Genomic DNA, 65,081 nt, shown 5'->3' with positions numbered 1-65,081 from the left:
TGATTAAATAACTGGTATAATATAAATGTAAGCGAACATCATTCAAACTGTAAATATCAAACCTTTCCTTTGGACCGGGTGATGAAACTTTATTGCAGTAAGCACTTTGATTATGAGCAGAAAAAGGCCTAATATTCTATCAATACTCAAGTCCAAGTGAATTCAGGAATTTATTACTCAATTCAATTCAATTTCAAATTTATTTGTGAGGGACCATGTGCAATGAAAACATAAATGTCATCATTTGATGCATCAGCCTGAGGCTAAATTACATCTGCACTCCCTCAGCAGGTGGCAAAACAACATATATAAAAACGTTCACACTCATCAAGTTATAAATATCATTATGTTCATGAAATGTCCCTTGCAGACACACACACACACACACACACACACACACACACACACACACACAAACCTTGTCAAACCCATGAGGAGATTAAAGAAAAATGAGTGAGAAGAAAAAGGATAAAGAGTAAATGACTGACTTAATTAGTGAGTGCATTCTTGAGAATTTTTTTCACATGATTTTTTAGATTAGCCCAAAGGCTGAATAGTGAAAGGGTACAGTACAGTTATGTATGTAAGCTATTCTGGTGGACCTTATAGAGCTGGCGGCATTGTAATAGACAAATCTGTGCAAACAGGTTGGAGCCAAGCCTAAACAGGTTGGAGCCAAGCCTTACTATACATAGGCCTGTATGAGTGTATGAACCTACAATACAGGTAGTTCTATATATTGTAATCCATTAAAAAGTGAAAATAATAAACATACTTTCATCAATTTGTTTTTTGCGTAAAACACATTGTTTCAACATTCCTCTTTACTAGAATCCCTGTCTACAAATATCAAAATATTCAATACTGAAGTGATGTGCAGCAAAAAGATCAGTGTGTCTGTCATATATATTTGACAGTATAAAAAAAAACCCATACACTTTTACCCATTTGTTTGAGCTTTATTAACATGTTTCAGAGGCTTTTTAACAACAAAACAAGAAACAAGAAAATGTCAAGAAGATATACTGGGCAGAATAAGAACAAACTTCACAGTTGTTATCCTTATATTACTGCTATGATACACAGATTTGTATACATATAAATACATATTGAATTATTTCATACTTTATATAATTTTTTGCTGTGCTTGACTCTGCTATGTACGCCTCACATTTGCTTATCCTGTGTACAGATGCCACTGATACAGGCCTCACAATGATTAGGCTCATGGGGACTTTTGACATCCAGCTTTTGGAACGATCGGTGCCCTGTCTCCAGCTTTTCATGATAGCATTTTATTCTGATCTTCTCCACCAGCTTCTCCATGAGGATGGTAATGTTTTCAGGGGTAATGCTGGGCTTCTCCATTGGAGCTTGGTTGCATCTCTTGCAGTTTTGACGGAAACGCCTCATCTTGACAACTCCCTGCCCATTTTGTAGCTTCATGTGGAAGACCACCATCACTCTGTTGGAAGGCCAGCTTCTTCCACACATGGTGCATCTGAACCTTGTAAATGGTAATGTTAAAGAAGTTAAAGAAAGCCTGAACTGACCTTGTTTTGCAAAATGACAACCATCCCGAGTCAAAACTGACACCCAATATTTTTATGAAGCAAAAAAAAAGAAAAGAAAAAAATAATCTTTAATAAAGATTATCTTGCTTAAATAGATGCCTAATGTTTTTTCAACTGCTGTATTTCATTGCTTACTGGAGATTTGTGCACAAAGACATGTGAGCCCTCTGGCTTTATATTTTGAAGACTAGTTCACACTGGTTGTGTGCTACATTTATGGCAGCCCTTAAAGACTAGCCAAAGTTTAACACCACGTCACTTTTTGTTTGTTTTACCTGTGTCATGAAGCAGCACTTGTCTTCCTGTCGTCCACCCAGCTTATTTGAATTATATTGGTCTATAATATATACATATAATATATAATATATGTGTGCAGTTAAAGTCCAGGTTTGTTATAACTACAACAGATTGGTCTAGATTAATGCAATTAGATTGTAAATGTTGCAGACATAATAATAAAGTTATTGTCTATGGAGCCAGTATCATCCGGATCCACCCAGCCAGAATGTGTTGTGGTGGCCCATCCCTGCTTTCTCACTCACTTAACATGTTTTGTAGTAAACTAATGGACGTTTCACTTAAACCAAAATGAACCTTTTATTATGACCGTAGTCATATCATTTACATTTTTATCGGTTTGGTTTGTTCTTTATAGAAACCACACAATTTTAAATAGTCGAGGTACATATCAATATGAGCAACCTTTATCAAAATAGTTATTCACTATAATTACACAACTTTATCCCTGTTTACTATACTACCATCATATAATCACAAACAGTAGATCATCATTCTTACCGTGCACCTGTGTTCCTGATATACTCATGCCAGCCTAAATTTGGGCATTTAGGAACAATACCATCGTCAAATTGAAGACACCAGGAATCTCCTTGTTTCATGGTAGTTGCATTACTCTGGAAGCTGCTTGTCCACTCCGGTTCAGCCATCCTGTCAGGGTCAGTGTCAGCAGTGCTGGAGCCAGAGGCGAAAACTAACTCTCACAGCTGATCTGGGCTGTTTATAAACAACTGGTCAGAATGACTCAACTTCCTGAGAAACAAAACTTAACCTTTACCTTTACACAATCAGGTTGTTGAGCATATTAAAAATAAAAACACTTCAGCATGTTTGACCCAAAAGGAAAATGATATGTAATGAAAATGTAACAAAAAAAAGTTTATTTAAAGGATGACTATTATTGCTTAAAAGTTAACCTGAAAGAGCATAAATGTTTATGTTAACAGTGTATAAAATCTACAACAAATATAATTGGTGTGTTATTTTTCAGGAAAATGTCATTTCTTTATTTCATAAAAAAACATGACTTATTTATGAAGGATTGCAAGAGAAAAGAAACTTAAATGTTTTTGTTTTATTCTCGCAACACTGCCACCTGCTGCTTTCACTGCTTTACACTCTTCCAATCTGGAAAAAAAAAAAACGAATGCTAAAATGTCAGTTGACTTAGACTATTCTTTTTTTTCTTTTTTTATGAAAATAGTATTTCTGAAGGTGTTGTATTTTAACTCTTATGTAATAGATCCACAATTAGAAGTAGATAAACAGTTCTAGGACCTTGTGTTGTGCTTGGTTTCACTTTACCTTCAAGTTAGATTTTTACTATACTGACTAACTCTTTATAAAAATGTCTCTCCCAAACAAGAGATTGAAGAACAATACTACTGGCTATTTATCCAGCTTGTCAGGCCAAACAGGATTCTTTTATGACGCCAGTGTTGTATCCCTCCCAGTTCGCACATAAACTTGAGCCACAATTGGCCAAGTGTAAAAACACTCAATGATTATGCTGCTCAATAGATAATAAAGTTATTAACCTTTAATCTTTTAAACTAATATTTTGCATGTAGACATGTGTTTTTAGCAAATTATTCAGAGAGCTAATTAAAAAACAATAAAGTATAATGGCTCATTTTACCACCCTGCAGGTTAGAGAGACAGGTTTATCTGTCATTTGTACCTCATTAAGGGACCCGAGCTAAGAATAGTCAATACTTTATGGAATAAATCACTCTATGTTCAACCACAGCCTGCAGTCCAAATGACGAGCAATTAAACTACACACACAATAATGACGCCCCCTGGCATCACAACACAAGCACATTTGATTTGGCTTTTAAAATGACTTGGCTTTTGTAAAGGATTTTTTTTGCAGACAGCTCAAGCTGGCCTTTTCATGGCACAATAATTATGGGTTCAGCTGTATAAATTCAGTCATTACCGCATGCTCACCTTTTCCTTTTGAATATGTTTAAATCTAACCGTACTTTCTTGGACAAAGATGGGACATTTATGTGTTAAGAATTGTCCTGAACACTTTAATGAAAAAAAAAAATCTCCATTATTCTCCTAAAGTCTATGCTTTTTAAGTGAACCAATCTCAGATGGATTTCAATTTGACCACAATTTGAGAGGTCTAAAAAAATCAGACTTCATGAAAAAAAATTATTTTGATCCTCTTCCATGGACGGTAAAGGAAGCAAAGGGAATATTTAAATGAAAGGAAAAGTTGAGTTAATATTTGCACGTTATATGACTATGTCAAAGGCTTTGCTTGTCTGCGAACGGATAGATGAGAAAAAGGCATTTTGATACCCCTCACACCAGTGATGAGGAGACAAATACATGACAGTCAGTTAGTCGTGCGGAACAGGAGCCAATCTCTTGCGGTAGAAAGTATTTTGTGTCTGATTTTTAGAGTTTCTATTTAAGAAACAATTAGGAGAAAGCAAGACAGCCTTTCACAAGGCTGCCAATCCATGGTGGCTCCAATGTAACCACACAGTATGCAAAAATCAGGCTTTGTGTAAAAGAGGCTTTATTATCTTACTTGGACTTGAACAATAAGAACATATCAAAATATGACAATGTTGATACCCATTAAATGGAGTTATCATGCTTTAAGTAAATACTAAGATTAAAAAGAATGATAAATACAGTATATTTTGTTAATTAAAGTCTTTAAGCGAATTGTTGACATGTAAAAAAGAGAAAAAAAGGTGTTTTCCGTACTTTTATTTTGAAACAGGAACTGGGAAGCGACGTCGCTATGGTTACCCTAAAAGCCGCAGCACTGTGTGCCTTCTCGATGTCACATTTGAAGTCAAGTTCTCATTTGATTTAGCATGGAGGGGTCGGACACATACCTCATACGACCCAATCATCAGCACAAGTGAGTTGCTCACAGTGGTCTCACAGAACTGCATCCTGGAGAATGTAGTTTTCTGACGATATTTTTTAAAGCTAACTGTTAGCATCTTAAGTTCCTTCAGCTCGTACGATAACTTGACTTTTTGCGTTTGTTTCATTCAAATATGACTTGTGTTTGTTTTGATAACTTGGTTGAGGTTTCAGATAATTGATGTTTGTCAAGATAACATGTTTTGTAGTAAACTAATGGACGTTTCTACTGTTGCTAACATAAGCTGTTAAGATAATGTGATGAAAAGAGAGAACAAAAACGTCTTCATTCATTGGGCCGAAAAGAAGCGTGAAGAAAGCCTACATACAGGTAATTTGAAGGAAACTTGTTTCCTTCTGTTGAATCTTACAGGTTTAAACCAGCCATTGTGAAGGAGTGTATTCGTGAAGTTGTAAGGGAGAGACTGTCTGGGCTGCAGTATGACCCAGATGAAGTACCAGAGTTGTCCAGTTCACTTGCAGACTGTATTAAAGACAAAGTGAAGAGTAAGTGATGCTTAATCCTCCTCAGAATAAGTAGCCATCAAATAACTGTTGTAATTTTTACTGTTCTTTAACATTAATTATTTAAATAACAGGAAAAGTTAGCTGTGACATATATGGGACTGAGAGCCCATGAAGGGTACTCACACTTTGTGTCATTAATCTTGTTATCATAAAGGCAACAAATCAGAATAATTACAGTGTAAACTGAACAGAAAATGTAGCCAGAGGAATGAAGCAGAACATGTTTTTTTTTATTCAGGAGTAGTTAAAAGTGAAATATTCCTATACCTAAATACATTAAACACATTTTGTTTAGCACCGTATCCGTAATTGTCTCTGCATATGTTCAAAGACTTAATGACGGTTCACTTTCCTTCTTTATCAGATGCAGGGTTTGACAGATATAAGCTTGTTGTGCAGGTGGTCATTGGAGAACAACGAGGGCAAGGAGTCAAGTGAGTTGCTGAATGCAGATGACGCATTAGATGACATGAACTTGATGCAAATAACTGGATGTATGTACATTGCAGTTATAGGTTGTTCCAGCTGCAATGCAAGCCAAAAGACTAGTCACACAGTTTTGCTAACATCCCTGTTGTGCTGCAGTTGCATATACCTAAATTTAATTCGACAAAATGCTTTTCACAAAAGAGATCAAGTTGACAGAGTTACACTGAAACTTTTAAATGCACAAAACATTAAGATGATATTTTATATATATACATTTGTAATCCAAATTCAATGAATAAAACTCAGCTTTATTTGCCAGGTATGCTTACACATCGCACATCACGCTAAATGTAAATGGACTTGAACTTGTATAGCGCTTTTCTAGTCTTCTGACTACTCAAAGCGCTTTTACACCGCAGAACACACTTACCCATTCACCATCCAGTAATTAATTCCATTCACGCACATTCATACGCCTCAGATGCAGCAGGGGTAGCAATTCGGGGTTAAGTGTCTTGCCCAAGGACATATCAGACATGTTGCTCACAGGAGCTGGGGATCGAACCCTCGACCTTCCGATTGAGAGAGGACAACTCTACCAACTGAACTACAGCCGCCCGTACAAATTTTGTACTTTTGTACAACATTTAATATTAAACTATGAACAAACAAAAACTACTAAGACTCAATAAGATGCAGTGGATAGGAGTGAAAATATGCTGGTAACATTCATTTATTAAAGTCATTTGATTAATAGCTGACCTTCCTGCATGTAGAATATTCACTCTGATCTAATGCACAGTTCAGTGCACAGTCAGTAAATACTACCTTTGTTGGTGTACAATTTAAATGTAATTTAACAAGAAATGAATCCACAACCTGCAGTATAAGTCACTATCTACCTCCTCTTCTGTCAAGGATGTCTTCAAGGTGTTTGTGGGATGCTGACACAGACAACTATGCAGAGGAAGTTTTCATGAACGTAGGTTTATTTATTTTTTTATTTTTTATTTTTTTATGTTTCTTTTAAAATACAACCTTGCTAACTGGAACTGTTATCCCCCCTCTCTGTAGGACAGCTTGTTCTGTGCAGTGGTCGTTTTTGGAAGCTATTACTACTGAGGTCAAGAGGACGACTGAACGTTCTCTCAGCTAAAGATGAGAGGGGATCTCTCCAATAAGACTGCTCACTGTCAGCCATTTGGATCAATGTTGCGGTGACTGTGGAAGGACTGCAACTTTCCCTCAGCACAGATGACTTCCAGTGGAAGGGGGATGTCGCTTGTGCTGATCAGGATGGCCTGATTTGTGAAGATGATTAAAGATTGACTCCATTTATTGGCTGATCATTGATGACACTTTGACTATAAATGTGACCATTAAAATGTCTTGGAGAATGTGGGAATCATTATATTATATAGTATATTGTATAAAATGTATTTTTTTAATCCCATAATGCAGCTGACTTTTGAATCCATTAGTAAAATAGTTAAGCGGAGCCACATTTGATTTTATTTTACAAGCTGAATTCCTAAAAAGGCAGGGTAACCAGTGATCAAAATATTCAACGTGTTCCATTACTAAAGAGTATCCTTGAAGTCTTTGTGATTCTTTGATATGACAAGCTTTACCTGCACAATACAAAACTACAGCAGCAGTGTAAAGTACCCTGGAGTACTTATAAAGGCAAAAACTAAGTAATGGGAATTGAATGCAAAAGTACTTTGTATTAGCACCACAGTAACAGTTCTGGGCCTGGACTCTGCTGAGCTGGAAGGAGGTGACTGGGGTGGAGGAGGGTTGCGGCGTATGCCTGCAGCTACAGGATGACTGTGGAAGAGAGAGTTTTTAAACTATTGACAGTAAGCCATTGATTGGTAGAGAAAGTTCGTGGAAGAGTCTGGTTGGTTAATTCCAGGATGATACACGCCCATGATCAGCTGCTTGCCAGAGAGAGAGATACAGGTAGTAGTAGGGGTGTGGTTTAAGAATGAACGAAGAGGTGAATGAATGAAAGAATAACACCAGTCTTCCTGTCTGAACTTACGCTGAGCTCCATTAGAGGTCAGTGTTTGTCTGTGATTGTCATGTCTGGGATTAAAGCTATCTGATGTTATAGAACAAATAATTGGCATCTCTATCATGAACAAATCAAACCACTGATGAAACATTTATCTGTATTTGAAATTATTGGGGACAAAACAAATTAAGACAGGGAACATTTGTAAAGAAATATAACAGAAACGGAACAGAAATAGATTAGAGTGAAGAACAGGGATTCCACTTTTACCCAGGCAAATCCTCCAGGATTTATAGCCGTTTTTCCCGCATTATTCTCAGCTGCAGTGACTGACTATTCTTCTGCTAAGAGAGCCACTTTCTGATTGCTGTAAACCTGTTTTCTTTTTCTTTTTCGGACTCTTAGGGCTAGAAAAAATATTTCCTCTCTAACAACAGAGACCAGTCAAAGTTACATCTTACCGTGCTTATCTCTGCTGTGTCAGGTCACAGGGCAGGGCAAGCCACCCACTCCCGTCACAGCTTTTAGCATCCTTGCTATGGTTGGGCAGGTTGGGTTTCGTCAGCTTTGGAGATGTATTTGAAAAATATGGTTTTCCGTTTGAGGTCAACAAATCTTTGTTTTTAGGGATTTTTTTCTCTGCCTCTTACTGTCCATCCACTTGTCTACACTTCACTCTGTGTGTGAGACAGGGCTTGATAAGAATGAGCAGAGGCATTGCTCAGGGCAGCAAAAGGCATAAATCATGCTCACGTTCTGCTGATGTACAACTAGTGTAGATAAATTATGTATATTCCATAAATCAAGTATTTTGTAGGTGTTATGGGTTTTTGAGTAATGGGAAAAACACGTTTGCCTTGTTGCTGACAAAATACCTCCTATTTGAAGTCCGTTCTTTCATATACCCAATTAGTCCTTTCAAGCGTTCCTTTCTAGACTAAAATATATTTAATTTTTAAGAGAAGTCTAGTCTAGTGTGCTCCAACTAGTATCCATCCTTTTTGCTTCAAGGTCACACAAAGAACATAAATCTCAGGTGTAATCCCTGACTTGTACCAGTTGAGTGTGAAGCGTAAAGTCTTCAGCCCGGATGATCAAGATATGTAGTCAAACAGCTTGTATCAACAGTTTATGCATGACGAAACTACAAGCTATTCACAGAAAATGTCTTCACATCAAAGTCCTCCAGCATGAAATTCACCGTGATTGAATGTTTGAACAGTATGCCGTGTGTGTGCTAAACCTCAATACAAGGACAGATAAGGCCCTTAGAAAACGAGGCAGATAGATCCTTTACAATAGGACGTACTCGCTTAAGGAAATCTGTACAGTGGCTAAGACTTGTTGAATTTATGGACATGACGTATAGTTAGGTAAGAAAGAAAGGATGTCGAAGAAAGGCTCAACCTTGGATGAGTCAATATCCCACCTTCTAATGTTCATCATAATGGGAGCTTACCTGCAGAAGCTGAACACAGAGGCTGCAGAAGGTACATCAGAAATGGATAAACATCTGCTGCATGCATCAAGAATGATGTTTATTAGTTATTTAAATATGGCTTCCTGTAGTTTAAATCAACCACATCACCAAAGGATCGTGGTGACCAATTTTTTTGTTCACTGGGAAAAACTTACATATGACGTTTGTCAAACTCACAACACATATTTTTTGATATTTCACACATTTTTATATCCATGAAATACATTTAAAGAGGCAATTAAAACATCCATGCCTTATTCCCAATGGACTGTGAAATTAAAGTGGGGATATTTGTATGTGCTTTGTCCCACTGTTGCAAGACTTGCAAAATGAAATATTTAATTGATAAAAAAAAAAAAAAAGTAAAATGAAAAAGCGATTGGCTTCGTTGGGTCATGCCTTCACAGATGAGGAGGTTGTTAGTTTAAAGACTGCCACACAATTCTTAAACGATGAAACAAGTAGAAGATATGATACAAATATGGCACTCATTTTGTGAAACAACAGGCTTCTCATCAGCCTCCAATGAGCTGACGTTGTTGAAAAGATTTCCTTCCTCTGTTAAGTGAGCACATTGTCTTATTGACTTTATATTCTGAATATCTGCAAATAAAATACATTATTCTTGTTCACTTTGCTGTGTTGTTAGCTTTACTGTCACAACTTCGGTGTCTGTCAGGTCAGGCTTTGTGAGAGCAAATCAATTCTCATTTACCTCTTTTTGAGCGAGGCTTCAGCATTTGCCACCATGATACATAGCCAAATAATCAAATCAAATCAAAACTAAACAGTGATGCATGGAAAGGAGGTTTGATTTTATTTATTTATTTTATTTTATTTTTTATTTATTTTATTTACAGACTTAAATGAAAGCTGTAAAAGTGCTGCTAGACAGGGGTGATTGTGGTTCTGTGTAAATGTGTAAATGTATTTAGCTACTTTCTTTTTAGGAATAAATAGTGAATTGACCTTTTGGCTCCCAAAGTCTCTCAGCAAACTAATGTACAAGTGGTCGTTTATATTATGTCCCGTAATAATAAAAATAATAATAACGTTTTTAGTTGAGAGGCAATACACATGAGGAGCCTTTTGACATCACCAATCAGCTGCAAACATCTCATCAAACTGTTGGTGAAGTTTGATCACAGTCATTTTTTCACATGAAGTCAAGTAACCAGGAATACTGTTAGTGTCTGTATATTTTTCACTTCGACTTTGAGTGTTTTGATGGTCATGTTCAGAAAGTAACTTTCAGGATTAGGCGAGAGGATCCTTAACAAGTGTATTATGACATGTTTGTCTCTTTAAAATGGGTCTTAGTGTCTTGCATCCAGTCTGCTGTGTCTTATTTCTGATCGATTACTGTGGTTAACCACCGACATATAGAGAATAGCATTCTGTGCACTTATCCATGCACTGATTCTGTCTTTGCATAATGTTTGCATGAACATTCTAGCAGTTATTATTACATGGTGGCTTCATATGGGATTCATGTCCTGCATCATTAATTACTTGTGTCATTTGTGCTTGAGTTTTACCTTTTACTGTTCTGCTGTCAGTTTGGGGGACTGCTTTTTGTTTAGACCTGACAGCAGTAGCATGGGCCTCAGGGTGAGATTCAATCACTGTTATAATCTGTCACCCTTTTTCTGGGTTAAGATGGCCGGCATAGGGATTCTGAGAGTGTGTTCTCTGATCACTGTTCATTTAAAGTGATACTATATAGATCTTTGTGGTTTCCATTATGTTTCCTTCTCATTGCAGTAAATTGCTCAAGTGCTGCTCAGTACACTTCCACTTCTCTTCTGGTAGATGAGGGGGAGAATACTTTAGATAATGAAGCAAGTGATCTGAAATGACTTACCTGCAGACATGAAATGTGTCTATCACTATCCTCAGGGTGAAACTCATCAGACACTCTGATAACAACAAGGTTCAATATGATTGTCATATCTCTGCATATATGGCAGATTAGCATCAGAAAATTCAACCCTTAACCCCTTCAGCAAAATCAAAACATGGTCAATTTATCTTAAAATATAATTATATTGCCTTAATATAGCATGTGTTTATTTAAGACTCAAGATAGATTCATGTACGTCATTTGCTGCCTTCATAAGTTAGTGAATTTCATCAACTGTAGTGTTGCACTGATTCCACATTATCAGTGGACTCCATAGAGACTTCTAATTGTTTCATGTGCATCAACGCATACATGCATACATCAACGCTCACTGGACATTTTTTAAATTCTATCTTATTGGTAATTGCTTCTCATATTTGATTTGACTTAAGTACTTGTTATTTTAGTCTTGTGTTTTCTTTTGCACCAATACACCTAACACATTTCTTGTATATGTAAATGTATTTGGCAATAAAAACTGATTCAGAAAAAGCAATTCTGATACTATAATTCTCAAACTTGATAAACTTGAGTTGGTATGGGTTTCTTTTTTAATAAATTTGCAAAAAATTCTACATTTCTGTTTTTTTCTGTCAAGTTTGGGGTGTTGAGTGTACATTAATGAAAAACGAAATGAACTTTTTGATTTTAGCAAATGGCTAATAGTGAGAAGTTTAAAGGGGTCTGAATACTTTTCGTATACCCACTGTACATTCCTGGGGCAAAATGGCAATGCATAAACTTTTAATAACTGAAATCGTTGTACATCATGTCCATCATTCTGACAGGAATCAACACAGACTGCCTGTAAAACTAAGCAGACATCTTATAAATTACAAGAATTACCTTAGATGAGTTTGGATTAATGGATGAAGTATTGAAGCTTTGACCGTGAGACATGCTCTTTCAATCAATCTTTATTTGTATAGCGTCAACTCGTCAATTCAATTCCAAAAGGAGCTATTTCAATAATTAACAAAAAAAAATCAACAAAGACATTGGTCACTGAACACATCAGAAACCCAATGGCAAATATATTTACTGCCTCACTAGGTTTGTTGTCTGTTGTCTCAGTGTGCCCATTATGGCTTGTGAAGGGTGTGTGGGCACCTCCTGAATGCTGAAATGGTAACTTGAATTAATCACTTAATTCAATTCAAGCTACTTTATTAATGCCTCCCGGGGCAATTTGTGAAATGAGCTTCTCCCAGGTCGCACAGGAAGTGTGAGCACCTTCTGGGTACCCACTCCCACCTTGTTTAAATCAAATTGGCCTTTATCTACTTGATTATTCCTTCAGAGACATTACACTGTCTGGTTGACAATAACAAAGCTTTGGAGGCCCTGTTTTACTTGCACTGTTTATAATTTGCCATGCTCATTGTTTGACACATTGTTCTCAGTGTCAGCTGAGTACAAATACATTTTTAAAATGAGGATTTGACGGATCAAATTCTCGATTTCCTCTGGTTTTTCTTTCAGTAAAATTTTAATTTTGATAGACTCAGAAATGTTTTGTATTTGAATAAACAGATTCTTTTTTAATCTCTGTGTGCAGTTTGTTTCACAGCAGCTCTTTACATTTTAATTCTGTTTTCCTGTTTGTGCACATAATCACTGCACGTGCTGACTGTCATGTGTTTGACCCTCGGAAAGCAGCGATTGTGATGACTTCTGCAAACTATTATGCTCTGCTCTCTCCTCCACATCGTCTACCTTAAAGAGATTTAAAAATGTCAGCACCATTTATGTCCTCCTCAAGGTTATTGAACCATCTGCTATTCTTATCAGAGGCATTAAGAATGATTTTTAAATTCATGTATGGATCTACACAGTTTCCATGTTCTGAGCCTTTTACACACACTCCTGAAATCAAATGTGCATATTACGAAGTTTATTAATCGAAGGGGCTGTATAAAAATGTCGTGCTTCAGCAGCTTTGGTCTCATGAGTACTCAAAATGTAAACCAGATGAAGCCTTCACTTGTTTTTGCACAATCTCTCCATGTGTCACTGCACATCAACCTCATATGATTTGACTTTGAGAGTTATGCATCTCTTAACTTTGGATATGTTTGCAAATGTGATGCATTTGGGGAAGTAATGTTTACTTTGTATGCAATAAAAAAACGCATTACGGCTAACGCTGTGAATGTTGGACTCCAAAGTGGGTTACTGCAAATCTGCATCTGCGTTTCAGTTTTTTCAAAGATTATTGTTGCAGCAAAATAAAGAAAATAGTCCTCGAAATTCACACCCCGTCAGTCCCACTAACAGATCAATATTTCAACAACCGAATCCTTTTCAAAACTCTGAAAATGAAGCTAATGAAAAAAGGATTTGAAAAGTGAGTGCCACTTTTCATCCATCCTCGGCTTAAATTTGAAACAGATTATTTGTATGATTGAAACTTGACAGTATGATTTTATACCATTTCATATGGAAAAATATATAGTTCAATAAGCAATGTAATCAAACTCCCTCTCTGTATTCAGCTCTGATAAAGTCACAACAGGATATAGACCAATGCAGCACATGCAGTGCTTATTTCCTGACTGGCTTATGATTATTGTAATTAGGGATACTCTCTTGATATTTATGATGAGAAATGTGTCTCCTACCTCACTCACTTATTAATGCTATTTAAAATAATGAATGGTCCACCTAGAAGTTATGGTGAATGACTGCTATGGCAGGGGTCTTCGTTACAGGAATGAATTGAGAGGCCAGAGTCAGATGTCACAAATGTATAGCACCATTGCAACAACATATGAATCTCACTCCTTAATAACAACAACAACAATGTTGTAAAGTAAATGTGTTTACATCCTGTCATTTCTTCATTCATATGGAACTCGGAGGGCAAGGCTTGACTCCTGGTGAATGGGAGCATGTGGGAGCATCTCTGCAATTATTCATTCTAACTTCATGATGTGATTAGTTTACATCCATTTATGGAGTCTGAAAGCAGAAATAGGGGTCAGCAAGTTAGCAGAGGAAACAACTGTGTTAGATGTGTGTTACAGAAAAAATCCTTTGGGATGAAAGATAAATTAAAACCCTTTTGAGGGTTATAAGATGTAATGATCATCCAGTTCACACACACAGGCATACAAATGAACTACAGCCAGAATCAAAGATGGAGTGTGACTAATTCCAAATTGAAAGGTGATAGAAATTCTTGATGAATAATTAACATTGTATCACACTAGAACAATAAAAGCAAGTAATCCTCAGTCCCTCCTTAAGAAAAAAACAGGGATCATTAACAGAAGTCATGCTTGTTTACTCTTTTTAAATGTACATGTACTGTACATTCTTCAGTCTGTGACCATAACCTATTCTGTATCTGTAGTAGACCTAAAAGGCACTGTACTTCTGTATTATTAATTTCACATTAAAGTTCACATTTCAAATTTTAGAAATACATGTTTGATGTCCTTGTGGATATGAAACAGAACAAATGTAAAAAAGTATGATTTTAAATTACCCCCCCCCCTCAAAAAAACAAACAAACGACAGGACAGGGCGTATGCAAACGGACGAGAAACAGCACAGTGTGACAAGACAAGCCCAAACAACTTTTAACTTTGAATTCATTTAGACAGTACCGGTATTTGGTTTCTAAAGCATCATTTGATGACTGTCAGTATTAGAGACATTTGGAGTCAACTTGTGATTTTCCAGTATCTCTAAGAGTGCCTTTATGTGATAAGGAAATAAACACCCTCAAAGAGTTTAACTGATCATGTTATACTTGGCATTCTTTGTTTGATTTTTCTGTTGGGTGACATTTTCTAAAGAATAAGAGTTTGAAAGATCTTATTACAAAGCTCTCTATATATATTTTTTCACATTATGAGAAAGAGTTATCCAAAGAAATCACGTCTCTTTTTTGGTCAGACACTAACAAAAGCACAAAAATAAATTACACTTGACATTACCTAGTCATAGATGGAAGCCAGGTGAATTTGTGTCATTTCAGAATGCATGAATTCTCTCTTACGGGACAGTAGCTGAATGTAATTCCAATCAGTAACATGGGCACCCATTTACCACTGAAACGATTCAACAGGAGAGGACACCAGACACCAAAACAACATCAAAACATCCAGTTTACTCTTTAGAATAAATCACTCAGTTTTGACGATTGGCAAAATGACCTTATTGTGTTTATTAAGGGGTTTTATACCAAGTCCATGGCATTATCTCATGCTGTGTGCGTGATTCTGTATATACGGTGGTAACTCCTTGGTCTTGCAACTCAAGCTGTTTTGTGATGCTGTTCCTTTGAATATGCAGTCTGTTGGTACAGGAGTGGATCTGACATGCAACGCACACGTCTGGTGGATGTTCTTGGTTGGAGTTTTGACTAAATTAAACCTGCACTACATTAAGTTTAACCTATTTCCTAAAGCTATAATTGCAGATGGCAGTCTCCATTAACAGATAGTGTGAGTGTATTTTCATTATGTTTGCCCCCACTCTTGATATTAATGCTGGGCACATTTTAGTGGCAGGCCAGTGTTTCTACAGAAAGCTACTACTGGCACACACGGCAGGTCGGTCTCTTGTATGAAATTTCTTGCTGATACTGTACAAACAGAGAAAGAACAAATTAAGTGTGCATCATCACTGCTCTGTTTATCAGAAATTATAAACTGGTCATGTGTGAACTTTGGGGGTAATGTTTGTTTCTTAAATCAGTATGAGGTGTCATATGAATAATTAATAAACCTAAACATTTAATGCCATGTAAATGTCCGAAGAACTTGACTGTCTAACTCTGTTTGTGTTATACTCAGTGTTTTCTGTATGTATGTTCTTTGGTAGGAATTGTGTGTTTGGACAGAAATGGTGTTGTGAAAAAGAATAATATTAATTAATTTAATAATATTAAATATTAAAATTAAGGTCTAAAGTCTACCCTGAACCGAAACTGACTTTAGACATTGTATAAGTTTAAGGAGTATAGCACATTTAGTACATGGGGGAAAGAAAAACAGTTGTATTTGACATGATAATTCAACCTCAAAAAGGTCCAGTAGTAACAAGCTAATGGGGGAAACTGCTGATTTTCTCATGGTGCTTTTACAATGGACAAGGACAGGTGTCCAATTAAATGGCCTAATTGAGCTGGCACTGTAGCTTACTGTGCATATAAATGCAAACATATGATTGTGGCACCTTACATTCAGTGTGCCCTATTTTCCTGTGGGGTATTGTCCCCATGTCTCCTGGCTAAATGCTATTTTTCTGCACATTTCGGTTTTGTTTTCTTCTTCTATTGCTGTTTGTGAAAACCGTTTTACAGCAGGGTTGTGCTCCTCCAGATGGGTTCAACTAAGAGAAGGGTGTTTGCATTCACAATCTACTGATGGACTCTGCTGGGAGTTGTGCTCATGCATTCATGAGGCCTTATTTCCAATCTTCACCGTGCCCCTGGCGTGAGCTAGTGTGAGATGATCACTACAGTTGCTGTTATTTTGATAACAAATATTGAAGTGGTCTCCAATGTTGCTCCTAAGATTATCACAATCCCTATCATTCCAGCTGGTTCAAGAGTTACAAGCCTCTGGTGCCATTCAACTCATTTATGTCTTGCTGTTTCATTCCAAACACGTTATACCAATTTCACCAACTTCCTACATAAAGTCAGCTGGATTTATAGGATTAAACAGGAAAAAGAATAGGATAGAATTAGGCTTTAGTATACAAGTTCACCGTGTGATGTGAGATTTTCTTAGCAGGAAGAAAACAAACTATGTCTTTTCATAATTTTTTTACTGATACATAAACCCTTTTGGTTCTTGCAAGGTCTTCACATAAATAACATTTGTCTTTTGTTTTTATGTATGTGGAAAGCATTACTTTGACTATTTTCAAAGAAGAGTGAGATATGTTTCTTGAGAAGTAAATTGAGATCATTTGAGATTGAGATCAAGTGCTGTCATTTTGTAGCTTGTAATTATTTTGTACACTACTGTGTGCTATTATATGAAGATGAACGCCATTTATGTATGAGAGGTATTGAGGTGTAGACACCAAAAATATTTTGGTGAACAAAACCCAGAGATTTTCTGTGTCTTTTTAGAGCAGACTAACACGAAGAGAGGAGATACTGACTATTCCTGGATGATGGGATGAAGTTAAGCCGACACATGGAAGATGAATTATTTTTAATGACTGGTTGCCTGAAAGACAATGTGGTGATAGGAAGGTGATTATCTGTTCAATCAAATGAATAAAAGACAGAATGACAGGAATGGAAGATGGACTGCAACTATAAAGCACTTTGAGTAGTCTGCACCTGCCCCCTCCTCCCAAGAGTTGATATTCAGGCAGGTTGCCATGTCATCAACACTCAAGCTTCAGTGTTAATATTGTTAATGGCTACTTCACTTCAACTACATGACCGCTTGGTTATTTCATTTTTAACAGAATTTTGATTAAAAGGAGTCTTCAAACCTCAGTGAGCAGAATGTGCAATTCAAAGCTCTGACAAGGCAATCACACTGAGCTGCAGCCTTGACTGAAGTGTCCCCATTATTCATCCACCAACAGTGATTGTATGCCATTTTGAATTGAATTGACATATGTATATATGTAATATGTATAAAATACAACCATATTTGCTGCACACAAACATTTACAGTTAAAAAAAATTAAGAAGACATTCATACAGCGATACAAATCAATGAATTAACTAGATGACAAGCTTGCACATCTTATTATAATAATGTAATGATCATATGGCTCTGGGCTTTAACAATATTCTTAAATAGGTACATTATAAACATTAAGACTCAGAAAGATAAAGACAGCCTAAGCTTGGAGTGATGAATTATTATAAATGAATATAACTGATGTGCTTAAGTGAAGCCTATTGTGACAGTCCTATACGTGTTAAATGCACGAGAGTGAGTCAGGTCGTTAGTTTCTCCAGAAGTAAACTACAACACAAAAGAAAATGTGAAAATGGACAGATTACTGTCATACCAAAGGTTTATATTAAGAAGTACAAGCGATTCACTAAATAATGAATGCTGACGTACTGCACCCCCCCCCAAGTGAGCTTAATTTTTCATGATTAGCCAGTTGTGAGCCAATTTATTCAGAAAAAATATTTCATAGTAATGTGATGTTTTTATTTATTTTTTATTAAACCTTTATTGAGATAGTCTTTTACATAACATATAAGCAGTTTGTCGTAACATTTTGTAACATGACTGCCGTGAAAAAGTTTGGTCATCTTTGAGAACTTTTACAATTTTCATGTAACCAGTCAGGACAGTAACTTCTCATGTCAGCACTGGTAGTTCAGATATAACATTGATTTTCTTTAATGTCATTACTTTTTGGACAATGGATAACACTTCAGCACAAGGTACACTGCCAACAATAAAAGCATTAACACAGTTAGCTATACTGTAAACGTTAAGACACACTGCTGGAATATGTAAACAGGGATGTGCATTGGCAGAACATAACAGTATCTTATACTGAGTTTGTCATCAGAGGACAATACACGTGATGTGAGTACATGAAATTTACAATACAAATGATAATTCTATGTAAATAATCCCTCTACACAGTGTGTGGCTCCTAACAGCATGAACAATAAGAGCAGTTGAATAAAGTCAAGTAAATAAAAAAGACATTCACTTTTCTACAATCATATATCAAGCCATTTTTTTTTTAATTGGACCCTTTATGGTCCAAAGAATAAACATTGAGATTTGACTGTTAAAAAACACCAGCATGAGTACCATACACTTACTGCATGCCACCAACAATGTATACATTTAAAATAGTTTTAAACATTAGCATCTGTTGATCAACCTATTTCCCTCAAATAAAATATATCTGCATTTGTAAACTGCATTGTCGACATTTAAACTTATTTTACCAAATTAAATGAAGCAATTTAAAAGAAAAAAAAAACCTGTACATGGAACAACACATGTTTTTCAAGCTGGCAAAGATATCATTCTCGTTTTTAAAAAACGTATGCCTTTACATCGTTATGTGTTTTTCTGAAATAAGAATAACGTCTTGAAAAGCAGCATGGTAACACGCTGCAGTCTGGCAGCGTTAGCAGAAGATTGTCGCTGGTTGTCTGCACTCCTTAAACTCTGGCTATTTATGTATTTAGCTGATGCACCTACTCAAAGTGGTTGGAGATGAAAGTTGATGGTTATAGTTGCTCAGAGTGAGTCACCAAGCCATATCACAACATACAGTATCCCCTTTAACATCATCTTTTCTTCAATTTAAATGCTGGTCTCATCTTTCATCCTGACCTCCGCTTCTTCTGCCTCGGCTTCGACAACAGCTGCTCCATTGCCATGCGGGACATCACTTAGGGTACTGCGGAGCGTCACTCGTGTCACGCTGAGTGAGTGTTTCCTAGGAGTGTTGTGATGTTGCCGGTGACACATGACCTCCTTGAACATTTCTCTAAAGCGTGTGGACATGAGGTTGTAGAGGATGGGGTTTACTGCTGAGCTGAGATAGAAAAACACTCCTGAAATGATGTGCACATACTCAAAGATTTCCAGGTGGTTGTCAGTCCAGTCGCTGATGAAACTCCACATGAGGCGGTCTGTGTGAAACGGCGCCCAACAGATTCCGAAAACCACCACTAAAATGACTGGAAAAAAGAGGGGAAGGGACAGTTAATGCTTTTTGAGAAAATGTTAACAGCGGTACATTAATGCATGATGCCAAAATGCTCTGCTCTTCATCAAGGGCTTATTTTGAAGCTTTGTAATACTGATATTAGGAAACTATTTTAATTTTAATCTTTAATTTGCACATTAGTGTGAAAAATAAATAAATTAAAAGCTACTGTGAGGAGTTTTAGCTGGAAATGACTGAAGGAATACTAATGCCTCCTTGTGATCAACCAAAGAAAAGGAGACCATCAGGAAAAAAGAATGATTAAAACATTTTTAAATAATTATTTCCAAAGATTGAAACTGCCTGCTGCTGAAGAAGGCTACATTTGCACCTCTCATTCAAATTCAAATTAATTGTACTTTTGCTAGAGGAGGCATTTATGGTTCTACACTTATAGAAGAAATGCAGAACAGATATGTAAACCTGCGCTTTGTGTTGCTTTAAATAAATAAATGGATTCTTATTGTTTCACATATTTAGTAAGCTGATAAGGAGTAATATCAAACAGACATCTCAACCTATGTAGACAAGAATTAGAGAATATAGTAATTAATGGCGTAGCATGTCATTTAGGGAAGGTATGGATGATTAGCTTCAAACAGTTGACAGCACTCTGTCAGCGTTTATTACTGTCTTTTATCACCATCTGTTCGATCTAAAAAAATCCATGTTTAATAAGGTAGAAAGTGATTCATATGATCTGCACAAACTGTATGGAGTCACCTTTCATTACCATATAAAATAGTGGAGAATCTTTCCCTATAAACTGCTGTCAGGATGAAAGCCTAAAAAAACAAAGGACATCTATATCTATTTGGTACGTTTCCAGGAAAAAAAAAAACACTGCCATTTGAGAAGGGCAAGAAATTCTTCTTTGTAAAAGTGTGGCGGAGTGCTAATTAGCTTACATAAGCTCGGTAAGCAAACGTTAGTACAGGGTCACTGTAGGTTGTCACAATCAATCAGTTTTCCAGGGCAGTTATGTCAGTTAAAAGTCACTTGTATTTTTCTCATGTTAACATTATATCTGAAGGCAGGTTTTCTTTTGTTGCCACAGCAGGAACAACACAGGGTCTAATAGCATAAATCCACAATCTCAGGTAGTCTTCTTTAGAGCACGGGTCATGCATCTACATTTGTGCGAGGTCCACCTCGTTCTTGACAGACACTGTAAAGGTCGGATGTTCAAATACACATTTTGGTCAAAACAACTTGTCATTATTTAAACGTTTTATTTTCTTCTTAAATGTATGTATATTTTGGCCTTCAACAGTGAGAATATCTCAAATATTTATACTGCAGCCAGCCACAAGGGGGCAGTTGAAATGTTTTGGCATCATATTTGTGGGGCTGTCAGGGTGTCCATCGCTGGGCTTGACACTTTTATGCTGTTTTGTGATTGGTGGAAAACCAATACAGGAAACTGTTTTTTGATGTGAATCTCAGGCAGGCAAAATGTCAGAAACTTCACACAAAAACAAGACCAAAAGTTTAAAAATGTGCGACTTAAACATGAAATTATTGTTGTGGAAATAAATGACTGATCCCCTGTAACCCCCTTGCTAATATTGCTTGTACCTTTTAGTGTGGAGATCATATGCACTTTTGTAGCAGTGTACTGTGTTACTGGTTATGCTCACCTTTGTGGTTGAAAATTCCCAGCGACATAAAGTGCAGGGGGCTTTTTCTATTGATTTTATTTATTAGTTTATAAAGCACAACAGGGCCCTGCACCAGACTACCTTTCAGAAATGATTTTAGTTTATAAATCAGCTCGGCGCCTCAGGTCCTCGGGTTCTTTTCTTTGAGTTGTTCCACAGAGCAGAATTTAAACATATGGAGATGCTGCATTCTGCTTTTTACGCTCTGAGACTTTGGAACCATATTCTATACAATCTACGCTAAGCACATTGAGATTCTTACACGCAATCTAAAATTTCTCATTTATTCATTGTAACTTTTTTGTAGGTCTTATTAATTTTATGGCTACTTATTTACTGCTTCATTGAGTTGCCACTTGCTGGCTTAACCCAAGTCTGGCTGCAAGTTTTATCTTTTTTGGCCGGTTTTGTCATGGTTTGGTTTCGTTTAGGTCATATTTCAGAATTTTGAGTTCTGTTTTATTTATCCCCTTGTGTTTTTTCCATCTTACTGTGTTTCCTCGTATCCTTCTATGTTGTCTTTATTATTGTTGCCTGTTTTACTTGTGCATTAAGGTTTCTTAGTTCAGTCTTTAGCGTTTCCTGAGTTTTTAGTTGTGTTTCTGATCTTCAGTGTTTTCATGTTTACTGTGTAGCTTTCTGTGTTCCCATGCCTCTCTGGTTTCCCTCTGTGTTGATCTGGTTTAGGTGGTGTTGTCATTGTTTGGTTTTACTTTTTACTTGTTCTCAAGTGTTCTGGTCTTGTGTTCTTTGTTCCTTGTGTTTCCTGCCTGTGTGACTGCCCTGATTGTCCTCACCTGTCATTAGTCTCACCTGTGTCTAATTACCTCATGTCTATTTAGTCTCTGTCTTTGTTACCCTCTGTGTCAGTTCATTGTCTTTTGTGGTTGTGTAGTCGTAGTTTTGCAGTATTTGTTTTGCTTAAAAAAGAGTTGGATGGTGCAATGTCTGGACTTAATGGATATTCCATCACTGCTCGAAGTGATTTTGTGTTATCTGAGGACCTTATTAGGCATCAGGTTTAAGTTGCAACATATTCACCATTTTGAGGAGAAGGATAAAAGATGAAGAAGGGTTGGATACTCACACAACATTTTTGTGACCTGTCGGCGGCGGGCCTTCTGTTGTTGTGTTCGTACATTACAGAAGCTGTCTTGTGCGAAGCCTGATTCTGCCTGCAGCGCTTGACGCATCTTCTCCTGCTTCAGCTGTAGCCCAATGAGCATGTAGAGAACACTGATGGTGAGCATGGGTATGATGAAAAATAACAAGGTAGTCACCTGGATGGTCAGGTTGTATATCCAGTGTGGTTTGACCAGAGTACAGATTGCAGAGTCAGGGATCTCAAAGTTAGTATTCCCATCGAAGCCAATGGAGCGACCGTAAAGCTTGATGATCCCATGCAGACTGGTGTTAGGTAAAGAACACAACACTGAAACCCCCCACACTACAAGAATGACCCTCTTGGCATGGGTGCGGGTCACAACATACTTTGCACGCAGAGGGTGTACAACTGCAATGTAGCGCTCAACACTAAGAGCTGTCACGTTGAGTATTGATGCTAAGCAAACAGTCTCAAACAGAAATGTTTTAAAGTAGCATCCCCCCTGCCCCAGGAGGAACGGGTAGTTCTGCCACAGCTCGTACAGCTCCAATGGCATGCCGAGCAGCAGTACCAGCAGGTCTGACACCGCCAGGCTGAACAAGTAGTAGTTTGTTGGTATCCACATCACTTTGTTGCGTGCAATGACAGTGCATGTTAGGACATTCCCAACAACACCAACCACAAAGATGAAAAAGTAGGTGAGGAAGACGGGGAGGAACACAGACGACCGCCGAGGCCCCAGACATTTTTCCAAGTACTCCTCCACTTTTAGACAAGCATCAACATCCATGTGGCTGTTGTTCACACCAGAGGTCAGATTTGGATAGTTTCCCCCTTGGGGACAAAGCCACTCGCCTGTCTCAGCCATTAAATCGTAAGAGCAGTTGTAAGAAGCTGACATCTTGCTGAAGGTGACAGTCTGGCTATCTGTAAAAGGAAAGATAAAAAAGAGATCAGTTTTGATATTAACATTAACATTTACTTCATTGATTCCGCAAGGGGAAATTAGGCGTTTACTTTTCGATAATCATACTACACACACATAAGCTGAAATATGCACATGCACAAAGGATCCTATGGACATGCACTAATGGAGAGAAGTCAGAGTAATGGGGGTGCCCCTGGCAGCTGATTCAGTGCCCAGAAAGTGGTCTAACACCTCTCCAGCTCCCAGAGCAATCTCCATATATGGTCTGCACTGGGAACCGACTACCTTCCGGAGCCTGGCTCACAATGTACTATTTTCCCTGATAGTATGAAAGTTGGATTGGCACGACTGGTACGACTGAATCCTTTATGATGAATTACCAGAATTTACGATTTATGTGCTTACACCATGTGACCCAATTGTGGGGCACGACCTGATAGCTCACACTATACGAGTGAAATCGGGACAGAGTGTTGACAATTGTCAATAAAGTGTTATTTGAAAACTCCAACGGACTGCAGGGGACAGCGAGAATTAGAAGTTACATAATATTATGATAATATTGATCTCCGATGATCTCTGAGCAGATCAGGGATTTTAACTTGGATTGGAACTTTGTACCACTCACACTACAAGACAATCTGGGCAGATAATTGGTTCCGAGCAGCCTTGAGTCGGGAGCAACCCTGCTATTGGAAGGAAGAATCGTATCTGAAATCGGCCCAATTATTCTGCAGTGTGAGCCAGGGGTAAGAGTTTAACTTGATCCCTCGTCTTGTTTTTTACTAGTTAGCAATATGAATGCATGCATCACCATTTTTTAAATTAATAAGGCTAATTAAACTGAATGAATCATAATATTCTGGGGGGTTTTTTCCAGATCATTTACTTTCCAGAATTCTGCACTTGTATTTTCTCCCATACTCTTAAAATAAATGTTTCATGCTACTGTACAGGCACCTATATCAATCAAAGCATCTCCACAAATCCAGTAGCAACCTTTTACCCAGCAGCACATTGAGGACAATCAAACTTAACAATAGCTGATGATCACTGTGAAAAATCCTCAGAACTGAAAGGCCAGTTTTCTCTTGAGTTGGGTGTAAAAATAACATCTTTTTAATGGAACTGAATATTGGACCGATTGGTAAGGGACACAAATTCAAATAAATGCTAATTTTGGCCAAAGTCAGCATTAAAAAAACAGTTAATGCAGGTTTAAAAATGTGTAATAAACATACAGTTTTATTTATGCAAAGGTTCAGTTGAGTGTTCATTATCATTTTTGGCAACAAAAAAGATTTCATTATCATTTTTGGCAACAAAAAAGATGACCCAGAGAAAAGTGGGCATTGTCTGTTTTTTTTGTTCTTTTATAAGCTCGGAGGGTGAAGATCTGTGCTTTAAATGACAGAAGTAAGTCTGTGACACATGACTTAATGAATAAGACAGTCACTATTCTTGGTCTTTTTTCCAGTAGGAAGATACTTTCAAATATATGCACTGTACTGTTAGTACTCAAAGCACTGTGTAAATGTAAATGGCAAGAGGTGAAGGGTATTAAGTTAAGTTAAGTTAAGTAAGTCATTTCAATTATTTATCGAAGGCAAATTCACATCAAACTAAGACTAATTAAGCCCTGGTAGATAACCTTAGTACTATGATGAAACTTTTCTATGTGGAATAACATTGTACAATGCTGTGATATCTCTCATGGATATCAAATGAATCTTATTAGCAAAATGTTGTTTGTCTTCACCAACCACATCTTGCTTTTGTCTCTTTCCCGAGCATTTAGTTACCTCAGAGTCCACTGCTAGGTTTTGACAGTGTCTTGGTGTAATTTTTTGCAAAATCACGTGAATTGATGGCCTTCTATCCCTCTAAAAGATTAAATGCTTGTTCGAGTACATTGTGCATATAAACATGATGATTTTATTTATCTTATTCATTGATTTCACGCAGTCCCTTGGAATAGGATTATTGTGCATGTTCATAGTGAATGCAAAATATTGTGTAGCGTACAGTCCTACCTTAAAGTTGCTTAGTCTTCACCAGCTGTACTTCTTCAAAAGGTCAGTTTATCATTTTTTTTTTTTTTTGGCAGGGGGGGGGGGGGTATGTGATAGACTATTAGCAGGGAGCATGTTGCCAGGCAACAGGTGAATACTTTGGAACGTTAACGTTCCATGCCAATCCTTCCCCCGGCACATAATGTCCATAACAAGGTAGGTTTACTTCTGTTTCTTACAGATAAAAGCACATGAGAGATCATGTACTTCTAAGTATGCTTTCGAGATACTGATCATTTGATTTGCTCAAACTCATGTACAGTAAGTATTTGTACTAAGCTAAGCTAATAGATTATATTTACCCAAAATACATTAAAGTGCGTTAACTTTGTTTAATCAACCAAAAAGGCAAACAAACACAAATCCAGAACATATATAACTATTTCTTCAACGGCACGTTTATATTATTAATTATGACATGCTTGTGCTGCTCTTTGACAACATTATTCTGTAGGTCTTAAACCAGTGACCTCTCTAACCCACTGTCAATTGCTTGTTACTTACAGTGGCAGGAACAAGATGTGCGGGCGAAGTCCTTAAGAATATCAGAGAGCAGGAATTAACGTTAATTGCTTTAGAAGTTACATTTGAAGCGTTAAAAATTGTTCATGATTATATTCCAGGCACAACGACAGGTCATGATACATTTGTATACATTAGAGTCAGCAAACGCTGACTTAAATGACTATTGATGGTGAACAGGAATAAAACAACAGTATTTTTTTTTTTAAATATACCATTAAAGGTATGGACTGGAGACAGTTGTCTGCTCCATCAAGATGCATTAAGTATATTCTGGCTAAAGCCCTCAATCTGCACATAAAGTGAGGAGGAAGTACCAGTTCTGGGACGTGCTGTCACTGTACTGTACCAGCACATCAACAGCTTTACAATAAATTCCACACAATGAATACTAGAAACCATTCCCATGTGGCCTCTGAGTGCAGCCACCAATGTGCCATAATTGCTCCTTTTGTCTGCAGAATTTTTATACCACAGCTCCGGATGTCCATCACGGCACATGCTACTTGTCTATCATACTAATGAGATGCAGTAAAAACATCCGTGTGTATACTTATGCTGTAATAAAGATCAGAGACAGTTTCAAAGTTGCAACAGATTCAAGGTTTGTAGCTGTGATGCACTCGCATACATTGGGGATGCTGAGATTTAGGTGTGATGATCCAACAGCATTAATCTGGATTGCATTCCAGACATAACATTATGAAGGGTGATCTTATATAGGTCTACATAGGCTAACAGTTAATGTCCCTCCGCGTATACATCTTAGTTACACAATTCAATGTTTAGAAAAGAGGACAGCTTTAAGGAAATGGAGAGGGGAATCGCATAAAATTCCATACAGGTCCAGTATACTGTTAAGCTAGCAAACAAAGTTACACAACATTGGCCGAGTGATTTCATCCTGATTAATTGATTATATCTGGCTTGTTAATCACGGTTAGCTAACGTTGGCGTAAATTCAAAAGCTGGACAGACGGATGTTAAATATTAAATATTATTACATTAATGATATTATTAATATTCAAAGGGAAAATGGGACAGTATTTACAGCGAAACAGAAAGTCACAGAGTATTAACTAAAGATGGCATCCATTTTGCAAAACAAGAGGTATGTTATTAGTTATAAGTATTGATGCATGTGTCCTGTCTAGTCAACTCAGTGACACAAAGAACACTGGCCGAATATTTTACTGAACTGTGATTGTAATGACCCAGTACATAACAAACACAGACAGACAGACAGACAGACAGACAGACAGACAGACAGACATTCAAAACACACAGAGATTCATGGATTTATAGATAGATAGAAGATAATCCTAACCACACATTTTATTCTTGTGCACATGCGAAAATAACGTGTTCCAGTTTGTGCATTGGTGTCAACCTGACACTGTTTCTCCACAATGGTTTAAAATGTCACAATGTGTGGGACTACATTTTTTAATTTGGTGAACAGGTTATTGTTTGGTATAGAAGAATTGTACAAAATAAATGTTTTAAAGAATAAAAGAGACCCTGTCTTCATTTATGTCTTCATGTCCTTAACACTGGAGACATTCTGTTTCATAACTACCATTTTTCTGTACTAACAGGCAGCACCTTTCTTGACTTCATTTGATATTTTCACTCTACCCTCGCATTTTTTTTACTGGCCACTTAATTTCTTAAAAAGCATGATGAAGTTAAAAGCAGAGCAAAGTCTAGAAGAGCCATGCATACTGAAATGTTATTCCCTCACTCTTCTCCAGATTCTGAACTCTAATTTAATTTCATTGGTTTTAGTACCCCTACAATCCAGTTTGGCTTAGCTTTGCAGTAACCTTAGGTTTAAAGACATCACTTAGTTAAATGAAGATGACAGATGCAAACTCTAGTCTTTGTCTTTAGCCGAGATAAAAAAAAAATACATACGAAATAAACAAAATGTTAAGTAAGATTGCCATTATAATCAATTTAAACATACTGTAACTCATAGAGGTTACATTTCACAGATTGTTCGCTTTACTTTTTTTTTTTTTTTTTTACCACAAAATTAAAAAACTGAGATTTCAAATTTACAAAAGTCTTCATTAAAAGAAAGTACAGAAAGGCACAGTAATACAGTATTTAGGTGACTAATTCAGTTTATTACTTGGTAATATCCATTCAGTTAGTCATCACCTACATTCACTTTGCTTTCCTAGGCACACTAACTGTGCCTGTGAAAGCCAAGCCAGCCATTAAATCACAATAGATAATTGATGAAAAAATGATAGAGCTTTGTCCCCAAAATCATCATATTTGATTTTCAAAGAACATACATCTTCTTACCTCTAATAAGATCCCTTGTTGTTATTCCCAAATATTAGTGTCTTTAGCAGATTGTGAACCATGTGCTGCTCTCTCAGTCCACTCTCCTCCCAGTCTGTCGCTCTCTCCTTAAGCACGCGCACAGTCACACACATACATCCAGTATCCACACACGAACACTGTCTTACCATGTCATCCTCCCTCTTTTCAATCCTCTTTATGTACCACACATTCATGTGTATTTATATTGTAAAGGTAGTTTGGAAATCGTACTCTCAATTTGTTTTAGTTTGCTTCTATATTAATTCAAGGACAAGTACTCCAGTGCAGTAAAGTATTTAACTTTACTGCGCTGGACTTTGGCCTTTCTATAAAGAGAAGAGCTTCCATCTAATTCTGTTCCACCTATAAGATGCTGAATAGAAAAGTTAATGTAGTTATTGAATAACTCTGATAACATATGCAACTACTTTGCTATGTGTTGTAAAAGTAAAATGACCAGAACACATAGTTACAGGCTTACAACACTGGGGATAAATATGAATCTTTGACAGATTCTTGCTTCTAGGCTGTCAATTAATTAACAGATACGTTTGGATGCTATTTGTTCACAATGATTATCATGACCCACATGTAAAATAAAAATGCCTGTGCAGCATGCAATTAATCAAGGCACCATTTGATTTTAGATTTATTGATTGGCTACTATAAGGAAAAGGGCCATAAAAAGGAAGTGCAGTTGCAGCAGGTTTCCAACTGTAGGCTACATGCTGTGCCTGCTAGTAAGACACAGCTGCTGATGCTGTCCCTGTAAGGAATATACAAAGTGGGTTGGCAAAGTGCCTTCCCATCCAAAGGTTTTACATATGGCACATTTTCTGCTGAAGAATTATTTTTCAAACTTTCTGTCAATGATTTCCAGGTGTAATGTGGCCAAGCAGAGCTCACCTACATACACTTAGCTTTGCCAAGACATAAACTATATAGAATAAGTCAGACATTTACATTTAAAACAATTTTTTTTTAGTTTCATTCAAAAGGACCCATAATAGAGCCGATACAACTGAGGATTGAAGGATAAAAGTTTGCTATTTAATCCTTTTCCTACATGTTGTTAATAGAAATCTGACTCCTCTAAATAATTACCTCAAATCTCTCTGCGCATTCTTTTGATGGGATGAGAGGAATGACTGAAGACGTCTCTTTCAGTTTAACAGAATTTATTAACCCGATGAATCAAGAATACAAGTTACAGAGTCTCTGGGTTCAACACTACGTGTCCCTGACGACAGACAGATACCTGGTCAGTTCACGAAGTCTGAGCCCTGACTATCTTTCCCTGAACCCTTTTATACACTAGACAGAGAATATCTAACCAAATAATGCATTCAAGAATGTGTGGTTTCCTTCCTCCAATTGGGCAGCTTTCCAAATGCGTCTCTTGATGTGTGGTTCTCTCATTGGTGCATCACACTCCCGGATCCTTTGTCCAATCTGTAGGGGAAGACACTTCCTACCTGGCCTGTTTCTTATCACAACCTGACATGTCGTCTAGTAACCAATTCTTTTTAAGGAGAAGAACATTTAGGTAATTAAGAATCAAGGCTCACTCAACCTATATAAAAGTGGGTGAGTGATTAACTGTTCAGGGCTTTAAACTAAATCTATGTTTGAGTTGGCGAGTGATTCACTTTGAAAGACCACGCCAAACACATGCTGGAATGTGCACTCACTCTTGCAAGCCCTCTTCACACAAAACACCTTTATATGCTGAAAAGTCAGACAATTTTATTAACGCACACAAACCTAGAATAAAACATGATAAAATAACTGGTATGATGTAAATGTAAGCAGAAATCATTCATACTGTAAATATCAAACCTTTCCTTTGGACTGGGTGATGAAACCTTATCAGATTTACTCAACAACACTGTATTGCAGTGAACACATTGAATATAAGCAGAAAGAGGCCTATTATTCTATCAGGATCATAAAGAAGACCATTACCAAAGTTTGCAAGCCAATAAATCAAAGTCAAATCCGAAAGAATAAATTAGGAGGGACAACGCCAGCTATAGGACCAGTTATTAGTCACAAGAGGACCAGTTTTGTCAAGCATTTTGTGTTACACCTGATTGGCTAATCGTAATGACTGCTGCAACTTGTTATTTGCCATCAGTATGTTCGAGACATGTCTGGGAAAGTGGCAGGACTGGAGGCAGATCTTTGACACAAGTCTCTTTTAGCTTTTTAGCTAAGCGTCTTTACTTGCTCTGAGCAGCTGGGACTGCCGATGGTATTGGGAGGCATGTAGCCCCTTCTGTTCAGTTATGAACCCACCAGTGGTGCCTGGAAGTGTCGGTGGAGACTCTTTTAGCCGTCCACTGAAGTCTACAGAAGTTTAAAGGAAAGCATAACAGGCTAGCCTGCTGACAAGCCAGCTAAAGACAGGTAGATACTGTAGTAGACTAGAATTGACGCAGGAGTGCAATCCCTGGCTGGGAAGCATTCTATAGACGAGGAGGCATGGGATCAGACTTGCTTGTTGGCCATGGTGCATACAGGAAACTAGCAGGCAAGGTGCTAGCAGTTCAAGGTACAGACTAAAGGCTAGCAGGCTGAATACTGCAAAACAGAAATGGACTAGAAATAATGTTGGGTTAATAGAAGGAAAGTGGGTTTGTTGTTTGGCAGATATTAAAATATAGTGTGAATAGAGAAGCCTGCAGAGTCAGAGAGGGATTTCCTTTTCCAAAATTAGACTCCATGTCACAAAGGGACACAAGCAGGAGCATAAGAAAGATGGGGGGAAAATCCCAAGTCCTGTTTTTTTTTATGCTAATGTGTTTTCTTGCTTTATTTACTAAAGTCTGTAAACTAAAAGGTAAAGATGTGAATAATAATTTAAAAACCAAACAGTCAACAGCTCAGAGAAACCTATTAGAGATTTAAAAGGTTACGTACAATTATGGAAATATTATCAGTATAAATACTATTTATTGTTTTACTTAGCATTTCATATTTCTAAATTATCTTGTAATTTATGAATGGTCAGTACAATTAAAATTATTTTCTTTATTTGTGAATGTACATTTGTTTATTGTAAATTAAAACCCACATTTACAAACTCAAATTTGCGTGACTCTGAAACAATTAATGATTAAATGACTTTATATTTTCAATATATTACATTCATGATCACATACAGTTGTGAGTGAATATTTTATTTCATGTCACCATTTTTTTGTTCTGTTATACAGTATTATCACTTGATCCTATCCCTATAAATTTAAGGTGGAGCATTATAAATTTATGTCACATCTTTAGACAGGAGACATCCTAGTAGATTAAACCTGTTTACTCACTCCATTCAATTCCAGAAGCTTTCTTTTTCATCACTCTTCATCTTCTTCAGATAAGAGATTGGAAGATCTTCCATAAGGGGGTATGGTTTCCAGGTTACGGGAAAGAAAACACAAGTTATAACTTAATGAAAAGCTGTGACAAAGTGCTGTTGAGTAGAATACTCCAAAGTGCTCTGTGTTTGGCAGCTGATTGTCGAGGGCAACATGAATGAATAGCTTACCTTGACTCAGCAGTGAATCGTTAGTTTGAGTCTTCCAAGGTGTGGAAAGAAAAAGTCTATACACCTGGTAATTGTGAAAAGTTAAATTGCAAATAGACTGCCTGTCATTATGCTTTTGATTTCTTGCATAAAGCACTTTGAATGGCCTTAAATGTGCTACAGAAATAAACTTGCTTTGCCTTGCCTTTGTCAAACTTGGTAACAATCTTTTTTTATTTTTCAATATTATTTGGTGGTTTTTGGGGGATAGTGAAAATAAGAAGGTTCAAGACATATTTGGTAGAAGAGTAGGAAATTGCCTCCAATGCGCAGGCAGGTTATCAAACTGGATAGTCACTATTTGTCCCCCTATGTGGAATCAGCCTAACCCCTCTGCAGTCAGGTTTCTGACATGAAATATTCCTAATTTCAGGTGGAACATATGCAGATAAGAAGATAGGAGTGAATAATTGAATCGCGAGCCTGTGTCGCATTTCAATGCTCCATGAATGACAAATCTCTGTTGAGCAGTTGTTTAGCAAAACCTCACAACACTGATGTTTTTCAAAAAGTGATCACACTGACCTTTAAGTTTTTCACACATCATGCAAGATCTGCAAAGCTAGATGTCTTTTTCGCTTTAAACTCGTTAAAATAATATAATCAGATTAAGTTATATGTTTTATTTTTAAGTGAAACCCTTGTAACCCAGTTGCAAATGAAGGCTAAGTGAGATTTTGCTGCCCCTCTCAGGCGAGTCGTACGAGTTAAGGGGCGAAACACTTGATCTGAAGATACCTGTTGAAGATGCAGTGGGGTTCTTAACATCATGAATTCTCAATCAACTCTGCAACCAAGGAATATGATCAAGGGGAGTTTGATTTGATTTTGTTACCTTTTTTTTTCTTTTTTGTAACTCCTGTTTCTGCTTGTAGCAAAAGATCCCTGATGTTTTATTTACAGTTGGTTCTCTCCAGTTCCTACTTGGTAAAGCAAAGTAAGTCAAATTAAAAAGGAGTAAAATTATGTATCTATAATGCTACAACTACATTAGTGCATGTTTGTATGGCCTGAATCTGTCTATTTAGTTGTCCAGCTACATCGCTGCTAATGCTGCTGATAAATGCAACTTTGTTTTTACCAGCCAGTGTGTAAATCTGACATGTTTTTTTTTGTTTTTGCTTAATGGTTTCTGGCTGTATTGAATAAGAACTGTACACATAAGATACAACTTTTGTGTTACCTATTACCTTTTGTTTTAAATGTCCATGATTAAAGTCACTCAGATTGAAGCCCTGCAGTATGTGACATGCTGAGCTGGTTTGTCAGATTTCTTGTTTCGGGCTAATGTCAGTGTAGGTTCACTTATTGGTGTGACAGCTTGATAGCTTGTCCTTTCAGTGAAATCCATTATTGTGGACATCTTTTCACACACTGACTGGCTGACATTGCAGTCAGAGGTTTTAAGGCACGTCTCAATAGCTGATGTATTTGTCAAGTTTATTTAAAGTTGCATGGAGCAAGTTTAGTAGCAAGAGCCCTCAGAGCAAATGTACTGGAGAGACACGAGAGGGTCAGTTAATAAATAGATCCTTTAATGCCCAATCTACATTGTTAGATTTTTGCCTCATCTAAAATGTGGATTGTATAGAAAGATGGATACGACTGCCGTGTGTATTTGCTGTAGTTGGTTGATGGACGGTTATCATAAACTCAATTTAACTGCTCCAATTACATGTACAACTTATTGATCTTGGAATTCTCTTATCAAATTAAACTTACACTGATAATCTCGTTTTTAGTCCTTCTAGGATTCATGTTCCTCAATAGTTGTCGCCGAAAATGCTTGATTTTGCATCAATTTGAAAAAAGTTGTAATGCAAGTTTAAATCAAAGATGTGTTCAGGTGGCAACAAAAGAGTAAGTCAAAGCTCAGAGTAGGTTGTTTGAGGTAAATGTTATTTCTTTTGTGTTTTAAACATGCAAAATTCTATCTCTCCATTTTCCAGTGGGGCTAAAATTCGGACCTGAAATTCGAACCATTACAATTCAACAGAAAACACAGACTGGACTTCACAGTTATCCTTTGACCAATGTATTGAGGTGTAATTCTGATGCCCTGTTTCTTTTATTTCCTTTTTTTTCTTTAGCCTTTTTTCCCAATGAAATCAGACTGAAATGTTGTTCATAACTGAAATAAATTCAACTCAAATGGTGTTTTGGTCATAATCTGTTTTAAATTCATCATAAAATTAATTATTATGAATGAATTATGATTATAAGAACATTTTTGGTTTTAATCTTTATTCATTAGACCAATGTACAGTTGACTATTCAGAGTGCTAAATGATAACAACCTGGTGAAAGTGAGGTACACAGCAGCAACAACTGATCTATTAAATAGTCAAGGTAAGTTTAAACTTACCCATTACTAGGGAATATTGATATGCAGTGCTAATATGGCCTGTCAACAGTGTCTGTTTCACAGCTTTGATGCCAAACACCTGTCTCACATTTTCTCTTGGCAGATATAAAGGCAAAAGCTAAAGGTCAGTTCATAAATATGAGCAGGATGGCAGATGGAGCACGCAAACAGAATGCATTTTCAACATGTTTTTAACCTGTTTCTAAACCTTTTTCGCCTCTGACGCCTGGCTTTGTGCAGAAAAATGTCACAATTTCCACACCTTGGTCATGCACATGAAGAGATGACCAACTTTTGACTGCTGTCTTACCCTCTTGATCTTCATGCTGTGGACATTGATTGTAAGCCGCAGCAGGTGAGCTCAATCAGCAGCTGTAGTGGAGTGTATGGGAGCTTCCTGGCACGGGAGAGGGGGTGAGAAAAACACATACACAACTACGGCGTGTAACACTAATCATCTGTTTGGTCTATAGCAGGTAGTCTAAGTCATTAATTTTTAACTGAGCCAGTCATGCAATGAGCTCGGACACAGAACTAAGACTGAACCAGACAACTTAGATGTAATCAATTTAAATAAAGCAAGGCTCTGAACCTATTTTCTCTGAATGGCTGAAAAGGGCTAAATAGCTGTATAATAATGCTCTGGAAAATCTTCAATATGTTTAAACTCCCTGTGAGTTTTGTTATCTTAATAAAAGTCTGAGAATAATAATTGTAAAAACAAAAATGCAATTTCAGGCAAATTCCAACTTTTAAAAATTGCATTAAGACCTATTCATCATGTCACAGAAAAAACACAAAAACGTAAAATGCATCATGGTCATTTCAAATACCAAAAACACTTTGCCTCATAAATCATAAAGGGGATATCGGAAAGAAAGATTGAGCACTACCATTATAAAACCTTGACTTTTATAAACAACATACAATGTATTTATCATGATATTCAACCTTGGTCTAACCTTGAAACAGAACGCTTTCAGTTCCCATACATAGAAGGGTCGAGATAGGTTTGCCTGTGGCCTATGGAGATTACTCACAACCTCCCAAAAGCTCAACATTCAGGCTATGCAACCAAGCACAAAAGCAATATGTGTGTGTGTGCTGTATCCGTCTAACAAATGTCACATTCGTCAGTGCTCCTCTTGTTTTTATAGCTGTCGGTTATAACTGAAGAGTCTTTGGGCAATAAGGACATGGCTTCTTTTGCTGAGTGTGTTTTCCAGGTGTCTTGTGCATGTTCAGACACATTTATGTGCAAAAATTCAAAGTAACAGAAATACAGCTTCTGCTACCTCCTCCTGTTAGCAGTAGCAATAGCTGCATGAAACGCTCGGCCCCTGGCCTCCCGGGTTGAAAATGAGTTTGTGATCTTAGAAAATTATGTCTGATCCAAGACCATTGGCTTGTTGTAGTAAATTCAAGCTCCCTTCAGACTGACTGTAGCATTCCCAATATAGTAAAAGGGGTGGGACATATCTGCGAACAAGCCAAACGACTGACCAATTATGAGAGAGCAGATAAGCCGACCAATCACATCAGACTTTGGAGTAACCTTCTTGTTTTTTGGGTTTTTTTTTCCTGTTCATGGGAGACTGAGTGTTAAAAATACAGGCAGATGATAGAGCCTGCATGGAGCGCCAGTACATGGAAACAGTCACTTCTCAAACATTAGCGTTTGTGAACGTACTTTAGTTGGCATAAAACATAAATATGTGAACCCCCAAAAGGGCGTAAGATCTGTGCAAAACATGGAAATTTAAACAGATAGACAGGCTGCAGTAAGTCTCTTGTGTTTGGATATTTGAAAAGGATTTTTCTCCTCATTCTGTTGGTTATTGTCTGTGAAGCTTTAAAACATATGAATATATTTTCTATGTACTTTATTAATCCCCAAGGGAAATTCTGGTTTACACTCTGTTATTGAGAGACATGCTTCTTAAACATATACAGTAGGTTCTAATCACACATGTGCACAAACTGAACATGTGGACATGAATCAGTGGAGAAATGTCAGAGTGCTGCTACACTGTTACAACGGGAGGACACCAGAGCGGTTGGGGGTTCGGTGCAGTGCTCAAGGGCACCTGCAGTTGCCCTGTCATTTCTCCAGCTACCTATGGCCCTATGGCTACTTAAATCAGCAACCCTCCGGTTCCCAACCCAAGTCCTTATGGACTCTATACATAACCGATATTATCTTGTTCTGTGAATTGTAACTTAGCATTTTTATTTTTATTTTAATTTTGTCAAAGATTCTGGAAAAAAATATTTACTATCTTTGTAATGTTTGTCAGTGCTGCATTTAAAAAGACGGGTTATCTTTCACTATTCTTACAATTTGTTTCATTATCTTGTGCCTATAAAACCAAAGCTGTGTATTATAGTCATTACAATCATGGTACTGTCTACTGTCTAACCCCTGATGAGGGTACAATCAAGCGGAGTCAGAAAGGACTAATGTTGAAAGGACAGACAGGTGGGTACAGAGAAAGAGGGCAGGAACAGATGAATGTTAGGGTATATTGTTAGAGGCTGGCTTTATCTGGCTGTCTGTCAAGCAGAAACAAAAGCATCCTCTGCATTGGTTGACCAGCTGACATTTGTCCTTGACCTCTTCTGTCTGTTTTGTGAGAATGCTTTATGACAGGTGGTCTGAGATGACTGCCTGGGCCCATACCGGCCAAAAAATATCACTTTCCGGCTGCAGGCAGTCATCACCATTTGGGAGCTATCATAGGAAAATAAAGATCACTCAGATGCACAACATTAATGTGCTCAAACTCTCACACATCTGCCCATGAAAAAAAGCCTCCCTAATTTTCCTTACAGGAAATGCACGCCAAACCAAAGGACGGATTAAGAATACATGGATCACAAGTCTTGGGTTAAAGTTTTTGGCCGTGAGAAAGATCATACAGGCAAACAAAATGGAGATCAGTTGCCTTTAACAACAGTTTACATTTCAAAATGCACTACCTTTACAGCGTCAAAAGACTGCGAGCATATATCAAAGCACTGCAGTCTGTTTGTTAAATGATCCAAGCCAGTGTTGCTTTGAGAAATACACTTTTAAAAACAAGAAAGCCAAAAGCTCAGTTATAAATTAAATGACTGATAAATAGTGGGAAAGCTGCTATTTGGCTGGCCTGACAGGCAAACTCTGAGCCAACGGAGCCTCTTTGTTCTCAACAAAAAGCTTTCATTATGTCATGTGAGTGATATTAATCAGGATCAAAGAAGTGAGACCACATCCCAGCAAACAGTTGGGGCCCATATGGGCCTCACTTGGGCTGGTTGGGCTTTGGGTGGGCATGGGCTTAGAGTTGGCTTCGTTGTTGGGCCGCACATTGGCAGTAAACCCTGTCAACACACCCATGTGGTGCCCATGTGGGTCAGATATGTGCTGGTGATAATAATAATAATAATAATAATAATAATAATAATAATAATAATAATGATAACAAAGAGACCAGTTTTACAATTAATTACTTTTTTATTTTCATTTAACAACAAACAAAGATGAGACCTTGAATAGTCATTTTCCACCTCAAAGTCCTTGTTGAGGTGTTGCCTGTGTTACGATTCACTGAATGTTTGGACCCAGACGCACGACTCAGAGACAGCTTAAACAGTTTTGACAATAATTTTAATAAACACGATGAAGTGACACGAGTGGAATGAATGTACAAAAGTATGGATAAGAAATAAAGACAATGTGCCTGCACATATGCAGTGCTGTGCAGCAAACAACTGTGAGTGGTATGATATGAACATCACTGAAAATGTTTTCTTTTTACTATAACCAGTCCTATGCATTGCACAATTCTCCTACTCGTCTAAAGGTGGCTACGGGCCAGACTCAGTGAAGCTTTGGCTAGAGAGGAGAGTCTAGAGCGGGAGAAGCAAAATGCAAAGGGCTGAGAATGGAGAGTCTTCTTCAAGAAATAAATTCAAATGAACAATCAAACTTGTTTCTTAAATAAATATAAAACTAATTCATTTATACATTTATCAATATGAACTCGCCAAACATGTCTTTGTAAGAGCATAAACAAAGTCTTTTAGCATAATATCACGTATGTTTCAATGTGTGACAGCCTCCTGTATGATAACTAAATTTCTAGCGTTTGAACCGTGTGAAAATCCATTAGAAATTTGGGGAGTTACGATGATTATTGTAATTGGGGAGAGACCTTCTTCAGTAGAAATAAATGTAGAGTGGGAGCATTTAATTGGAGGCCCATCCAAGACGGCGAGAGAGTTATATAAGACACTTTATGTCAAAAGTGACAGGTCTATTGTTCCTATTGTTATGTGTGAGCCAATGAGATTGCAGGATGATGTCCCTCCCCTTTCTTGATGATCCAATGAGATAGCAGGAGGATGTCCCTCCCCTTTCTTGATGATCCAATGAGATAGCAGGAGGATGTCCCACCCCTTTTCTTGATGATCCAATGAGATTGTCAGGAGGCGTGTCTCAATTTTCTGTGTGAAAATTGTGTCATTCATTCAGTCTGAGGGAGAGGAGATCATAATTATCTGGATTTTCATGATTTTTGAGTGAAAATAATAATTTTTGTGTGTAAACATGTTAAAAAGTAGCAAAGATGAACAAGAAGATTGTTTTGCAACACGGTGGAAGCTGTGTTCAACAAAAAAAGATGACAGAATATTAGCGGAAACGGCTGTTACGTGTTACCAGCACTCGTGGGAGAATCCGAAGAAGCGCGTAATGCATTTGTACCGCATTCAGAATCCTCCACCAATGCTTCTCGATAAAAATTGGCCGTTGTTAGACGGTGGTAGCTGGGGTTATTTTTTCAACTACAGCACAAACGAAGCCTGTTTTTATCAGCTTCGTGAATCAGAAAAATACAGCCCGTCCGTAGATTTCAAGACATCTCTTACGTCCACCGACTGGTCTATACTGTGCGTGTTTGGATCTTCAACAGCGAAAGCGGAGAGCTCTCAAAATACGGGAAATGTATCAAGAATTATATCCAGCATGGTGTGGGAGTCGAAAAGTTCAGTCTCCGGTAAATGGTTTTTTAGAGCGAGCCATCACATGCTTGAAAAAGCAGAGGGAACCGTCGCGTATTTTACCCTGGAGTACTTTAGTAGTGAGTGTGGCGTATTCCAACAGGTATTACATATACCGGTGGAAGAATGGTTGAAAGTTATGGAAGTGGAAGATCGGTATCTGAAGCAGCTATATGGCATTAGTCGAACCTCGACCGATATAATGATGGAGAAGATGTTTTTTGCAAACCAAAGACACGCCCCTCATCTCTACAATAGCCAATCGTAAGTTTCACTCCTCCTCCATTCCTCCGTCTAGACTGTTTAAAAAGACACAAGAATCTGTTTCTGAAGATACAAGAATCTGTTTTTTGCAAACCAGTTTTTTTGCTGTACCCTACTACTTGGAGACCATGGACTTGACCCTTTCACCAACCTTCACGCCTTCAACTCCTATTTCGCCGACACCCGAGCCCACATCTCCTCCTCCGCAACCATCACCAACAACGCCACCACCATCGCCACCTGCCTCAGACCCTGAGAGGACACCTTCCCCGAAGCCGAGACCTGACATCCCTGTGGTTAACGCTAATCGTAGGAGTTCTGCAAGAGGAAGGGCCGCTAGTGCTTTTCATCCAGCATGCCGCAAAGATTTGATGAAACTTTTTTCAGAGACCCAGGAAGAGGTCCAAGCTGACTCGATGATGTCGTCCTTTTCAGAGACACCCCCATTGTCCCCGAGGCCGCAAGAGAACAATGATGACGAGAACAATGGAGGCTGCGAAGAGAATGAAGAACCAGACGGCCATTTGTCCTCCATTCTCCTAAACACCGTGAAGGCCGTGGTTGTGTACTTGTTGGACCACGTACTGAGAGCGTATCGTAAGGAGATTTGTAACGGGTGCGAGGTCAGTCATCCGAGCCAAAAGCAGCACCCCTGTCTGGACGACGAGCCTGACTATTTCTACCTGACGCATTTTGAAAATGTAAACAAAAGACTGATGAAGGAGACGTTGATACGGGCCGTCTCGAGAGCTCTTACACAACGTTTTCTTTATGTATCTTCTGGAAGAATCCTTGGAATCGTGGAGGCCTTTCTTTATGATTTGAAATATGCTACACGCATCTCTAGAAAGATTGAAACTGTGCTTGAAGTTCTAGTTGGAGATGACGGAGCCAAACAGGCTATGTTGAGGAGTGCTCTCAAGATATGGGACGGCACTTTGCCTCCATACTACGATGTAGTTACAGAATTCTAGTCCTCTGCATGACTGAAAATTTTATTATTATATTGAAAACAATTTTGAAAAACAAAAAAAAAAAAGTAACATGGGGATTTCTTCCTCAAAGAATGTTTGGCCTGTGTTCAAGAACGCATGATTGTTGATCAATTTGTCTCTGTGTTTTTACGCTTACTTTTTTATTCTATGATTTAGTACTTGAAAATGTAGATTTAATATCATTAAATGTTTTAGTACTTGAATATGTAGATGTTTTTTATTCTAATTAAAACATGAAGAAATGTAGATTTTTACAGATTGTACTTTTTTCTGATAATTAAAACATGAAGAAATGTAGATTTTTACAGATTGTACTTTTTTCTGATAATTAAATGTTGTTAAATAGAATGTTTAATCATTGTGTGATCTGGGTAAATAAAAAAATGTTAAATGATATTTGTGTTTGCTGTTTTTTTCATAAACTTTGGAGAGACTGTGAGGTAAACATGTCAGACAAAAGGATTATGAAAAAAGTGTATTACAACCCCTCTCACCCGGGGAGCTTTGGAGGAGTAGATAGATTACACAGAGCTGTGCAAAATGAAATGGGGAAAAAAATAAACATCGACAAAATCAAAGACTTTTTAGCAAGGCAGGATGCGTATACTCTACACAAACCAGCCAGAGTGCATTTTAAAAGGAATAGGGTGTTTGTACCCCGGCCTTTGGTTCAATTTCAAGCCGATTTGTGTGACATGCAGAGTCTGGTGAAAGACAACGACGGCTACAATTATCTCTTGACGGTTATAGACGTTTTCTCAAAAAAAGCATATGTGAGGACGTTAAAGAGAAAATCCGGGCCCGAGGTTGTCAGGGCATTTGAATCTGTCTTAGTAGAGAGCCAGATTCCAGAAAAGTTACAAACAGATGCCGGTAAAGAGTTTCTAAACAGAAACTTTCAGAGGGTGATGAAGAAAAATGAAATTACACACTTTGTGACAGGCAGCGATCTTAAAGCCTCTGTGGTGGAGAGATTTAATCGCACATTAAAAACAAGGATGTGGAGATTTTTTACCTCGAAAAACACACGCAGATATATTGATGTATTGCAAGATTTGGTTAAAAGCTACAACAACAGTTATCACAGGAGTCTTAAAATGACTCCGATGCAGGTAAACTCTGAAAACACGCCTCAAGTCTTTCAGAACCTGTACGGTTCTTTTCCACTACGTTACAAGGAAAAGTTTAAACTTAATTTTAAACAGGGAGATTTAGTAAGAATATCTAAACTGAGAGGTGTTTTTGACAAAAGATACGAACAATCCTTTTCAGACGAGTTGTTTACTATAGCAGAATGCATCCCTCGTCTGCCACCTGTGTACAAACTCAAAGATTTTGACGGCGAGATGGTATTAGGTACTTTTTACGAAGCAGAGTTGCAGAAAGTACAGACGACCCCTGACAAGCTCTACAGAGTGGACGCCATTTTAGACAGGAGAGTAGTACGAGGTGAAAAGCAGGCCTTGGTCCGCTGGAGAAATTGGCCTGAAAAATTCAACAGCTGGGTCAATGTCAAACATCTGAAAGATGTATAAAGCCGCGCATCTACAGCGTCGCAGTCTTCACTCTGATATTACAAGCACTCAGTCATGGACCAACGACACAAGGAGGGGTTTTATGTTACACTGCCATCTAATGCCAGCCTCAATGTGTTTAAAAACAACACCGCGTCTAATTACCAGGTAGATCTGGCCCAACATATAGATCTTGAAGGCCCTTGGCAAGTCGCATTGACTGAAATATCGTACCCTCATACATGGTTCAATGTTCCTATCGAATCGGCGTTCTTTGAATGGAGAGATAAGCCCCCTGAAAGCGGCGTACCTGTACCTGTGGTCAATCGTGAAAAAATTAGAGGAGGTTCCTACAACAATCTGGGAGAAATCACCTACGAGTTAAACACCTCCTTAGTAAAAATCGGATCGGATATACGTTTAGTCTACAATGATATTTATAAGAGATATGAATATCAGGCAGGGGGGCAGGTTCATTTGCGTTTTTTTCCTCCTTTAGCCTATATTTTAGGCGTTAAACCAGGGGTGTGGAATATTTTCAATACGAGGATGGCACCTTACCCCGCCGATATAAAGGGCGGTTTTTACCACATGTTTTGTTATACGGACGTTGTAAGCCACCAGATAGTCGGTGACACTTGCGCTCCTCTCCTGAGATCCGTTGATGTCAGAGGTAGATATGGTGATGTGATTACCCAATATTTTAACCCACCCTATTACTTGCCTGTATCCAAAAATCATATTGAGAACATCTTGGTGGAAATTAAAACCGACCAGAAGCAGCCGATCAAGTTTACTTTCGGGAAGACGGTGGTGAAATTACATTTTAAACCGGCTTCTTCTCAATTTTAAATTAGAAAAATAAATAAAAATGATGTATCAAGCTTTGGAACCCAACCGGTTTGTAAGTTATTATGAAAACCAGGTGGGAGGGGCCCTCCCTGGATTTTATGGGGCCCCTGTCATGTACGGACGTGGAATTGGATCTGTTTTTTCAAGGCTTTTTCGTTTTGTGGCACCTATGATTAAAAAAGGATTTAATATAGCCAAACCTCATTTAACCTCAGCGGCGAAAAACATTGCCTCCCAAGCCTTCACCCATGCAATGACCAGACTTACCGGAGAAGGGGCTTCGCAACATGGGAACGGTATCATGATGTTGGCCCGAAGGCCCAGAAAGAGACCCCCTGGTGACAGGTCATTATCTGTTAAAAATAAAAGACGCAAAGCAAAGAATAAACCAGTACGCAGAACCCTCGCTAAAGGAAGGAGCTCCTCCGATATAGGCTCTGGAGACATATTTCTCTAAAAAACTAAAGTTTCAGAGGAAAATATTTTTCAAAAAAATGGCTTTGCTCCACCACAAGTCTACAGAGTGTAGTATGGGTGAGTTGGACTTGTTCACCGCCCCTATGACGCAGTTGTCCATCGATGACAAAGTCTACACAGAGGTCATGCCTCTGTCGGCTATATCTGACACCGGGCCGCTAGAATTTTTTATACCCGGGGATGGAGATAAATATCTAGATCTTAATGATACATTGTTACACCTCAGGGTGAAAATTACTAACGAGGATGGCACTGACCTAGCTGTTGATGCCCCTGTAGGATTAATTAATTACCCTTTAAACACTATTTTTAGCCAATGTGACATTACTCTGGGAGATAGACTCATTTCACAATCCAGTGCTACGCACCCCTACAGGGCTATGATTGAAACATTGCTCAACTATTCAAAAGCAAGTTTAAAGTCCCAGTTTAGTGCAGGGCTATTCTATAAAGATACAGCCGGGGCTATTGATTCAGTCGTCACCATCAATGGCCCAAATCTTGGATTAAATGAAAGAGCTGCCTTTACAGCGAGGTCCCGAGAAGTCCATCTGCTGGGCCCTATACACGCAGATATAATGTTTAGTGAGAGATTGTTGCTGAACTCTGTAGACTTAAGGATAAAACTGACAAGAGCATCTGACGCCTTTTGCCTCATGGGGGCAGCAAACACCACCTATCGTCTAAAAATCCTGGGCGCTTCCCTCTTTGTAAAAAAAGTGAACGTCACCCCGCCCGTTCGCATAGGACACGCGGCGGCGCTGGCACGCGGGAACGCGCTTTACCCAATCTCCAGAGTAAACGTAAAGACTTACTCAATCCCCCAGAACTCACGAATTTGCACGCAAGAAAACCTTTTCCTTGGTACAATGCCAAAGTACGTGGTAATAGCGATGGCGAATCACGATGCCTTCACGGGGGCTCGAGACCGTTCACCGTTCAACTTTATTCACAATGACGTGGAGTACCTGGCTCTGTGTCAGAATGGCCGACAGCTGCCTGCCAAGGCTTTCCAACCTCAATTTAACAACAACGCTTCTGTCAGAGAGTATTATAACATGTTTTCGGCCACGGGGAGACATTTGAAGGATTTACCTCTCTGTATTGACAGGAGAGAGTTTGAGCAGGGATATGCTCTCTTTGTATTTAATCTAACCGCAGCCGACTACACCGAAGCACTATCCCCGGTTACCACAGGGAGTTTGAGACTTGAGATGAGATTCAGAGTCGCTCTCCCACACACCACGACCTTAATCGTGTATGCATGTTACGATTCTATTTTGGAAATTAATTCAAAACGGCAGGTTATGGCTGATTATTACTAAAAAATCATGAACAGTCATCAACTGGAGAGTCTGCTGACACGTTTAATCGGAGACCAATTCTGCGGGGTTTGGGCGTGTGATCAATTACACGGGCTGGCAACATCTTTTGACCTCCCTACTTATTTCGTGGTAAATACCCATCCAGCTCATGAACCGGGGGAGCACTGGCTGGCCCTGACGTTAGAGGCCGACGGGACATCTACGTTTTTTGATTCATTCGGATTTCCACCTAATTTCTCTTATTATCCAAAAGACATTTTGATGTTTTTAAAGGACCGTTCCCACAATATTTTATATCACAATAGACAGCTTCAGCACGCATTGTCCGCTGCCTGCGGACAGCACTGCGCTTATTATCTATATCATAGAGCCTGTGATTATAGTTTTCAGGATGTTTTAGCTTTGTATCAAGAAGATCCAATAAAAAATGATGACGTTGTAACTGATTTTGTGAAAAAGTATCAAAAATGTGTGAGGTGTTATAGATCCCAGTCGTTTAACCACAACGTGTGCTCTCTACAAATATTTAAAAACTGTTACGGTTTATGTCATAAATAAAAAAACTGAAAAACGCTACCTTTTTTGAATCTTGTTTTTATTATTATTATCTAATACTTAAAACAAAAGTTACAATTAGCTCGTAAAACTAATCCAAGGAGAATTTTTTTTTCTCCCAAGTTTTACATTTGATTGTCTAAGACGTGTCGCCTTAGTCTCTCGTGGCGTGGTCCAGCGGGGAGATAAAACAATGGTTCGCTTCGCTCCCGGCTCCCTCTCAGATATCAAACGGGGTGTCGCAACCCCCTCTCTGACAGAGGGGGGTTTAGTCATGGGAGTGCTCCAGTTTGGAGATAAAACAATAGATCGCTTTACTCCTGACTCCCCCTCAGATATCAAGCTGTGGTATTGTGCGCGCGCTTCAGGATTGTTTACCGATGAAATCGGTACGTTTAAAGCAGCGAGTGCATCGAGAAACTCTCTCCAACCGTCAGGCGTGGATCTCTGGGGTCTTTTGTAGGATGACAAGTGTTTAATCAGGTCGAGAATATGTGAACCTTTAATCACTTTGCCTTTGTGAACGAATTCGCCTCTATCCGTCCACAGCGTCTCGCCGCGTTTACTCATTTTATTCAAGATATAAGAGGCCTTCTTTTGATCACGTTGGGGGAGGGCTTCGAGGACCTCGTCGATTGTTTCATCGCCCCTTTGTTGTTGTTGCTGCTGAGTTTGTGTAGGAGAGGTTAAAGGGTCAAGAGGGTCTTCTTCAGAGAGTCTAGACTCTCTTGTCTGGTTTTTCTCGTCTTTAACGTCCTGTTTGATAAACGTTAGATACCTCTGTAACAACGCATTGTATTTTTTAATTTTTTCGTAAGGATTAAGTCCAGGATTGTTCAACACAGCCCTCATTTGTCCGTCTAAATCACTTTCCGCAGTGCGTCTCATCGTTTGAGACAGGGTCTCACCCCCCACCGGAGACACAGAGGGATATGGAGGAGTCAGGCGCTTCATTTGTTGCGCGTCCACCAAATACATTTTATGCGTTGCTTTTGGCTGATTATTCATCTCGGAGGATTTTTTTAAAAATAAAAAAATTATCTTCGTCTATTCACCAGACCCCCTACAAGCTCTCCTAGTATAGGAACCACCGTTGACAGCAGCGGGAGTAAAAATCCTCCCGACTGATTCACCAAAGCAAGACGTTTTCTTTTCTGAGATATTTTACCATTGGCCTGCAGTCTGATGTTTTTTTTCTGTTTCTTCAGTTTATTATACTGATGCTGTTTGAGAGGAATATTTCCCCTTAACAAATTAAAGCAAATTTCTCCGATACACTGAAGAAAGTCGGGAGAGCAGTTACGGATAATATCTTTTCTCTTTCGAGGTGTGCACCGAGATAAAGCGCTCAACAGCTGTGCATTTCGTTTTATACGCTCAGACATTGTTCCTGGCCAGATAAACCACAGGCTGTTGATGAGGCAGTATACCGGCTCTTAGTCTGTAACGTTCTGGGCATATCGGAGTCATGTCTACAATTAAATATGTAAATGGCGTTTGCGTAGCATCATCAAAACTCTGAAGAAAAAACTGTTTTCTCCCGGGAAATACCTGCTGAGCCAGCACGTTGATCTGCAATTTATCTCGAGGGTTATTGAAGAGTACCAAATAGTTTGTATTCAAGCTGATGGTGCGACTGTATTTCCCTTTGTAAAAAAGATTTTGAGTGAGCAGCATTACGCTCATGTTTTTATGGTGTCTATACTGCGTGAAGATTCTGGCCACCTCCGGATGTTCAGCCGCCTGCAATAAAACATCATCCAGTATAACAAGATGAGTTTGGTGAGGGGGAAACAAATCTTCGTCGTCGAATGAATCAGGCAGTCCTTTGATGAATTTAATATTGTTTTTATTTTCTTGCAGTTCGTCATACATCGGTTGACAAGAAGTATAAATCCATACAATATTGTCGGGAACTCGTTGCATAACATCTTTGCAATTGTCTAAAACATTTTTAACAAAATACGTCTTTCCACATCCGCTAGGACCCACTATCTGACATGAAAATGGCGGATTAAACTTAAAATCAAAATCAGTTTCTTCAATCTGATGCAACATTTTTTTCTCAAAAACCAAAAGGCAGTGTATGACCTGTATGTAACAACCTTCTCTTGTCATATACTACACGAAACCTTTTCTGAAATGAGGCGTTGCTGAGTTGAAAACACTTTTTATTACGTCGAATGTTCCACTGAGGTGTTTCCAAAAAAATCATTTCCCCCCCTCCTCCTGACTCATTCTGATCTTCAGCGTGTGCAGGAGCCCCTGCAGCGCTTACCCCGTGTGAATGTTTCACAAAGACATCAACCAATTTTGCGACGCTGTCAAAGTTGATATTCTTACAACATGCGTGCGTTTGCGTGATACCTTTTACCTTTAAAACCACTTTGTTTTTTCTCGTCTGATAAGCGTAACTCTTTGGACCCGCCGCTGCAAATTCCCGAATGGTGTCACCGTCTAATTCATCGGTCAGATCACCGAGATAGTTACCCAACTCCAGCTCCGTCTCTCCTTCTTTTGTGCTGTAGATGAGACTGTCTGTGTCGAAATAAAGCACTCTATCCTGCAGCTGATGTAAATACTCGTACAATTTTAAACGACCGTAAGCCGTAGTGAAAGCGGCTATAAACACGTTGTCAACTTTATTCGGCGGAGGAATATAATTCTTACCGTATACCCACTGTACGAGCGCCATGTTATCGTTAAGGAAGGAAAAAAACTTGATACTGTGTTTCTCCGAAAACATCAAAGAGAAAAACTCTTCAGGCTCTGAAACGATCTCTGTGTGGCACAGGTTGTTTCTCTGAGCAAATTTACCCCAGAAACTGTTGAGACACAATTTAGACACTTGTCTTTTAGCAGGATTCGGTTTGATTTTGTCAGCGTCCAGCAGGATGCCCTGGTGTTCTTGGTAATCTCTGACGTACTGCGCTCGGCTCTCGTCGTCTACGGCCTCAGGCGGATACCCACTCGCTTCTTGTTTTCCTTTTAAAAAAGTCTGCATATACTTTAAAAAGATTGAATCATCGCTACGATCAAAATGCCATACCTCTGTTATTTCCGACAGGCTATAACCCATTTCTAGAGCCTTGTTGAACTCGGGGGTGACCCAGACTCCGCTCAATGCTCTGGCATCGTCGTCATGACTACACGACGCTGTCTGGGCATTCAGCTCTGCGCATGTGCGGCACAATGTAAACACGAGTTTACCGGCGCTTGTCCTGTAAGGCAAAACGGGAAAATACAATCCCCTCGGCGGATACACCTTGGCTCTGATTAAACCAAAGTAGGCGCTCGGCTCTTTAAAATCTTTGTAAATGATTTCAGGGTGACCTAGAGGATAAGGGAAGCTGCAGTTAACGTAAGGGTACAGTGATGTAACATCCACATAACTCACAGCCTCGTTCGTCTCAGCCGTGTGTCTCAGTCTCACTGCGCAGGTCCTTCCCCCGTACAGAGCGTCGCGGGGGATAAGCGGCTGGGGGGCATTGTATCTCTGAAGAAAGTTTATGACTCTCGCGTCGGTTTTTTTCAACTTGTTCCATTCATGCTCCCACATTACAGTCATTTTTACACCGTACACACACTGGAGCGTATCCAGCCTTCTCATGGTGCCCGAATACAGCTCTTCAAAAGTCGTCTTAGTCAAAGGACACACGTCCTGAGGCTGAAAACATGTTTGACAACCGTGGTAAAAGCATCCCATAAATTCAAAGGCGCGTTTGATACCGTCTCGCTCGGCAAACCCGTCAACAAAAAAAGGCCCTATCTGCACCTCCCCCTGATTGAGTGCGTGTGCTATGAACAAACCCTCCCTCTGAGACACAAAGTCCAGCCACTGAATAGCGCTGTGTGAGTGTGTTTTAAACTGTCTTTTGTAATTATCTGGCGAGGGTATTGCTAGTGAATTTACCGGTAAAAAGTTGGTTAAAAACACCTTCATACACGCCGAGGCTATTGTAGATCGACTAAAAGGGTCTACCGCTGTTTCTTCGATAAAACCTTTCCTGAAAATTGTACAGCCTTCAGCGAGAATGTCAACGTCGTTTTCACAATAAAGAAGTGACTCTTTTGCAAAGTTAAAAACACCGTGACGCACCTGATTGTACCACGTTTTGAATTCAGCTCTGCCCGCTGCGGTCATGCGCTCTATTCCGTATGTTTTAGCAGGAGGGTAAGGCCCCGTGTACTTTAACCTGTTTTTTGAACTAAAGCCGTGAGGAAAAAAGCCTTTAACTTTGTTTTCAAAACCCAGAGCCCTGGGAAATAATGCAAGCGGCATGGCCAAGAAACACAGCGAATCTATGTACTTTTGTTGAAAATCTGGTTCGGTAAAACAGATGACTTTGCTCCCTTGCATAATGAGATTAGGTTTTATGCCTAACTCTAACATGGCATTGATGATGAGGTACCCGTCAAATCCTTTTGCATTGTGAGCTATAAAAACGGCTCGGCGATAGCTCGAGTTTCTGAAATGTTGCACGAATTCAGTTGCGCACGAAGGCCCCCAAGCGCTCCATTTCTCCCCTTTAAACGATTTTGCACAAACGAGATAGGGTATGTGTACGGATCTCTCGTCTGTGTATGTTTCGAAATCGTAAAAAACTATGTTTTCGTTGTAATCTTTGTCGGGTTCCAGTCGTTGAATATAACACCGGTGTTTTATTTTTTCATCACCTTCAGGCAAAAGCTCTCCGCATATTTTACATTTCAACCGTTCGCAAACATGAGGCTTGCATTTACCGTCAATACCTGTGTAGTATAACCTGTAACATTTAATGCACATTTTATACAGGTCGCATTGGCTGCGAGTGACTCTGGTCTCTCGCTGCGTTGTGCTCGCTCGCTCCACTTGTTCTTTATGTTTTATAAGGCAGTAATCTGAGCGGCATGTGCGATGACAATCTGGACATGTAACGGGGCGAAATGTCAGTTTACAACATCGTGGATCTAGGCATACGGAGCAATGATCCATGCACCGGTGGCTACAGATACTATTGTAACCCGTAAAGCAGTTTAAGCATACGTAAGGAGTGCCCAGGAAAGACTTAAGATGTTTTATGCCGTAATAATGATTCTCGTGGAGAAAAAGATAGAGTATTTTGTCTTTTTTCGGCGTCGCTGTGTGGAATTTAGCGAGGGCACGGCTGCCTTTGATTCTGTAAAAAACCACTATCTTACAGTCTAATGTTTTTTCAAAGAGGGAAATGTCACTAAATGTCACGTCTTTCTCGTCTGCAAGCCCTGCTCTTTTTTGAAACTCAGCCCCTAGTCTTTCAGCTTCTCTGTGATTGACGGCCGGATTAAGTAGCAGAGCTAGATTAATTGCAAAACACAGGCTATTGTTTTGATTTTCTACGACGTACAGAAATCGTCTCCTTTTACTAATCACTTCGCTGTCGATCATTGAATCCAGCTTTCTTCTACCCGAACCGCGAGGATTACGAATCAACTGTACCGTTAATTCTAGATCCTGATCTGTCATGAGCGCCATGTTTGACTGAACGAGCTCATCCAGCAGATTCTGAAACATGAGGAGACCCGTCTCGTCCTCATTTGTTCTCGTTAAACGGGATACGCTTTTACTGAAATGCTGACCCCTCAGTTCCATTTGGATAACATCTTGCGATTGCGCTCGTGAAAATATTCTCTCGCACAGTTCCTGGGCTGTACCCATCACGGTACCATAAAAATCCCCGTAATTAGCAGCGCCTGAAGGAGTGGGAATCCTTAATATCTGCCTTATCTCAACATTGTTAAATCTATCGCGATTTACCACAAAGGGCGGAGGCTGATCCTCTGTATTTACATCTGACAGGGACTCAGGGTCCCGTTGCGGCGGTGTGTTGGGGGGTGAAGGCTCCCCGTGTGTCGGTATGAGAGAGGAAGGAGGAGATGTAGGAGAAGAGGGGGAGTGTACACCGGTACCTGTCTGCAACTGTCTGAGAGCGTCGTCTAATTCGCCAAAATGTTCAAATTGTACATGATTTAAACGTTGAATATCGGGGGAGCGAGGATCTGCGAGGTATGATTCCCCCGGGGCTTCATTCTCTAAGCTAACGGTCTCTATCAGCGATTGCAAATGCTCTAAACTATTGACGACCGATTGAACATGATCTAATTCTTCTAAGGCAATGTTTAACCCTAAAAAGGGATCCTGACACTCCCCAGGATCCATGGTTTTATAAAAAAACCTACAGAATAACCATCACAAAAACAAAACAAAAAACAAAACCAAAAACAACAAAAAAAAACAACAAAACCAAACAAAAACTAATACGTGTTATCCTCTCTAGCCACGTTATGAGCGCACATGTACCCTATGAACCTCTGAAAATTCTGACAGCAGGTACATACAAGCGGTGATCTTTCTCTTCCCATTGATGCAGTCCTCCGTCTCTCCTCAGGGTTGTACAGAAAGCTGTCTGTAATAAAAAAGAAAAATGTATAAAAATACAAATATATTGTTTTAAAATATAACACGCTATATTAGAACCCGTGAATAAAATAAAAAACTTACGGAATCCGTTTGAACGATTCTCCGCAGATCTCCGAGGACGGGGACTTTCACGTGGCCCAAAGGAGGAGGAGGAAGATGAGGAAGATGAGGAGGGGGATGACGCAAGAAATCCCCTCTTCCCGTGATATCTCCCCCGTTTCCCAATACTTTGACCGGCGGGCTGCGCTGCCGGTGTGTTCTGCGTAATATCCGCTAGAACGGGTCTTGACGGCTCTCTCCCCGGATCACTGCTCGGGCCATGGATGCTGGTTGATGTATCGATCGGTGCTCCAAACGGCTCCTCAGATGGCCCTGATATGCTCTCTCGCCATCTCCGCTGCTGATCTCGTTGTCGGTTTAGTCTCTGCTGTCTTTCGTCTAACGGATCCTCCCCGGGTGTAGATATGTCTGTAATCTCGCTGAGGTCCAAGTCGTCCAGCACCGTAATAACGCCGGTTTCAGCAAGCTGAGACGATGCAACCAAAAATGGAACGTCCCTCACTGCAACGAATGAAATGTATCATCATCATCATCATCATCATAAAAAATAATGTTAAAAAAACGTTTTTTTAAAAAAATAACCTGAATCACTTACAATCTATGAGGAGATTTGTCAGCTCCTCGTCAGAATTCAGTTCCGCTAAAAAAAAGAAAAAGTAATATATCATTATTGCTTAACCTTTATGTGATAGCCATAAATATATATATATATATAATAATATAACTTACGGGTATTCATGGTGTCGATGAGAGTTTTTCAAGTCGCTGTAGCGTAGATCTACAAGTTGGACGTCGTCTGAACAGATGCCGTAATTTACACACTCTCTCTTATAACCTCCCATTTTGAACGGACTTTTTTTAAACGCTTATTATAATATAGATTTACCCCTTATGGTGATTGTGTTTTTAAGGGCATTATACTGGGTTTTCCATACGATCGAACCGTATAATGTCTATTGTCTACGGATTTCTCGCAGGTCTGGTCTATTCATACACATTTTCTTCGGATGCGCTGCAGAGGCTTCACGCGCTTCTTTGGTTTTTGTTCATGAAAATGGTAAACAATCTTTAAAAAACGTCAGAGAAACTTTTTTGATGAACACAGCTTCCACCGTGTTGCAAAACAATCTTCTTGTTCATCTTTGCTACTTTTTAACATGTTTACACACAAAAATTATTATTTTCACTCAAAAATCATGAAAATCCAGATAATTATGATCTCCTCTCCCTCAGACTGAATGAATGACACAATTTTCACACAGAAAATTGAGACACGCCTCCTGACAATCTCATTGGATCATCAAGAAAAGGGGTGGGACATCCTCCTGCTATCTCATTGGATCATCAAGAAAGGGGAGGGACATCCTCCTGCTATCTCATTGGATCATCAAGAAAGGGGAGGGACATCATCCTGCAATCTCATTGGCTCACACATAACAATAGGAACAATAGACCTGTCACTTTTGACATAAAGTGTCTTATATAACTCTCTACGGCGGCCACGCTGATACGTCAGCTCCAACACAGACATATACACCAGATGCCTCACCGACTGGCCGGAGTATACATCAGTGTGTCCACCATCTTGCGAGGGTCATTTGCCAAGACATATAATAAATATGTAATATAATAGGTAAATATGTAAGAATAAATAAGTATGTAATATATATATATATGTGTGTAATGTAAAGATGAACAGAGGCACAGGCTCCGCGGCGTCTATGGGTACGTTTGGATTGTCCCTACTATCTACTTTCACAAGCATTTTTTCCTTAACCCCGGAAGCAGTTAAGTGACGGCTATGATAAGAGCGGTTCAAATTCTCTACAAGTTAAGGAAAGGTGGCTAAATGCTTACTTTGTAACCTCCTTTAACATAGGAAACACTGGACCATCCTTTACGAAAGGAGATAAGAAAGTGCCGCCCCACAATTCATTGCGGCCACAACTTTTAAAGTGACTCATCCTACCGTTCACAAAAACTAACTATCTGTTAGAGGAGAAATGTGGAGACAATCTGCATATCGATTTGACTTATAATTAGTTACAGCCTTCGTATGTATTTCATTTCTTTTTATTATGTGTGTGAAGAAGATGAACATTGCTTTTATACATTCTTGTATCATGTTTGTGGAGATGATTTGCTGTTATATGATGATGATTTAATACGAGAAATTGTAATAGGCCTATAAAACCTTGTTTATAAAAAAACAGAAAAGGAAAAGGGATGCAAATCATAGAAGTTAGCACTGTAATAATTTGCCTTAAACAACTTTGAACAATCTTAAACCCAGAAGTGAACTCTGAACGTGATGCTGATATTATAAAACCATCAAAGTGAAGTTTCCTGGTATCTAATATTTTCATTCACACCCCGTGGTTTTTAGGATTATTTCAACGGTAAGAAGGCACATGAGAAACATTTTTAGAAGAGCTTATTGTAGTCCATTTTATGAAGACTGTAGTTCCACCAATCGATATATATGGGCTGCGTTTTACTTCCCTTATTTGCACCGAGTGTCCTCCGAGTTGTCTCCTCCACTTGCGTCTTAGTCCCGCCCACCAGAGATGCATGGTGGAAACTAAGCCGAGAAGAGAGGACCGAGGAAATCAGCTTTAAGACACGAGACGTCGTTTCATTGACAGCGTCACATGACGCGACATCAGCTGATCACGTTCAGCTGTCAATCAGCCGAACAGCTGTTTATGTCCACACAAACACGCACTGTATTATTTCTAATCAAACACACACACAGTTTTATTTCTAATCAAACACACACACTGTATTATTTCTAATCAAACACACACACAGTTTTATTTCTAATCAAACACACACACTGTATTATTTCTCATCAAACACACACAGTTACAGTGTTCAGTGTCTTTACCTGATAAAAAAACACCTGAAGAACAACCTGCAGTCTACTCATAACCAAAAGGACAGTTTCTACTGACTAAAATATTTCATTTTGAATTGTCTATAATTGTTTATTATTATTAAACAGTTTTGACTTAACCTGAACTCTGTATTTTATAAACCCAGATATTTATGTGTCAGGAATACTGAAAATGATTGAGTAGAATCTAAATGATGAAACTTTGTGAAGATAAATAAGTGAGAATATAAAACGGACTCCCTCTTCATCAAACTGTCATCCTCATCATCTTCAGACATTCAAACAGTCTGAGGGATGATGAACAGAACATGGTGGATGTATTGATTTGATAGAAGTTAGAGAGCTTCATATTTGCTTTTTAATATTCACGTCAGACTCTTTTTAATCCCAGCTCATCACAGATCGACTCTTTACAAACTCACTGATGTTCATCATCTGTTTAAATGTCCGACGCTCCGTTTAGCCTCTTTTTAATGTCCGTCTTTTCTCACGTATTAAACTCTGCTCATGTTGAGAAGTTTCACTGACGTCTGATCATGTGCAGCGTCCAATCAATGAGTGATATACGAGAAGGGGGCGTGTCTGTCAGTGAAAAGACTTCCGTCAAATCAGGAATTTGGGATTGAGCCAATGTTATCATGCAGGAGTGTCATTGTTATTCCGTGTTCTCTACAGACAGTCAACATTAAACATACTGCTTTCCCCTAAAAACAGATGAAAATGTAAGTCCAAACATCATGACATCCAAGGACATTTCAGTGAAGGTAAAGATTATTTTCCTAGATAATTTTTCAGTATTTCACGAGGATATTTTTTAGGAATCCTTTTTTGTAACTGATGTCTTCATCTTCTAATTTCTTTTTTTTTGTTGTTTTTATTTTAGTGGCTCCCTCCACATGTCGGGCCCACATTGGTTGTGATTTTTATTCTAATACCGGGTAAGATTATATCAAAGCAAAATGTTGAGTATTGAGCCTATATGTATATGTATATATGTATTAGTTGCTTTTATGGTTGAAGAAAATCACAAAATGAACACAGCAAAAACGTTCATCTTAATGCAGGCTACTTATAGTTTGGCTTACTCTATGTTAGTTCATTTTGTTGGCTTAAAAACATTCAAAAGTATACTCTTTTCAGCTTTAAACAGTACCATCGATGTGAACTGCTCCGAGGCAAACCAACCCGCCCTGCTGAAGGCTCTGAACCCAGTGTTTAACCTGAGCGCCATACGCCCTGTGATGAACCTGACCACCACCACCACCATCTCAACCTACTTTACCATGTATGGAATACTGGGTGTGGTAAGTTCAGCTCTGAGTAAATAAAAATAATAATAATGCTAAATGTGCTGTACGCTGTTAATTTTCTATTTAATATGTTCTAAAGATTCATTTTCCTGAGCATGTGTTAAAACTTACAAATGTACAGTACTGGGTACTTTGGGTACCAAGTATAGTTTGCACCAGTTTGACCTTTTTAATCGTAAAATTAAATATTCAAAACGTCATGTTCAGCACAAAACTAACATACAATTTCTTCAACCACTTGTCACTGAATTAAATCTCTCATTTTCTGCACGGAAACTTCTGACAAGATTTGTTTTGTCATAAATAAACGCCTCAACTGTGAAGTTGTTATTCTTGTCTTCTAGGATGAAAAGGCTCAACTCTTAGAAACATACATCTGGCTACATTATGTAAGTAAATCAACATCTTACCAAAAACCTCAGTCATTTATTTTAGCATCTGTTTGCTATTCTTACCATTGCACTATTGTCTAACCCTGTTAGACTATAATGTGTATACCCATAGTCCTGAAAACTATAGTTTGATGTTTACATAACCCTCAAAGATTGTTACATATACATGCCAGTTTTGACACAAGTTTTTTTTAGTGGTGGCAGAATGAGTTTGTCAAGTGGGATCCAGTCCAATGTGGCTCCTCAAAGATTTCTCTTCCAAGATCCAAGTTTTGGGTGCCAGATATTGTCATCAATGAATTGTGAGTTTCAGTGACTCTGATATACAACACCATCCTTTAATTATAAAGAAGAGACGCTTTAACAGCTGTGAACAGTTGACCTATTTTAATGTAAATGTCTCCAAGCATTACAGGGTGGCTCTTATATATGTAGGTGTCTGCATATTGTCACTATACTTTTTGTAAAATAGTAGAGCTCTATAACACTTTTGGCTTAGCAACAATTGTTAGAAGCATCAATCTACTGTTTACATTGACTTTTGTTTATCTAAAGTGAGATTCTTAGGAGATGACACACATAAATAGAATCTATGTGATTAATGCAGATTCCTGGCTTGTTACCATTGCTTTAAATGTTTACATTTATTGACTATCAATAAATTGACTATTTATTGACTAAAACTATCAGTTCTCGCTGATAAAAAAAGGAACTATCTGACTTTTAGTTGCATGGTCTCATTTTTCACGTATTAACTCAAACCTCCACTGCTTATCTGACTCGTGCAGCATGAATGAAAACACAGCCCCCTTTGTCCCGTACTTGTATCTGTACTACAATGGAAAGGTGCACGATGCTCTACCGGTCAAAGTTGTCAGCTCCTGCAACCTCGATATCTACACCTTCCCATTCGACGTACAGAACTGCACCATGACTTTTAACTCCTACCGGCACTATGGTAAGACGCTTTGCTGCAGCAAATGTTTAATTTACCATCTAATTTTACATGTGTGTGAAAGTTGGTTAGGTGATTGACAAACATGAATCATACAGTAGTTGAAGGAAAGTAATTGATATAAAATCTTGATCATTTAAAAAAAAAGTTTAAAGGTCTATTTAATGTATGAATCTCTGCTCTGGAATGCGGGCATGTAATGTTTTTGGCCTTGACCTTGCATGATAATATGTTTCTCTGTTCTCTGCAGCCATGGACGTCCAGATTTCCCTTGGCAGGTCAGCAGAAAACATTACATCGAACTCCAAGAAGGTGATGACCACCATGGGGGAATGGGAGCTGTTGGAAATCACCTCCTACAAACCCAAATCAGAAGGAAATCTGACCGACTACACCGATGAGCTTACATTCAATGTAGGTTGATTCTGATTAGTCTAAACTACATTTCAGGCTTCAATATATAAGAGTTTATTTCGCTTAGTATTCGGATCGTATTGTGTCTAAAATTTTTGCCTTACAATTCCACATCATTGGTGACTTTTAGACCTGTTATATTTCTGAAATGTGTTGCTAATTTTAACATTTTAGATATAACTGTGTGACATTAGATTTATTTTAATTACATAAACTTTGCAAAAACAGAAGGCTACTCAGTGAAATTATGCTTCTCATGTATTCCAGTAGTTTTGATGTACTTTTAGCTAATCTTAATCATAAAGGTTAACTCACATAGTAATTATAGCTATCTCAAATATGAAATGAACTTGCAGGTGCCTGACAACGTTTTGTCTCTTTCTCTCTTTTTGCAGGTCAGAGTGAGGCGCCGGGCCACCTTGTACGTGGTGAACCTGCTGATCCCCAGCTGCTTCCTAATCACAGTCGACCTCTTCAGCTTCTTGCTGCCTCCTCAGGCTGTAGACCGATCTGCCTTTAAGATGACTCTGATCCTGGGCTACACTGTCTTCCTGCTTATCATGAACGACCTGCTGCCCATCACTGGAAACACCATACCTCTCATAAGTCAGTGTCAAAGGATGTATTTTCTTTAACAATCTGTTTTTAGAAGGGGAATTTTCTGTATCCTAAATAACTTTTAGATTTACAGTCAAACTTGTTCAAACCTTTTTTTCACTTTTCCCAGACTTTAAGAACGATGTTAAAGGTTGCTGCTATCTAGATTTCTATGCCATGATCTTTTAATAAAGGAAGTGAGGAAGTGTACAAACTATGTTTCCATCAAAGTGTTATTTACAGTCAAGAATGTCTACAGTGACCGATTTGAGGTACTTTAGCGGCTAATAGGGACAATTATAACAATGTATGTTATCCTGGACAGCATTCTTTGTAACACTTGTTAAATATAACAGTTTTACAGTGTAAAACTTCATGATTACCACCCCCCCACCCCCCCCACCCCCTTCTCTCTGCCAGATGTGTTCTTCTCAATCTGCCTTGCTCTGATGGTGACCAGTTTATTGGAGACCATCCTCATCACCAATCTGCTGAATAGCTCTGCTGATTTCTCTCCCCTTCCACGCTGGATCCGTGTGATTGTTCTACAGTTTCTGGGCAGCATTGTTTGCCTGCCTCAAAGGAATAAAAAACCAAAAGCATTCGGTATGAAGATTATAGGCAGTTTCTTCAAGCTCTTATTTCACATGTTGCATGTTAAAGTGAAACAGGTAAACTATAAAAGTAGTAGATAGATAGATAGATAGATAGATAGATAGATAGATAGATAGATAGATAGATAGATACTTTATTGATCCTGAGGGAAATTCAGGTAGTGTGTTTATGAGTTTTAAAATGAGTTGTATCAGTGGAGCAATATTAATTCTTTAAAGATAATTCTCTATTATTGCTTTTTATGTTTAACTACCATTTGCTGAGAGTTAATACTCCAGGTTCTGCTGTTGTAATAACTAGTAGCACAGCTGTTTTTTTCTTTAGAATTAGCCTCATAGCTCACATCCATCTCATACCACTTGTAAGAGTACACAGCATTGTCTGGATTGATTTTTCCTGTACTTCTGTTTTTGAAACTAGAAATGCCTGTCGTGGCAAAGGAGAAAGTGAATGAGGGGCCTTTTGAGGTAGCCAGTTCTGGTGCCGAGGGCAGGGCCGTTCAGGAGCTGAGGAGCTTGGGCAAAGACCTCCAGGCCATCCGTCTCCAGGTTGAGAAGCAGACGGGCCAAAGTGAGAGCTCTGAAGAGTGGATCCAGGTGGGTTTCATCATTGACCGCCTGCTGTTTGGCCTCTACATCCTCTTCATATCAGTCAGCTTCCTTACCATCACCATTATCTGGGCGAACTCTTACAGTACATAATCGTTGTTTATAAGGGCTCTTTAATGTAGCTAGTGGCTCAGATGTTTGTGGAACTTTAAATATTACATTCTCATTTGTAATGTATGTCTGTAATTTGTTTTGAAGCCTGAGTATTTATACATATACTAAAGTTACAATATTATTGTTAGTAATAGCAAATGGTTATAGTCAGACCTTAAATTAGCTCTTCTTCATTAACTAGATGTAGCTTAAAGCTTTTGTGTAATCTTGTACCATTTAAAATTGAGAAAACGATTGTAAACAAAATAAAATCTATTGAAAAATGTCATTCGGCTTTTATTGACGTTTATTTCACATTATTCATAAATATGACAATAAGCCAATACAGACAGTTAAGCTGCACTGAGTGTATAACAGGCAAGACAATAAAAGCTGGACCCGGTAAATAAGAAACACAGATAATTTATTGATAATTTATTGAAAGAGGAACCCGTACAGAGATCAAACCTGTAAAATTAAAAATTAACTTTCCCAAAAAATTTATTTGAGCTTAAGGAAATCATAATTTCACAAACCTGCCAACTTAATTTTTCTTAAACAAACATATAGCAAATATTAAAAGATACTTAACAGATGTGTTATCATCTAACCTATAGCTGAAACTTATCTTAAAAAATGTTAAATGCTACATTTTCAATTATATTTTTGGCCTGATGCCGTTAGCTAAAACTTCTTCAAAATTGAACCATGGACTGTTCTTTAGATTTACGATACTTTAAGGATTCTAGGTTCATATTGCACAAAATTCAAAACTTTGAAAAAAAAAAACTTAGCACTGACTTCGACCACCAGCACACCATCAGACTAACAACCGCTTTTGACCCAATGTTGATGTTTTTAGTGCTGCCCGCTGAAAGTCAAGCCTTCTAAGGTTCTATTCGTCTTCATCTCTCTACTATTGTATGGTAAGTAAAGCTCCTATGAAAAGTATTATATATGTTTACTTAGTTGCCAAGAGCTGATATCCCACAACTTTTTTTATAAATCAGTTAAGTGTGCAACCATTTCCAGTATCCTTGAAGTCAAAGGATTTTAAAATTAACTGGCGATATTTGAATGATTGGGCAAACTAAGACCAGTGTGACCATCAAAAACAGGAAACATTTTAGATACTTAATACATAATTATTGGTAGACTTAATCTCAAGCCCTCTAAAAAAGACACCTTTTTTATACAGAGTGACGCTTCAGAAAACAGTGTTTAGGACCTACAGTATGTTCACTGAATTGTGAGGGCAATTCCAGCTATGATAATGACTTTTCTTTCCATATCAGCGCCGTGCTGCCCTGCCATGCTAAACTGTACCCAACCTGACTCTGCTGGAGGCTCTTGGGCCTGTGTTCAAGCTGAATACCATTTCAATCAGGAGAGACTTAATTAAGAATGAACAATTATTTATTACAATGAAATGTGCAACAATTGTAGAATGAAATGTGCAAAGTCTTTTGGGGGCTAGACTCCGTCATGATGACTTCATGAGCTCTGAGGGGTAGTGAGGCCGACGCGGGATATGATGCCCCCCTGTGGAGTCTAGACACTGGTGGTGTTGAAAAGGATGGAGGCTGAGAAGAGGAGTGGGTTTCAGCCGGGGCCTGGACTCTGCTGAGCTGGAAGGAGGTGACTGGGGTGGAGGAGGGTTGTGGCGTATGCCTGCAGTTACAGGATGACTGGAAGAGAGAGAGTTTTTAAACTATTGACAGTAAGCCATTGATTGGTAGAGAAAGTTTGTGGCAGAGTCTGGTTGGTTAATTCCAGGATGATACACGCCCATGATCACCTGCTTGCCAGAGAGAGATACAGGTGGTAGTAGGGGGTGTGGTTTAAGAATGAATGAAGAGGTGAATGAATGAAAGAATAACACCAGTCTTCCTGTCTGAACTTACGCTGAGCTCCATTTCAATCAGGAGAGACTTAATTAAGAATGAACAATTATTTATTACAATGAAATGTGCAACAATTGTAGAATGAAATGTGCAAAGTCTTTTGGGGGCTAGACTCCGTCATGACGACTTCTATATCCTATATGGCTGGTTAGCCACACCTCGTTGACTGACAATATAGTGAGAACTCCATGTGCGCTTTAATCTATGATTATCATCACCACCTAAATTAGGTTCAACACGCATGCTAAATCACTTATACTTTAGCAGTAGTAAACTACTCATCGCGGACTCATTGCTGAATTAGAGAGAGCTCTCACAGGTTTACCTGCCAGCTGGACAACTGCCAGAGTGAAATGACATTCAATTATAACACAACAGCGCCACCTGTGGTGCTGTTTTGAATTACCGCCTATATCTGGCCATTACCTGGTTTAAAGACTGAATTAGAACATTTTTTAGAGTGCATATAGCAGAGATCGAGTATATCCTGTGTACTTGTCTCTCTTAGTCTTGCTGTCCTCCAAGAGAGCGACGCCCAAGTCCCGCTATCTCTGACGATGACTGAGCTGTAATTACGGGATCTACATTTGGTTTACGGGGGCTGTCCAGCCGCTAGTCCCTTTGAGCATGAAGTTGTTAAGCTGCAGATTTATAGACAGAAAACACTAAATGTCTTGTAACATTTAAGATTATGGTAATGTATAGAATTATGCAAAGTGGGGCTATAAGCCTACTCGAGCGAAACGGTTAGCCTGTTAATGTGACGATGCAGTTTGAGTTGTTTTGGATTCATGCTAATGCCCGATGGCGACATCTAGTGGATCAGAGCGACCACTGTCTGTTCTCTTTTAGGATGAAAAGGCACAAGTCCTGACAACGTATATCTGGCGTATATAGGAAGGTCTCTCCCCAATTGCAATAATCATCATAACTCCCCGAATTTCTAATGGATTTTCACACTGTTCAAACGCTAGAAATTTAGTTATCATACAGGAGGCTGTCACACATTGAAACATACGTGATATTATGCTAAAAGACTTTGTTTATGCTCTAACAAAGACATGTTTGGCAAGTTCATATTGATAAATGTATAAATGAATTAATTTTATATTTATTAAAGAAACAAGTTTGATTGTTCATTTGAATTTATTTCTTGAAGAAGACTCTCCATTCTCAGCCCTTTGCATTTTGCTTCTCCCGCTCTAGACTCTGCTCTCTAGCCAAAGCTTCACTGAGTCTGGCCCGTAGCCATCTTTAGACGAGTAGGAGAATTGTGCAATGCATAGGACTGGTTATAGTAAAAAGAAAACATTTTCAGTGATGTTCATATCATACCACTCACAGTTGTTTGCTGCACAGCACTGCATATGTGCAGGCACATTGTCTTTATTTCTTATCCATACTTTTGTACATTCATTCCACTCGTGTCACTTCATCGTGTTTATTAAAATTATTGTCAAAACTGTTTAAGCTGTCTCTGAGTCGTGCGTCTGGGTCCAAACATTCAGTGAATCGTAACACAGGCAACACCTCAACAAGGACTTTGAGGTGGAAAATGACTATTCAAGGTCTCATCTTTGTTTTGTCGTTAAATGAAAATAAAAAAGTAATTAATTGTAAAACTGGTCTCTTTGTTATTGTTAGAGCCATTTTGTACTGTGTGTTCAGGTCATTTCCCGATTGCCACAGTAGGTGGCGTATTGGACAGCAGTAACGTGGAAAGGGGATAAGTAGAAGAAGAGGTAATTGTTCCTCAGGTGTGCTGCTTACCGGGGAGAAGCACAGTTTTTGATCGCCGATTAGAGGCAAAAAATCGAACCTTTCTTTTATTCGTTTCAACAAGTTAGTAATCAAAGTGCGTGTAAACAGTGGCTTTATTGGTGGTGGTAAATAAATACATCTTGAACAAGTCCGCAGATGTTTGATTTAAAACGTGAAGCAGCCGAAGGACGACGTGTCAATTACGAATATCCCGGTAGCAGCCCCTCACTGTGGCTTAGGTTTCTTTTCTTTTTAGTTTCAGTGAAATCAAGTCACAATAGTTATCATTATTAAGATTGTTATTATTATCACCAGCACATATCTGACCCACATGGGCACCACATGGGTGTGTTGACAGGGTCTACTGCCCATGTGGGACCCACGTACACAGTATTATTTCTAATCAAACACACACACTGTATTATTTCTAATCAAACACACACACTGTATTATTTCTAATCAAACACACACACATAGTATTATTTCTAATCAAACACACACACTGTATTATTTCTAATCAAACACACACACATAGTATTATTTCTAATCAAACACACACACTATTATTTCTCATCAAACACACACACACTGTATTATTTCTCATCAAACACACAGTTACAGTGTTTAGTCTCTTTAGCTGACAACAAACACCTGAAGAACAACCTGCAGTCTACTCATAACCAAAAGCACAGTTTCTATTGACTAAAAGATTTCATTTTGAATTGTCTATAATTATTTATTATTATTAAACAGTTTTGAATTAACCTGAACTCTGTATTTAGACAACGAACTCTGTATTTTATAAACACAGATATTTATGTGTCAGGAATACTGAAAATGATTGATTAGAATCTAAATGATGAAACTTTGTGAAGATAAATAAGTGAGAATATAAAACGGACTCCCTCTTCATCAAACTGTCATCCTCATCATCTTCAGACATTCAAACTGTCTGAGGGATGATGAACAGAACATGATGGATGTATTGATTTGATAGAAGTTAGAGAGCTTCATATTTGGTTGTTAATCTTCACGTCAGACTCTTTTTGATCCCAGCTCATCACAGAGCGACTCTTTACAAACTCACTAATGTTCATCATCTGTTTAAATGTCCGACGCTCCGTTTAGCCTCTTTTTAATGTCCGTCTTTTCTCACGTATTAAACTCTGCTCATGTTGAGAAGTTTCACTGACGTCTGATCCTGTGCAGCGTCCAATCAATGAGTGATATACGAGAAGGGGGCGTGTCTGTCAGTGAAAAGACTTCCGTCAAGTCAGCTCTCGTGTCTCCTTATTCCAAATCATTTATTTATATTCCAAATCATTTATTTAATAAAATTGGAGGGTTAAAATTTCTTCTTGTCACAGATTTTGACATCAACAAACTTCCTATTTCTTTATCAGAGTTCCATAAACAAATATTATTGTATTGGAAATTGTTATATGTCCATAACTTCTCACCCCACTCCACTGTACTCTGGAATAATAGATATGTACTATACAGAAAGAAATCTTTGTTTTTTGAAGATTGGTTTAGAAAAGGTATATGGTCCCTGGTTGACTTGATGGATGACAATGGTCACTTATTAAACTATGATCAATTCTGCACAAAACATAACTTCAACC

The 65,081-nt window shown here is 38.5% G+C and overlaps 3 protein-coding genes across 4 annotated transcripts; 2 read left to right on the top strand and 1 right to left on the bottom strand.

The window, feature by feature from the left end:
• Positions 1–4,643: 4,643 nt before the first annotated feature.
• Positions 4,644–7,327, top strand: dynlt2b (dynein light chain Tctex-type 2B). Of its 2 annotated transcripts, none has more exons than XM_079351000.1 (5): positions 4,644–4,764; positions 5,146–5,279; positions 5,665–5,734; positions 6,648–6,711; positions 6,809–7,327. In XM_079351000.1, the coding sequence occupies exons 1-5, from the start codon at positions 4,718–4,720 to the stop codon at positions 6,908–6,910; spliced, it is 417 nt and encodes a 138-aa protein (XP_079207126.1). In that variant the 5' UTR covers positions 4,644–4,717; the 3' UTR covers positions 6,911–7,327. The 2 variants fall into 2 exon arrangements, with proteins under 2 accessions (XP_079207126.1, XP_079207127.1); XM_079351001.1 differs by having other exon boundaries at positions 4,645–4,764; positions 6,804–7,135.
• A 10,956-nt stretch (positions 7,328–18,283) lies between these two features.
• nmur1a (neuromedin U receptor 1a) lies at positions 18,284–28,568 on the bottom strand. Its single transcript, XM_079351037.1, has 3 exons — positions 28,419–28,568; positions 22,563–23,507; positions 18,284–19,785 (listed from the first exon to the last, which is right to left on the bottom strand). Exons 2-3 carry the CDS (start codon positions 23,479–23,481, stop codon positions 19,406–19,408), a joined length of 1,299 nt encoding a protein of 432 aa, XP_079207163.1. The 5' UTR covers positions 23,482–23,507; positions 28,419–28,568; the 3' UTR covers positions 18,284–19,405.
• Positions 28,569–55,394: 26,826 nt separating this feature from the next.
• Positions 55,395–60,080, top strand: LOC306828519 (5-hydroxytryptamine receptor 3A-like). The gene is made up of 10 exons (XM_079351038.1): positions 55,395–55,571; positions 55,691–55,745; positions 55,948–56,111; positions 56,462–56,506; positions 56,705–56,811; positions 57,298–57,467; positions 57,715–57,878; positions 58,274–58,484; positions 58,896–59,081; positions 59,511–60,080. The coding sequence occupies exons 1-10, from the start codon at positions 55,545–55,547 to the stop codon at positions 59,789–59,791; spliced, it is 1,410 nt and encodes a 469-aa protein (XP_079207164.1). The 5' UTR covers positions 55,395–55,544; the 3' UTR covers positions 59,792–60,080.
• The last annotated feature ends 5,001 nt before the right edge of the window (positions 60,081–65,081 follow it).

Source organism: Symphodus melops (genome assembly GCF_947650265.1).
Source record: "Symphodus melops genome assembly, chromosome: 8".
Lineage (NCBI taxonomy): Eukaryota > Metazoa > Chordata > Actinopteri > Labriformes > Labridae > Symphodus > Symphodus melops.
This window is presented reverse-complemented; position numbering and strand designations above follow the sequence as displayed.

Bases quoted from the DNA above. Each gene is read 5' to 3' on its own strand.
- nmur1a (XM_079351037.1), bottom strand. From the start codon at position 23,481: ATGTCAGCTTCTTACAACTGCTCTTACGATTTAATGGCTGAGACAGGC. The intron at 19,786-22,562 runs GTGAGTATCCAA...TCTTTTTTCCAG, and splicing joins ACAGGTCACAAAAATGTTGT to TCATTTTAGTGGTGGTTTTC.
- dynlt2b (XM_079351000.1), top strand. From the start codon at position 4,718: ATGGAGGGGTCGGACACATACCTCATACGACCCAATCATCAGCACAA. The intron at 5,280-5,664 runs GTAAGTGATGCT...CTTCTTTATCAG, and splicing joins TATTAAAGACAAAGTGAAGA to ATGCAGGGTTTGACAGATAT. The intron at 6,712-6,808 runs GTAGGTTTATTT...TCTGTAGGACAG, and splicing joins CAGAGGAAGTTTTCATGAAC to CTTGTTCTGTGCAGTGGTCG.
- LOC306828519 (XM_079351038.1), top strand. From the start codon at position 55,545: ATGACATCCAAGGACATTTCAGTGAAG. The intron at 56,112-56,461 runs GTAAGTTCAGCT...CTTGTCTTCTAG, and splicing joins TGTATGGAATACTGGGTGTG to GATGAAAAGGCTCAACTCTT. The intron at 56,507-56,704 runs GTAAGTAAATCA...AGTTTTTTTTAG, and splicing joins CATACATCTGGCTACATTAT to TGGTGGCAGAATGAGTTTGT.